A 72,089-nucleotide genomic window follows, 5' to 3' on the forward strand; every position below is an offset into this window, starting at 1 on the left:
TTAGGTAGAGATACTTTATGGTTTATATTAGCATTTGGCTACTCTCCAAATCTTTCCCTCTCACAATATTCTTCAAATCTATCAAACTCTTGGTATCACCGTGCAACTCTCCCAAGTGAGAATACATGAGACACATATATAGGAGGAGAAACAAATTCTTGTCATAAAGGATGAGTAATATGCATGTCTTGTATTCTATTTAAAGGAGTGTAACTCATGCCATTAAGGAGAGGTATGCATGTCTTAGTTAAGGAGAGTGTAACATATGCATTAAAGAGAGCGTAAGAGGAATATTTTATGACATGTCTTTAATGAATGTAAGAGGAATATGTGATTATTTGATGAGTGCATAAAAGAGAGTGTAATGTGTTATTAAAAGAGAGAGATATTTACATAGATCCATGAGATTCATCAAGGAGAGAGGTGTGAAGTGATTGAGGGGATGAAGGTGACTTGTAATTCCCTTTTAATAATAATATCATAGTCTCATAAATAAATATAAATAATTATATTCATATTAATAATATTGAGGATTAAGTCGAAATTGAACTATTAGGATTGAGTAATGATAAGTTAAGTGGTTTTCTTTCAACTATACTTGATTACCCATTGATTGAAGGTGATTTACTATTTTTGAAAAGTCATACTTGAGATGCTAGACATGACTTTCTATTTTTAGAAAGTCACTCTAGAATTGTCAAAAATGATATTTTATTAATGAAATTCATCCCTGAGCTGCCCATGAGTGGTATTTTTCTTCCGGGGAATACGGATTTTGCATCCCTATTGTGTACATCTCAGTGCCTTAGTAGATTGAGGACTCTACGTCGTGATCTACTCCAAGGATCCAAGATTCCACATCTTGATCTTTTAAATATTTAGGACTCTGTGTCCCAACCCTTTTATTATAGATCCAATACTCCACGTCTTTATCTTTTATGGATTTAGGGCTCCGCGCCCTAATCCTTTTATTATAAATCCAAGGCTCTACGTCCTTATCTTTCATGGATTTGGGATTCTGCACCCTAATTTCCATGGCTTATCATCTACTCTACTTTGAAACTTTGTGCTCCACCTTAAGGTACTGACTGTGAGCTCATACCCATCTGATGGTTCGTTGGTAAGGCCTTATTCCAAGACCTACAAACATCACAATCTCATAGATCAAAGGAATCAAATGAATTTCATAATTGACTTATTCATATTTTACCAAATATTTCGCATGACTTCCACAATCATTTTGGTCTGGAGAAATGACTTCCGCAACCATTTATAATTTAAACATCCTTGTTTGCAAATAACCACACCCTCTGTCACATCTTGCTCAATACAAGATTAAGCATATATAATCATAAAAATCATGTATCATGACTTCCATAGTCATTTATAATTTGAGCATCTTGGTTTGCAAATAGCCAGATCTCTTACCACATCTTGCTCAGTACAAGATTATGTCTCAATCATATATCATCCAGAAATCATAATTAACCATATGTTCCACATAACCATGATCATCCATGGATTTATTTGTCTCGATATTGGATCACCATTCATGTCATACACCTATGTCCAAACTAGGATACCAAAAGAGAAAACATCGATAATATGCACTTAACCAAAATCAGTCTTACTAAAACTAGTCTTTATCATAAACACGTAGCAACAGTGTGGCCTAACCAATTTTATAACATACAAGCATATACATAAGTCTAACATCCATAATATTTATATCACTTCATCAAAATCACCCTCTCCAAGTGTCATCAAAATGATCTCACCAAGGAGGGAGACTACATACTCCCCCTCTTGGGCTAAACTTCGCTCGAAATTTTTCCTACAGTCAAAAGATACTTAGTTCTTCTCAATTCTCCTATCAATAAGGTGTTAATGTTATGACTATGTGTTTCATATCTTTTTCTTCATGCCTATTCATAGTTCAATGTTTGCTAAATTGGAAGCAACTCCATGAAAACCAAAACATACCATTCTTGATCAAGTAGAAAATATATCCATGCCATATTAGAAATGTTTTGATATAAAATGCCAAAGATTTCTATATCAAAACCAGCCATACAATTTATAGTACCATATCAAAATACCATTTTATGTAATTGATATGACATCTACTTAAGTTATCTATAATAAATTGATATTCTACATGTTTTCTTTTTCATATTCTGCATGAATCCTACATGTGTCATCTTCTTGAGTATATTGAGCTTTCCAAGCTATAATTAGCCCACACATTAGTTGTATAACAACATTTATAGTCCATCCCATCATATAATCAAACTTGCTTGACAAGAGGTAGTGAGTCATACACATACAATTGCATATCCACTCTTACATTCCACATGACTTGTGTTTTCTCACACAAATTTTACTCTTTTTATTCCACAAGTTATAGATGTAAGAGCTAGTTACTATTTTAACCAAAAGTTTAATCCTAAGAATAAAACAATTTAAAGCACAACTATTTTAACTTATCAGGGTAAAGTGGAAATCACCTACTTTGCACCACTGAATTTTCCTTGGATTCCACAATCATTGATGTTATTCACTTTCATTACTTGCGTACCAATTCGATCTTGATTTAGAAGAATTTGATTCCAACATATCAATTTTCAATCTTCCAATACATGACAACTCACAAAGTAGGTTATCTATAACATTATATCAACACCCATTTCCAATTTACTCATATTTTATATTCAATAACTAGGTAATTCATTTGGTTTTAGGTCTTATTCCTTATTAATACAAGAAGCTATTAAAACCATACATTTCTCAAACTATGAAGAATCTTGTTGATTTTAAATAATATTTAGACTATCACAAGGGCATTTCTAACCTAAAGATAAGCTTCCTTTTCTTAACAATCCCTTCCATTCATACAATACATTAATCTTATGTTTATAAATCATGCAACAGTGCTATTTCATCAAAATGTGATCTCACTCTCATTCAATTTCTCCCTCAAAAAGAAATATCACAAGCACATATTCTTGTAAAACAAGAACTCAAATAAGATTTTCATTTATCACCACCTTTTTCCCTTAAGTTTTTCATTTATCACCTACAGTTCTTACCACACAACATGTTTATCTTCTAAACATGTTATTCTTTTAACAATTTACAAGTTAATCAAATTTCAAGAAAGAGGTTCATCAAGTTCGTAAACAATATGAATTTTGACTCTATCGCCTAATTATCAATAGTTTAGAGGAGTTCATGAGCTCAATCCTCATAATTTCTCTAATTAATTTAGTTAAATATAATTCAACCAATATGCAATTGATAAAATCATTAAGGACACTATTATGGCTTTCCTAGACCTAGGCACTCTACAACCTAAATGGGGGTAGATCTCACATAAACATGTAAACTTAAACAAAAATGTAAATGTAAATGTAAACACTTAACATGTAATGTTTAACATTTAACATTTTTAATCTAATGCCTGTCCTATTTAGAAACCAATTTAATTATTATTATGTATAAACACAATATAAATTTAAAATATAAAGAGGTTTATGAACACTAAAAAATAGGTACATGTAATGTTTAACATTTAACATTTTTAATCTAATGCTTGTCCTATTTAGAAACCAATTTAATTATTATTATGTATAAACACAATATAAATTTAAAATATAAAGAGGTTTATGAACACTAAAAAATAGGTACGCTAAATAAATATAAATATAAATAACCTCGTGGTATGGTAAATAAAACCTCTTTTTATACTTACTCCAAAGGTATGGTAAATAAATAAAAATATAAATAAACAAAAGCATGGTAAATAAATAAAACCTCTTTTTTTATTTAGTCCAGTAACCTCTTTATATTTAAGAAGACTCAAAAAAGAGGTTTTATTTAGGTGAAGCCTATGGGCCAAATACCATTATAATAACATGGGTTAAATACCATTGGTCAAATACCATATATTATAAAAGAGGTATGGTAAATTAATAAAAATATAAATAAACCAAAGGTATGGTAAATAAATAAAACATTTTTTTATATACTCCATAATTCACTTTATATTTATGAACACTCAAAAATGAGGTTTTATTTAGGTGAAGCCTATGGGCCAAATACCATGGGCCGAATTATTATTAATAACATGTAAAAAACATTATTAACCCTAATATTAATATTAATAAAAATAAAGATGACACATGGTATTGACCCATGGTATTGAGAACCAATGGTATTGACCCATGGTATTCACTTAGCCTATTTAAAGGGGGTAATTAAACCAACGTAGATCCATCTTTACTCTAGATCTACTAAACCCCAAGAGGATCAAATATCCTGATATGTAAACTAGCATAGAGTGAAAAAAGATTTGATCCTCTTGGGGCTTGGTAGATCCAGAGTAAAGATGGATCTATGCTGGTCTTAATCCAATAGAAAAGATATTTCATCAACTTATCACAATAATTTTTTTTCTACATTTCAAGTATTTGAAAATCAATTTAATTATACCTAAATCCAACACATACAAAATAATTACAATACTATAGGATAGATACCTAGTTCACACTTGACTCTAAGTATCAGAATCAATTATTCCAAACATTCTAAACCACCTTTGGTGTTCACTATATCAATCTTAGTATCTTCATTTGTAACAAAAAGAAAATAATGGATTTAAATCTCAAGCAAATTCATGTTATGAATCTCTATTCATTTAACTTTGATTACAAATAACCAAACTTCCTTAATCATAACTATGAGATTCCATCAAAATAATTTGTTTGTTCTGACCAGAAGAATTACTTAGCTCATAGATATATGTTAGTATGGATTCCACACCCATACCTTACTTGATAGATATGCTAGTATGGATTCCACGCCCATACACTAGCTCATAGATATATGCTAGTATGAATTCCACACCCATACATAGGAAAACATAACCTTCAATTGTTCCTTAAAATGGCTTCCACAACCATCCACACACAAGTCATTTAATCATCTTGTTTATTAGGAGGGTCATACCACAACCCGGTATCTAAGTAATTTCAAGTTATATAATTTCAACCCAAACTACACAAAATCATATCAAAGAAATCATAGGAATTTCATTCTTACTCATTAAGAATGTATTCCCAAATCATATTTTAACACATCAAATTAATGCACATACATTACTCATGAATCTACATTCACAGTTAAAAGTGGCATCCTTCAAGGGAGCTTATATTAAGTTTCCATTAGTGTAGATAAGAAAAGAGTCAAAATTAACATTATGAACTCAATCATCACGTTAATTGAATCTCAGTCTTACACTTCTTACACATTCCCAAAGCATACACACCAAGGTCATCGTACTATAGTGTAGATTAAGCCAATATTTTTCTTGGTAGATACTATTTCAGTTAGTAAAGATGGATACTATTGATAATGATGCATTAAACATATATGCAACCATGCATGCACTCCACCTATCTCACTCATTGATTGACAATCAAGTCATTTACATGCTTGATTTTAACTCCAACTGTCTCAAGCACATCCTTTCCCAACATGTATTTAAGTCTTTTAACATAATTTTAATAATTTTTCTTAACAAAAATATAAGGGAATATAAGAAATCATTCTTTTTCTTTCATGAGTTTCTAAATGACATAATAATAATAATATCCCTTATGCAACCAATATGCTTCCAAGTCAACATACACAATAATTCAACATGCATGCAAAATCAACATTCATACATCATCAACCTACAAGCAAACATGTTGGCCCATTAGGCCCTAGTGTTGTAGTTGGCTCTGATACCATATGTAAGGTCCCACCTTACCAACCATCAATAATATAGAGAAGTAGAGGTCACATTAATCACTAATACTCAATTTTTTTTTAGCATTACAAACGTAGTTATCATGTAATCATGTCCATTCATCTATCTCAATATAAGATTATCACATAAGAAGTTAGGGATAACTTTCCCTTAAAACCAATTCCAAAACACATTTCCTCTCAAGTTTAAGATATGATAGCATGTGCTCTTTTCATAGCTCTACGTAAGATTAGAAATAAATTCCACCATAATTCCATGTGTGAACATTAAGCTAGATCAACCTATTTGATTTCCTAGATTATGCTAAATAAGTTCTACTTATTGACTCTTGACATCATAACCATAAAAGTATGCCACAAGAACCTAAAATATTATGCTTCTATCACATATAAGGATATGAATATTAACTTTGTAACAAGAGAACTAAATGAGGAATATGCCTCTCTTCATCAATAAATCTAATAAATATGATATGTTTATTGATTCATCAATTAAAAACTCCCAATAACATTGCTTCATTCATGAGACTCGTATAATGAATGTTGCAACAAGAGCAACCACTGTTACAAATTCAGAAGCATATTATTCTTCAAAAGTGCCAAATAAAACAGTGGACTTGCCAAAATCGGGCACACTAGTTGTTTGCTACAACCATTGAAACATAAGATTGCACCCATGAATACATGTATCTCAGACGAAACTTATTATGCTTATTTGCACAAAATCCTATAGAATTAGTCACTGTAAAATTGTTTCCAACAACAACCATTTTTTAAATGAAAGCTTTAGATAATAAAAGTAACAACTGTCTTATTCTCTATTCACATTCCAACAACTTATTAAATTTATTTTCACATTCATACAATAACTTGCAGACACAGGAAGCTATATCTATTAAATAATCTATTCATAAATTTTCTAGCACATAAAAGCTACAATAAGTAGGGCATTTACTCTAACAATTTATATGCACAAAAACTACATCCATTGAAGTTTTGACAAACACTTTGCAAGCATGAAATCTACAAGCTACAGCCATTGAGGCATTTTGGCAAAGACTTTGCAAGCATGCAATCTACAACCATTGAAGCCTTTTGACAAACACTTGCAAGCATGCAGTCTACAACCATTGAGGCCTTTTGACAAACACTTGCAAGCATGCAATCTACAACCATTGAGGCATTTTGTCAAACAGTTGGAAGTCATAATCTCTTAAGGTAATTTGACATGAATCTAAGATTCTTCCTCAACCTATTTAGCTCATAAAATTTATAAATTAATTCTTTAAATGACAGAATATTAAAACAAAGACTAAATCATCTTATTCTTTCACCCAAAACTTGACAACAGGCGCACATAATTGGCAACAACAATCTGCAAAATTGCCCATATTTACGATCTAGGTTTTGAAAAGTATTTTTTGGAATCAAGTCAGGGTTACAGGTCCAAATGGTATGGATACCCCTTGATGTTTTCTTGAATCATTATGAAAACACCCATGTATGCAATTGTTTAAACTAGCAAATCTTCTAACTCCTAGAATCTCATTTACAGATTTTGTCAAACAAATGGCATGCAAACTTGAATCTACAACCATGAATAAAAAAAATAGTAACACATAATTAAGTTATAATTACTTATGTATTTCCCAAATACTTTTCTAAATCATTTCATCTACTGTAAGTGAGTTGAAGGGTTTTGAGATTCATCAAGCATTATTTTCATTCAACCATTCCATCAAACACATGGCAAGCATCCTCAGTTGTTAAGAATCACTCCAAAATAAGAGTTAACCAGTGATGATTATTTTAATGCATTATGTATCCTTACTTGTCATCTACATTTGCAATGATTGTAAGCACATAATGACATAAAATTACCTCAATTACTTTCCTTAAAACTCTTGGCTGTCATTATTTTGCATTTTTATTCTAAGGGTTGATCTAGTGATTCCTCCAGGTATATGTTGGGTATGTGTCACTTTCCTTACTTCTCCTGTAGGCTACAAGTTAGCACTTATTCATGCATAATCATTTGCATATATAATAAAAATAATAGCATTTCCCATTTACAGATTTTTTTTCCAAACACTTCGCAATATATCCTGAAATCATTTCTAAAACATGTCTCTAGTTACCTATTTCAATTAAAATGAAACAAAACCATAACTCATGAAACTCTTACCCAAGTCCTTTGAAAATTATTTATTAGAATTACCTTAAGAAATATTTGACTTTCCTTTCTCAAAGGCTACAATACTAAGGTTAGTACCATAAACTACACCAATAATAATTCCAATAATATTCTAAATAACATAAGCTTAAACCAAATTAGATGCTTACAACACTAAAATTTCAAGACAATTAAATTTATACCTGATCAAATGTGCAACTCCAATCGTTGAGAATATGATCCATCTCTGATTCCTTAACCAACTCATTTGAACCATCTGGTTTTCCACCCAACCATATACAGGGAGAACTTCTCCCCTAGAACCCCCGAGCTGTTAGAGCTCACAAGCAGTACCAAAATATAGCAGTAGAGAGATATAAAAGGCAAACTGAGGAAGATAACTTTTACTTCCTCTCAATACAACTCATTTTCAATTCCATTGGGTAGAGATACTTAGTGATTTAGATTAGCATTTGGCTACTATCCAAATCTTTCCCTCTCACAATATTTTTCAAATATCTCAAATTTTTGGTATCACCATGCACCTATCCTAAGTGAGAATACATGAGACACATATATAGAGGATAAACAAATTCTTGTCATAAAGGATGAGTAATATGCATGCCTTGTATTCCGTTTAGAGGAGTGTAACTCATGCCATTAAGGAGAGGTATGCATGCCTTAGTTAAGGAGAGTGTAACATATGCATTAAAGAGAGCGTAAGAGGAATCTTTTATGACATGTCTTTAATGAGTGTAAGAGGAATATGCCATTCTTTGATGAGTGCATAAAAGAGAGTGTAATGTATTATTAAAAGAGAGAGAGATTTACATAGATCCATGAGAGTCATCAAGGAGAGAGATGTGAAGTGATTGAGGAGATGAAAGTGTCTTGTAATTCCCTTTTAATAATAATATCGCAGTCTCATAATAATAATAATAATAATAATAATAATATTGAGGATTAAGTCGAGATTGAACTATTAGGATTGAGTAATGATAAGTTAAGTGATTTTCCTTCAACTATACTTGATTACCCATTGATTGAAGGTGATTTACTATTTTTGGAAAGTCATAGTTGAGATGATAGACATGACTTTCTATTTTTAGAAAGACTCCAGAATTATCAGAAATGAGATTTTATGAATGAAATTCATCCCCGAGCTGCCAAGGAGTGGTATTTTTCTTCCGAAGAATAGGGATTCTACATCCCTATTGCATACATCTCAGTGCATTAGTAGATTGAGGACTTCGTGCCCTGATCTACTCCAAGGATCCAAGATTCCATACGTTGATATTTTAAATATTTAGGACTCTATGTCCCAATCCTTTTATTATAAATCCAATACTCCACATATTTATCTCTCATGGATTTAGGACTCTGCGCCCTAATCCTTTTATTATAGATCCCAGATTCCACGTCTTTAGCTTTCATGGATTTAGGACCTGCGCCCTAATTTCCATGGCTTATCATCTACTCTGAAAATCCATGCTCCACCTTAAGGTACTGATTGTGAGCTCATACCCATCTGATGGTTCATTAGTAAGGCCTTGTTCCAAGACCTGCACACATCACAATCTCATAGATCAAAGGAATCAAATGAATTTCATAATTAACTTATTCACATTTTACCAAAGATTTTGCATGACTTCCACAAGCATTTTGGTTATGGAGAAATGACTTCCGCAACCATTTATAATTTAAACATCCTTGTTTGTAAATAACCACACCCCCTGTCACATCCTACTCAATACAATATCAAGCATATATATCCATAAAAATCATGTATCATGACTTCCACAGTCATTTATAATTTGAGCATCCTGGTTTTCAAATAACAAGGTCCCTTGCCACATCCTGCTTAGTACAAGATTATGTCTCAATCATATATCATCCATAAATCATAATTAACCATATGTTCCATATAACCATGATCACCCATGGATCTATGTGTCTCAATATTGGATCACCATCCATGTCATACACCTATGTCCAAACTAGGATAACAAAAGAGAAAACATCGATAATATGCACTTAATCAAAATCAGTGTTACTAAAATCAGTCTTTATCATAAGCACGTAGCAACTGTGTGACCTAATCCAAGTTTATAGCATATAAGCATATACATAAGTCTAAAATTCATAACCTTTATACCGTTGCATCAAAATCACCATCTCTAAGTGTCATCAAAGTTATCTCACCAAGAAGGGACACTACAGGGTGGAGGTGGTTTAAACTTTGAATTCCCTTGGTTTGTTATGTCTTGGTTTATCCCATGAGATTCCACATTCATGCTTGGAATATGGCATGGGGTTGTTTGGCCGAAAGAAAGATTTGGTTCAACTCAATCTATGGTCGAGTGGTATGTGGAAGTCCCCGACTTGGTTGGATTTCACATATGTTAATAGGAGCTATTTTCCTATTATGATTTATGAGTATTGGTACTTGTTATTATGTTGCTTTCATGGTTGTTGTATCATGGTTAATATTTTGGTTATAAGCTCAATTTAAGAGGTTCCCTAGCTATGACCCTTATTATACTTTTATAAGTTAATGAATGATTGATGAATGCATGGGCTAACAGGTGTTGTTGCAACTACTTGGGAGGGAATTAGAAATTCTCGGTGATTTTCAGTTAAACTATAGAGATTTACACTGAGATATGTTTTCATGACCTATCACTCACATGTTTACCATATGTTTGACAAAATGTCTAGTATGTTATAGTTAGTCTAGGTCAAGTTCTAGCTTCAAGTTTGAATGATTAACATTGTCGTTATGAGAAATATGATTCTGGAAAGTTACAGGAAGTTTTGGGTAGTGGTCTGGATATTAGCCTAGAAAATTGGCTCAGATATCGAGATTGCAGGCACAAAAATGAGGATCTAGGGTCTTAACTGCATGGAGCAAGGCTTGTGAGTGCAGTTCGAGGCTCACAACCACATGTAGGCAGTGTCAAGAATGCAATTATAGGTCTAGGTTTGAGAAAAAGGGTTCTAGCTTAGGGATTGGTCACCTGGGGTGGTTGTTCAACCTCTGAGTGATCTGTGGTTCCCGAGGAAGGTCAATAAATCTCAGTTGTAGGCCCCACTTCCTTAACTTGAGCTAAGAGGTCGGGTCATGTCATAGTGGCAAGTCAGTTCACATTTACTCGAAAAGGCTTGTAACAGTGGGTAAATGTGGGGTGGCGTGTTACACAGTCATTGTCTATTCTATACCCCATAGGCAACTCTACTTCCATTTTTTAATGTAAATGTGATAACATAAAAAAAATAAAATTCAATATGATTCAAAATTCTAATTAAATTTTAGAAAATTTAACTCTATTAAATTTTTTTAATTAAATAAATTTTAGAAAAATATCATATATTAAAATTCAATCTCATTACTTTTAATTATATATTATATATTATTATTATCTTTTATCATCAAATTTAAAATTTTAAAAAATATTATTAACGAAATATATATATATATATATATATATATATATGAAATTAAGAGAGAAGAGTTACTTATAGGGTTATATTATTTGAAGAGTATTCCTCATACAATTTGGGTCAAAATGTATGAAGAACATTGGCACAAATTCATTTTAATCCAAAATCTATGAAGAGTAGAGAGTGATAAAATCTCTCCTCTTTTTAAGTGCAAAACTAGAAAACAAGTTGACATATGGAGAAATTTGATGTTTTACTTGATGAAATTAAGAGAGAAGAGTTATTTATAGGGTTATGTTATTTGAAGAGTATTCCTTAAACAATTTGGGTTATAATGTATGAAGGATATTGGCACAATTCATTTTAACTCCAAATCTATGAAGAGTAGAGAGGGATCAAATCTATGAGGTGCAAATCTCTCCTCTTTTTAAGTGCAAAAAAAAAATTGACATATGGAGAAATTTGATCTCTGTTAGAGCTAAATAAATCCTAACACAAAAATGAATCTATACTAATATAATATATATAACATATGCAACATGTCTCTATACATTTGAACCCACACAAATAGGAAAACAAATCACACAACTAAATAAATCCCAACACAAAAATGAATCTATACTAATATAATATATATAACATATGCAACATGTCTCTATACATTTGAACCCACACAATTAGGAAAACAAATCACACAACTAGGAAAACAAATGGTTTAACAAACCAGTTGACTTAACATCCATTGACTATATAAATACATAAGTATTAAATCCAAATATAATTATTATTTAAATTTTAATATAAAATTTGAAATATATGAATATGACTTATTATTATTATTATTATTATTATTATTTAAATGTGATACATGAAAAAATGGTTTATAATTTTATTGATAAGATAAAATTATAATATAATTGAATATATATATATTTATTTATTTATTTAATCCACATTATATTTTATTATTATTATTGAATTAACATTTTATTATAGCATGTTCCTCAAATAAGTCAATTAATACTAATTTATTTTTACACCAAAGGTGTTCCCTCTATGGAGTTGGCTGGACAAACATTATTCATCCTAGCCAATCCCATGGCACCATTTTCATCATTCTCAAGTGAACCATATTTTACCACATGCCACTCTCCTTTAAAGTCACAACCCTTGGTTTTTTAGCCCCGTTGCTCCGCCTGCTCAAACCATGCTATTCCGCTCGTTCCCACCACGTACAAGATCCAATATCCAGCATCGTCGTGCCTACGACTACCCATCTCCATTTAAAGTCGTAGCCCTTGGTGTTTTAGCCCTGCTACTTCGCCCACTCAAATCCTGTTGCTCCACCCACTCCCACCCCGTACAAGATCCAGTACCCAACATCGCCGTGCTTATGACCACCCATCTACTTTTAAAGTCACAGCCCTAGATTTTTTAGCCCTTGTTTTTTTAGCCCGGCTACTCTGCTCGCTCCCACCACGTACAAGATCCAGTATCCAGCACCGCCATGCCTACAACCACCCATGTCGTCAAAAAGTAGCACAACACATTATTGGTAGCTCAAGAACATACAAAACATTTGAGGGGTTGATATAATTTGAAATGCGAACCACACTTCTCCTTTGAGATGCTCACGTTGTATAAAAACTCCAACAAGCATTGCAACTCATCATGGCTCATTTTTGGAATGGGGATTGGACATGTATGTGTGTCGTTGCATTCATCAACTTCAAACAGGATTTTGAAAATTGACAACCTTGTAGCCTGCATACAATAACATATGTCAGTAGAACAAATCCAGATGTTTTCTCTGTAGTCAAAATTCTTTTGGAATTTCCAATCAAAATGAAAAGAAGAAGACTTGAAAAACCTTGGAATCAAAATATAATTCCTTATGTGGCACTCTCCTTTCAAAACCTTGGTTGCAGAATTGAAATGAAAATTCTTTTGGCATTCGATTGCCTGTAAAATGTACTAGGACAAGACTCCTGTCTCTAAGATGCTCACACTGTATAAAAACTCCATCAAACATCGCAACTTGTCATGGCTCATTTTTGGAATGGGGATTGGATGAGTATGTGTGTTGTTGCATACATCAACTTCAAACAGACTTGAAAATCGACAACCTTGTCACCTGCACACAAAAACATATATCAGTAGAACAAATACAAATTTTTGCTCTGCAGTCAAAATTATTTTGGAATTTCCAATAAAAATGAAAAAAAGAAGACTTGAAAAACCATGGAATCAAAATATAATTCCTTATGTGGCACTCTCCTTTCAAAACCTTGGTTGCAAAATCAAAATCGAAATTCTTTTGAAATTTGATTTCCTATAAAATGTATCGGGATAAGACTCTTGTGAATCACCAAAGCTTGTGAGACTTGAAGGCATAAGCCTCCATCCCCATGATTGTTACCAATTATGGCTTCCATTTTTCCAAACACTAGCAACACCAATAAGCTAGGTGCTATAAACCGAATGAGCTCTTTCGTAGACAGAGAAGCTGTAATTTTATTTTTTTTTATCTGTCTCGTGTTGAAAATGCAACAAGATGATGGAGCTTAGTGGAAAGGAGTCGCCTTCACTAAGTGGGCTCGCATGCTATTTTTGGTGAAAAGTCTATTTTTAGACATATGGATCATGGTCTATGAGTTGCAGGATGTTATTTGTGGATGATTGGTCATGTTGGTAAAAATAGATGGACTTCTATTTTTAGACATATGGGCGGAGTCTATTTTTAGATTGCTAGGCTAAAAATAGAACAGTCGAATATTATTAGCTCTTAATATTATTTGGACTATAAACATTATCTTATCCTCTTGGAGCACTTCAGTTCGAGCTACGGATGTGGCACATGCAACTGTCAGAAGGAAATACGCTTTTCTTATGGGTCAGTTGAGCTATTGCATGATGGACTTCAGTTAGAACTCAAGTGATTGAGTTTGGTGGAGTTGATTGTGGAGTTGTTGGAGTTGTGTTCAGTTTGACTTGGTTAAACTAGTTGTATTTAGTCTAGCTGCAGAATACACTAGTGATGAGTGATGTGAATTAATTATTAATTAATTCACTAATTATTAACTCATAAATCAACTAAAGAATACATCAGTTAACTCAGTGCATGGACAGTCCAGTGGAGACAAGTGTTAGAGGTGAGTGAAAGGGCAAGACAACTGTCAGTTGTGACTATAGTTGTGCATGAGATTTGCACAATCAATGGATTGAGTATTGCCAATGCGGATTGCATGGTTCAGCCAAGGGAAATACGAGTTTGGATCAGCCATTCTCATTATTCTCTTGCAGGATTGCGCAGTGGAGGCAGACAAACAGTGGAGGAGATTTGAGGCATGAGATCTGAGCTAGTTTGTGTGTAACAGGTGGAGATAGTACTAAGTACTTGTGAGGAGTATTGTACTATGTATTTTTACATGTTCTCAATCATTATAATATACAGATAGTGTGGGGTTTTCATCTGTAAGCTTTCCCCAGGTTACACATTGTGTTAATGTGTGCACGCGATTGATGTTTCATTGTTTTTAATGCTGCTAAATTGATGATCAACGTAGAGGAGGTTATGTATTATGCATGTATTCCGCAATAGTGTATAATTGAGATAATCTCTGTGAATAAGTGTCACATTATTCAAAGTTTCTACATGGTATCAGAGCAGAGTTGATCATCATATCTATTATTCAGATAGTGATTACATTTTATTTCTTCAGGTAGAGTCTGTAATCGGGCCAGGTAGCCTCTGGATTCATCCTTCCTTTGGAAGGTGAGATATCCGGTAAAAGCCCATACAGTCAATCTCTGTACGAGAATACTTTGTTCTCACGAATTTTAGATCAGAAGCGGTTGAGTTTTGAGCTAGTGGAATTCGAATTTGCAGTAGTGTTTTCTTGGTGTCAAAGTTGAAATGTCTTTCAAAGGATTGCGATTGGACTATGCTCTTGAAGGCAACTCGAATTATATTGCATGGAAAGACAGGATGGAGGCAGTGTTAGATGACAATGGGCTGAAGGAGTTCATGGAGGCTGAGGTCCCAAAGCCTACTGATGCTGCTCACGTTGAGGTTTGGCAAAAGAAGACAGCAAAGTGTCAAAGGATTCTGTTGGAGGGCGTGAAGGATCACATTGTACCCAGCCTGCATGGAAAGGCTTCTCCATACTTGATGTGGAAAGCGTTGACAGATCTATTCCAAAGCAAGAGCGATCAGAGGAAGTTGGCATTCAAGGATAAACTCCGAAACATTAAATGTGAGAATGGAGACAGTATGCCCAGGTATCTCACAAAGTTCACCCAATGCCGGGATGAACTGGGAAATGTGGGGGTGATTGTCGATGATGAGGACTTGGTGAGCTTGGCTCTCCTTGGTCTTCTGAAGAGTTGGCATTCCTATTAGGAATCTGTCAATGGTCGGGAGAAATTGCTAGGATGGGAGAGACTTTGGTCAGATCTTGTGCAGGAGGAGATCAGGCGGAATACGAGGGACGGATCTTCATCAAAGGCATCTAATGAAGAAAATTGCGCTTTCGCTGCCAAAGCAAAGAAGGGGAAGGAGAAGGGTTCTCTTTCTGAATCCATTTCTTCCAATGATGGGGAGAAGGTTGACAAATCGAAAGTGAGATGCTTTCATTGTCATGAGGTGGGCCATTATGCCACAAATTGTCCACGGAGGAAATCCAAGAAGGGATCCGGGGAAGTATCTGAAGGTGAGGCACTTGCTTCACAGTTTGAGTTGGATTTCACACTCTTCGCATGCATGGTTTCATCCATGGTGGGAAGTGGTTGGTTTCTTGATAGTGGAGCTTCTTTCCACATGACCGGTGACAAGAGTTTGTTCAGTACTTTGGAGGAGAAAGATCTCCAGATACTCATAGCGATGGGTAATGATGAGAAGTATAGTGTCTCAGGTGTAGGCACGGTTATTTTTTAGAGGGAGCATGGAGCTCGCCTTACCTTGACCGATGTCAAGTATGTACCAAGATTGGAGAGAAACTTGGTATCGATCGCGACGCTAGAAGACAGAGGTTGTGATGTAGTCTTCAGTAAGGGAAAGGTTTTCCTTAGACACATCATCACTAGACAGGTGAAGCAGATTGGTTCACGGGTCAAGAACCTGTATGCTCTTAAAGTTCAAGATGCATGCAAAGCCTTGAGAAGCGAGGCAACTGATGGAGAGTTGGTGGTTGAGAGGGAGCGTATATTACCACTCAACATGCAGAGCCAGAAGAAGTCTCAGACGATTGTGGAGGAGCCACGATTGGTGTAGCAGCTTCAGGAGGTTGTGGAGCAGCCACAACAAGGGAAGCTGAGAGGAGATCGAGTAGAGACATCTACTCATGCAGAGACCTCTAGTAGGGGGAAACTTTGAGCTAGGTGGGCAGAGGGATCGCATGCAGCCATACCTCCAAGTAGGAGGTGGGGTGATGTGGATTGATCGTCCCAAGGAGGAGGGACAGGATCCTTGAGGTACCCAACCTCTTAGATGAGACCTTGCTACGAGAGCCCCGATGTGGAGTAGCAAGAACTGACTGATTGGGTAGAGACAGATGCGGATGGAGCGGCAGAGAGAGCGACAGTGTAGGGAATCCCAAGACAACGCATAGCTATCAGGCTGCAGCAATGCGAGAGGCACAAGTGTTTTGCACAGTGCTAGGTGGCACAGAGAAGTGTGCAATGGTGCGAGATGCATGGAGATGTTGCAGTAGCGCAGATGTCAGAGAGGGAGCACTTGTCAGCAGCAAGTAGAGCTTCAGCATCAGAGTATGTTCCTAGCCCAACATAGTGGTCAGTTGGGAGTGTTTTTGTTCCAAGTGTTGTTGGAGCAAGTGAACCGAGCAAATGTGTTGCATGCAGAACATTCCAGAGTTACAGGATAGGGGTTGCAGATAATCCATATCTTGTTGAGAGGGAGTTTTGAAAATGCAACAAGATGATGGAGCTTAATGGAAAGGAGTCGTCTTCACTAAGTGGGCCCATAGGCTATTTTTGGCGCAAAGTCTATTTTTAGACATATGGATCATGGTCTATGAGTTGCAGGATGCTATTTGTGGATGATTGGTCATGTTGGTAAAAATAGATGGACTTCTATTTTTAGACATATGGGCAGAGTCTATTTTTAGACTGCCAGGCTAAAAATAGAATAATTGAATATTATTAGCTCTTAATAATATTTGAACTATAAACATTATCTTATCCTCTTGGAGCACTTCAGTTCGAGCTACGGATGTGGCACATGCAACTGTTAGAAGGAAATACGCTTTTCTTATGGGTCAGTTGAGCTATTGCATGATGGACTTCAGTTAGAACTCAAGTGATTGAGTTTGGTGGAGTTGATTGAGGAGTTGATGGAGTTGTGTTCAGTTTGACTTGGTTAAACTAGTTGTATTTAGTCTAACTACAGAATACACTAGTGATGAGTGATGTGAATTAATTATTAATTAATTCACTAATTATTAACTCATAAATCAACTAAAGAATACATCAGTTAACTCAGTGCATGGACATTTCAGTGGAGACAAGTGTTAGAGGTGAGTGAAAGGGCAAGACAGCTGTCAGTTGTGACTATAGTTGTGCATGAGATTTGCACAATCAATGGATTGAGTATTGCTAATGAGGATTGCGTGGTTCAGCCAAGGGAAATACGAGTTTGGATTAGCCATTCTCATTATTCTCTTGCAGGATTGCGCAGTGGAGGCAGGCAAACAGTGGAGGAGATTTGAGGCATGTTTGTGTGTAACAGGTGGAGATAGTATTGAGTACTTGTGAGGAGTACTGTACTATGTATTGTTACATGTTCTCAATCATTATAATTAGGCCGATAGGCCTTCCTTTGAAAGGGACCTTTCGTCGTCCTACTCCTTCTGACGCTGACACCTGGCAAACTTCGTCTTTGTTCAGGGAATCATGGATATTCATGAAGGCGGTTCTGCGGTTACCTAATTTTTAGTTGGAGTTTGAGACGTTTTGTTCGGAAGCTTCAGCGTTCATAAGCTCCAGTAGTAATGGCGCATATGAACTCTCAGTTTTGGCATTTCGCTCTTCCTGTTACGCTTGCCAGGGTCGATCCCTGCACCTTTCAAGAGATCCCCGTCGCCCTGTGCTCCGATCCCGAACGTTGGAACTATCTCTCATATCCCGGACTGGGCCGTTTTCATCTCTTATCGAAACCTATCCGAACCTGACTCTCGCCAATTAGTCCGTGCCCAGGAGGAAGTGCCTTAAGGGCAGTGCCGAGAGACAGTCTCATTGACAGGAAGGAGGTCAACATTGCTAGCCAGGAAGTGGTGGTCCATTGTCATACGGTTAGCCCATAGCCGATAGGAATTGCTTGAAGGTCATTACTCATAGGATAAAGAAGTTTATATTATACCTACATTAGGTTAAAGAAGTTTGTCAGTCCGGTAGGGTTTCGTCAGGAGCGGAGCGGAGCAGAGCAGAGCAATGGGTTTGAACGAGCCAATGAGGGTGTTTTTGAAGAGGGAATTGAACAGAAACTGGCCATTTCTGGTCGGTTTTGGCATTACATTCACCATCGTAACCAAGATGTCCCTTGGCTTGACAGGTATCTTCCCTGATCTCCGTTACGTATTCCTTTGCAGTCTTGCCTGAAGTAAAGGAGTAGTTGTCTATCTGTATGTATTTACGGTTTGTTGATCGTTTGATTTCACAGAGGAGGATGCAAAAAATTCCCCTTTCGTGCAGCGCCATGGAAAGAGGTACTGTATCTTACTAATCCAAATTTCAAAATTTAGACTTTCAGATCCCCGTAGATCCCCCGGTTTTTGAATATTATTTCCTTTCCAGTTCATGTGGATTTATTAGTGATGTGCTAATTGGAATTTGAATTTTGCCATTTAGAAGGATATTGAGATTTGTCTTACAACTCGCTGCAAATCCATAGGCATAGAGACAGTGATTTACGTTTTCACAGCGAATGTTTTGGTTATTGCCTATGAATCTTTTGTGGCTACGGACTGGAGGGATGGGCAATTCGCTTAGTATTTGTTCAGGCTTGATTATCAGACTGACACCTGGCAGAGTGGTTTCTGCAGCCGATTTTACAGTCAGTTGTTACCCATTTTACGCTGGAGTTCCAGTACACCACTTCGGTGCAGCACAATCCCAAGTCCAGGTGCATGCACCTGTCTGCACAAACTCACTCCTCCCTCTGCATTCGATAGGGTTTAGAGGTCTGTTCTCAGCCTGCAATTCTTGAGGGGGTCAAAATTTCTCAGAGCTCACGCGCTTTGTTAATGGAGTCTCGTATCTGCTTCCTGAATTTCCTGTTTTTCGTTGTTGTTGCTCAGCTGTTCAAGACAGAGATATGAAATTCTTGACCAAGGCTGTTGAAGAAGCACACAATGCAGTTAATTGTGGCCATGGTGGGCCTGTTGGTGCGATCGTGGTTTGTAATGATGAGGTTATTGCGAGTTGTCACAACATGGTTCTCAAGAACATGGATCCCCCACTGCAGATGCAGAGGTTTCAGAAAAATATTGGGGCAGCGTCTCCTCTTCTAGGACATCCCCGCAGTCTCAGTCTTCATGAAGAGGGAACAGAAATACCACGGGAAGGTTAAGTCCCTCATTGATGGCTTGAGAGATTCTAGAGGCAAACACTGGAAAGGATTTTCTCAATTAATAGAAAAAGTTGCTGTTAGGCCAGAGGAATTTATTGATCCTTATCCTAATACAACCCTGGCTAGCACTGTTATGCTGCAGGGCGTGACAGATGATGCAAATCAGAAAAAGGTTGCAGTAGAAAAACTGAAGGCCTTGTATGGTTGGGCTGATGAGAGCCTGATAGAGGATGTTTTAGTGGCTGTTAATTATGAGCTTGAACAAGCCTCTGCTTCCCTGGAGTCTATGGCTGTGATGACGTTGCCGGAGAATTCAGATCCCTCTGATGCATCTGAAGCTGTTGAGAATTCTCTACCTGATCAGAGTTCTGAAGGAAGTGGCCCTCTATTGCCTGAGTCCTTGGGTTTTGAAAATTTACATGTGACAGTTTCAAGAGGACACATGCCAACTGCTCCCCCTGAGCCAGAATGGGAGGATTCAGATGATGTATATTTGAAACATCGAAAGGAAGCATTGTGGATGCTCAGGTATATTTTGCCAGCCTATTTCCATGAAGTCCATTGAATTTTTTTAAGGTGTATCCAATGAGCGTTTCAATGGCATTCTGATCCTTTGCTGTGTTGAATAGATCCCACATTTTAGAGGTAATATTGGCATTCATATTGGTCACTCTGATTCGCAGAATTCTATTAATCATCTCATTGAATTGATCTATTAATGCGATTTGTTTTGGGTTTATACCGTTGGGAATGCCGATGTGTTGCTGCAAATTTGTTTGGTTTTGATTTGCAATGTTGGGTCGCGTTCCATTGTATTTCCCCAGTGCTGCCATACATTAGCCCCGTTAAATTCAGATCGCTGGTATGGGAAGTAGAAGCTTGAAATCGGAATGTAGTTAAGAATGTAAAATCGTCTTGTAATTGGCGGTGGAATGAATGTCTTTGCCAAGTTGACCAGGGTTCAATCCAGAAGACAGGTGCTATTCCCCTTTAGGTTGTATATCTCAAAATTATGTAGCTCCAATTTTTTGTTCTCATGGGCATTACGAAAGCAGCTTTAAACTTCTAGGGCAGTATTGTTTCCAATTTTGTGCTCGTGAAGCTCAGGGATCAAATGTAAGTTCGGCCACTTGCAAATATTGTATCATCACAACATCACAGCCTATCTGTTTAAGATTTCGCTAATAGCGGTCCTGGTGACCCTGGTCTCTCTCCAAATCAACAGCTTAGAAGTTTGTAGAACAATTGGATCTAAAGATCTGCTTGAGCTTAGGTCTGATGTTTCTCTCCTGCAGACAATTTTTCATTTTCATTTTGCTTACCTACTAAACCTTTCTGGTCAAATGTATTTAAGCATACTAGTGTTTCTTAAACTATCTCATTTCCTTGACATCTGATAGTTTCGCAGCTTGATTACCCTTTTGGTTGCCTGATTTGCATGAGTTGAGCCATGTAGTGAGAAATTTGATGTTAAACTAATCTTTTTACTGCTTCACTCACATTGCACATTTAACTCTCTATGCAGGGAATTATTTAAGCCTTTACTTTGTATGTTGAATCTAATTTCAAGGTCTTATGGGTTATTGATTGAGGTTCAGACTCTAGAATAGTTTACTCAAATTCTGAAGATATTTATATCTGCAATCATCCTTTTTCATAATTCTGACACTGAATCTCGGTTTTTATGGGCTATTGATCGAGGTCCAGACTCCAGAATTGTTTACTAAAATTTTGAAGATATTGATATCTGCAATCATCCTTTTCTTAATTCTGACATCGAATCTCGGTGTGAAGACTAGCTAGATGTACATCCCTTTAATATGGTCTTTTTATGTTGTTTTTCCTTACCAGTATTGAACCTTACGGTATCCGTTTCTTGCCAGGAGCATCACTGGGTCAATAGAATTGTTGTGCTGGATTTTGCGCTGCACAGATGGATGGAGTAGTAGACATTTCTTCTGGTACCTTAATTCATGAAGAGGCTGCAGAGCAGGATGTGGACATAAATCAGAGTTTCCAGCAAACGAATGGCCATCATGAAAATGGTACTGTGTCTGATGATCCGTCCTCTCAGTTCTCTGCAGATTTAACAGAGTCTAGGAAAGAGAACAATGTGGAAGATGCAGACACAAACATGGGAAGCACAAAAATGGATGGGCTTCAAGAACATCCAACTCTAGCAGAGGAGATTGAATCTGAATTGCCAAGAAAAAGTGAAGGAGAAGTTGAAGTGACCTTAATAGCAAATGGGGGTTCGAACCAGACTGGGGATATGTCTGTTGAACAGGAGAAGCAGTCTAATTTAATTCTTGAAGGAGATGACGCATCAAAGCATCCTCAAACAGAAAACAATCCAATGGCTACTGAGGTATGTTCACCATTGCATGTGTTGTTTTTTGCTCATCCTGAATGATTATTTCCTTTGAATGAACATTTATGAAAAACAAGCATAATGAAAGATTGCCATTATAATGCAATATCTGATTCTATTCCAGGGGGTCAAAAGGGTATCCAATCCACTTTCTACTCGGTTGAAATCAAAGAAGGTTAACTCCACTGTCCCAGAAAATGGTAGAACTACAGAATCTCAGAACCAGAAGTTAAGAAATTCTCAGAAATCAAGTACTTTCTTAAAGGGAAACCCAAAAGCTACAACCAGAAATACTATAGATACAAATTCAAAATCTAAGAAAAATACGGTAGAGGTATCGGAAGCTGATAAAGGCGAAACCACGTTGCCTGCTTCAAACAATCCCCTTCGTAGGTCAGTTAACCATGGATCTGCAAGATCAAATTACACTGTTCCACAGCCATTTGCTTTGGCAACTGACAAAAGGGCTTTTACTGGAGTTCGACCTGCTGATAATGAAATTGTTGAGGGCAAAGATAAGTGTACCGTTGCAAATAGTATCACATCTTCCTCAGTTTCCAAAAAGACACAGGTAAAAATGATCAAAGCAGGCTTGGTGGATCTATCCTTTAAAAATTATTAAGGAAATATGAAGGGGGGTGTAAAGCTTGATTATTTTGATGGTGTCTGTGATGGGCACATTGCAGTTAATGTATACATAGTTACAATTTTTTTAATATGTGCTCGGCATATCAATTAGTACACATCCTCACCATTTATTTTATGGTTGTTAGTTGGTTGTGAGAACTGCTTCGACCCAAACACCTGGAAAATCTTTGCGTTCTGAGAGCTTGAAGTAAGTCACTTCATCCTTGTTTGTCTGATATCTCCTGGCATATTTTGGCCAGAACAAAGAAGGCCCAGAAAGTAGTACTTTGTTTTGTATTTCAAGACTTATGCTTGTTTTGTGCTGGAAAACATTATTGCCTGGAATTTAATATTAAAATAACTCTTTAATCTGATTTAGTGGTGGAAACATATTGTAAACACTTTTTCTTGTTTTTCCAGGGTGCATGAGCAAAGTATAAAGGTTCCCACACATGTAGATTCAAAGAATGATGAGGAGGAAGACAGCTGTTCTGTTGGCTCCTCGTATCCTTCCATTTGTAAAATTATATGATTGTAAACACAGTAATATGATGTTGAATTATCAGTGAGCAGTATGGCCATTTGATCTTTTTTGGCATAATTGCTTTTGTTTGTAGCTTGCTATTGTCTTTTGCATGTGTGTTGTTCTTAATGAGTTTCAGAACTGCAACTCCAACCCAAGCTTTGAAGGACGGATCAGGCAATGGTGCCTCAGGCATTAGCTTCAGTTTTAGATGTGATGAGCGAGCAGAGAAACGGAAAGCGGTATATTTTATTGTGTTTGGTTTGAATTTATTTGTTTTCTCAATGTCAATGCTTTTAAACATTACTAAGTATCACTCCAGAGTGAATTTAGAGTTGCTATAAACAGTATTATGCTGATATTATGTTTGATTTAATTTACTGATAATTGGGAAGGCATGAACATATATTATCATCGCTTGTTTTCAAGTAGGGCTGCAAATCGACATTCAAGGGAAGCTGAAAGATCTTATTTTCGAGGCAATCACAGCACTGCTAGGAATATTTCTCTAAAATCAAAAGAGGAACATTTGGCTGCAGATAAACTAAATGCTAAGGCAGCTGCAGATATTCTTCAAATTAGAAATGAAAAACATAAGGACATTTGGAAGTTAGATCTCCATGGGCTTCATGCAACAGAAGCGGTGCAGGCCTTGGAATTGTGATTGGAATTGGGTGCACCCATTGTTTACTACTAAGGGAAAAAGAGGTGGTCACCCTTGGTCGGTGATGGTCGGTGGGGTTCCATACCCACTATATAGGAGCAGCTGAGAGGTGAGGACAGGACAAGACATATCGTAGAAGGAAAAAAGTTCCAATCTTCTTCTCATCTTGTACTGTCCTCCTTGCGAGTCGCTTTAATTCCACGCGAACTTTTTATACATGACAGACTCAGCCCGTATTAGACCATCAATTCAATTCGTGTTTCAGGTCCCTTTGTTGATTTTGGGAGGTAAGATTCTCTGATCCCATTCTCATATTTCATATAAGTTTTATTAGTGGGACACTTGTTTTCAGGAGCTTTTCCATTTTATTTTCAGTGGGTCGTATCTGAAACTGGGATCCGGTGGACCCATTACAATCCTATTTTTTCCTATGCATTATCCTCTGTGTTTCTGAACGCAATTTTGCCAATTGGGGTAGGTAGAGAAGACGACTAATACATCTATAAGGAATGCGAGTGCAAGTTGTGGGGGCATCAAACTGTTTTGGGTGTCTGTGAGTGTGCAGATTTGGGTAAATGTGGAAGACTAAAGCGTGGTTGCAGTATAGCTTTTTGGGCTTCCTGCATTGATAATCTAGCGACCCAGTTTTTATTTTGTCTGGAATCTATAGTTCAATTTGATTTCTTGGTCACCTGGATCATTGATATGGAAGAAGCCAATGGTAAGCAAGCATTCTGGTTCTTGCCTTTTTATTTAGCTGAAAGTTAATTTATTCCGACATAATTTTTCGTTTCTGGTTTTCGAGCTTGTTTATGTGATGGGCATGTGTGCACACACCCATCAGTGCCTTATTAGACGAGATATACGTACAAACCCAAACACATATAATATGCAAATACCCATTCTTTAAACTGAAAACAGTGTGTTTCAATACAAGAAATGAGGAAATAGGAGGACCTTGTTATGACAATTTATCACATGTTTTCTGATGCAGTTGTAGAATCCAAGGATGGGACCATTTCTGCAGCATCGGCATATACAGGTCATCATGAAGGTCAGATTTTGCTAGGTTATGCTTGATAACAATATTTTATGCTACTTTTCAATGGATTTGTTCTATTTGGGATCATGAAGATCGGTGCAGAAATCTGCATATAATTTGCAGAGTGATGTTCTTTTACGGATTTTTAGACAAACTTTTGTTTTTCAAAGATGAATTCTGCGATTTGAAATCTAATCCACAATAGAAAAAGCCACGAGGCATGGATGGGGAAAATTATTTAGCAGCTTTTCAAGTGGACAAATTTTTTAGCAGCTCTTCAAATGAGTCTCGTATCTGCTTCCTAAATTTCCTGTTTTTTGTTGTTGTTGCTCAGCTGTTCAAGACAGAGATATGAAATTCTTGACCAAGGCTGTTGAAGAAGCACACAATGCAGTTAATTGTGGCCATGGTGGGCCTTTTGGTGGGATTGTGGTTCATAATGATGAGGTTATTGCGAGTTGTCACAACATGGTTCTCAAGAACATGGATCCCACTGCACATGCAGAGGTTTCAGAAAAATATTGGGGCAGCGTCTCCTCTTCTAGGACATCCCCGCAGTCTCAGTCTTCATGAAGAGGGAACAGAAATACCACGGGAAGGTTAAGTCCCTCATTGATGGCTTGAGAGACTCCGGTATTCAACTCATCTGAATACGAAAGAATTCTCATTCGCCATTTTTTAATTTTTCAGATGGGAAAAAAACCTATATTTGATCATAAAATTACTCCATGGTTATAACACTAGATGCCAACAAAATATTGCTGTACATTGCCCAATGGGTTTCTGTTGGTGATATGCCATGCCGGAGTTCGCAGCTGGATAATGTATGTGATGGTTAACCCGTTTGGGAATTAGGTCTCTGCATAGGTCAATGAGACTGAAGGATACAATTAATATGAGTACAATGTGGGAGTGCAAACACAACTCTTAGAAAATGCCAAAGTTCAATCTAAAATAACATGAAATGAAGTAAAAAAAGGATACATAATAGGATAGCCACAGTGAAGTTTAGTATTGTTATCCACATGGACATTAACTAAGGAAAAAAAGGCTGACCATACTTATTGAAAAAAAAAATACATAATATCAAGTCTTTCTCGCCATCTCTTCTCTATTTCAGTGAAAGTGATATGTGAAAACCCATCAATCTCTGATGTAAGTTTCATGTCTGTTAAGCAAGTCACATGATGGTTGTTTTGTAGTTTTTCTCTGTGTTAGGACAGCTTGATAATTTTCATGAGATATGCAAGGGTGTCACTCTTCTTAGACACCGGTACCACTATCCAATTAGGAGAACTTTAGAGGTTGTAGACAATTATACGAGAGACTGTGTACAATTGGATGATCTTTGGGCGCTGAATTACTTCTTAACCAAAATTGGCAGTGAAGGTCAAGTGAACTCATAAGTTATTTTGTTTTCTCTATTCTAAAATTTGAAACTGAATTCAAAACCTTGACTGTTTTCCTTACACATTTGTTCTTCTGGGTACTGTTTTGTATGGAGGGTTCTTGCTTGAATCCCCTTGTTTTGTATGGAGGGTTCTTGCTTGAATCCCCTTTGTTATTTTATTTTTGGATGAACCTAAATAAAATCTTTCCCCATTTCTACTTTCTACTTTTGAGTGTGTAGAAAAAGGTGAATTGATATCCTTCAGTATCTTTCCAGACACCCTAGATTCCTCAGCAGCTGCTAAAAGGTCCCCACTAATAATGTGCCACAGTTTTTGGTAGAAATCAATAGGGAAACCAACAGGCCTGGGGCCCTTACCAATTTCCATTGAGTACACAACTGATCTCAGTTCTTCCTGGACGAGGACCCATGTTTAGTTAGAAGCTGCTAAAAGGTCCCTACTAATAATGTGCCACAGTTTTTGGTAGAAATCAATAGGGAAACCAACAGGCCTGGGGCCCTTACCAATTTCCATTGACGACACAACTGATCTCAGTTCTTCCTGGACAAGGACCCATGTTTAGTCTGCTATCGGGATTTGAGATATCAAAAGGCTCTGTTAGCAGGTTTTGGTGGTAATATTTTGCTGCTGTCTTAATACACAGAGCTGATCTGAGTTCTTCTTTCCAGCCTTATTCTATATGTCATGTTTGCTTCTCTTCTCCCTTCGATAGTTGTGTGAAAGAAAGCAGTTGTCACGGACCAGAGCTTTCCCCCTTCACGGTTCATTCATCAGACAACACCAGTAGGCTATGATATCCTCATGGCTGTGCCTTTATGGTCCTCAGACCTTTCTATTCTTTTTCCTCATGGCTAAGATCTTGTTTTTAGATATATAGGTCCATTTTTATAGGAGATTGCTTTTGCACTCCCCTTTGGAGCAATTGTATGTATGTGGAAGGAAAAGCAATTATGATATCGCTATTGATTTGCCAAACCATTGTTACGTACTTTTTCAGGTCTAAAGATGTGTAACTTGTGGTTTAGCTTGGTACATTCTCTTGTATACCAGTTTACTTTGAATTAGTAAATATCATAAGCCCAGTAGCGATTTAAGTGTATGTCTGCATGGAAAACTGCATTGGGCTTGAACTTTTCTAAAAAATTAAGTTGTATTTAAAGGAATATGGTGTCCAAAAAAAATAGAACTCCAAACATCAAATCTCTTTGCTCCTTCTAGGCTTGAACCAACATCTCTTTAAGAGAAATTCAACAATTCTAATTTAATAATCCTATCGGCCTCTCTTTGTACCTTTTGGGACAATTGCTAGTATACAGATAATGTGGGGTTTTCAGTTGTAAGCTTTCCCCGGGTTACATACTATGTTAATGTGTGCATGCGATTGATGTTTCATTGTTTTTAATGCTGCTAAATTGATGATCAACGTAGAGGAGGTTATGTATTATGCATATATTCCGCAATAGTGTATAGTCGGGATAATATCTGTGAATAAGTGTCACATTATTCAAAATTTCTACATCTCGTAGGGCATTGCAAGTGGCTATGCTACTTTGTTTTGCTTGTGAGAGCTATCTCCATTGAGGGCGAGGTGAGAGGGAACGTGGCATCATGCAAGACCGCACGTTGCCTAAAGGAGGTGTGGGTTATTTATATACTTTTTTAACAAATTTATATTTTTTCTCCTAATTGTTTGTATAAAAAAATTCATCCATTTTTCTCATCCAACCCATCATCCATGGGACATTTAAAATATAAATAGTTATAATATGCAGAGATGAATCTACGGAAAAAAGGAAATTCAAATGGATGCCCATAAATGGCGTTGACAATGATAGATAGGGGGAAACCATGTTAGGTACTCTGCCTCCGAACCATGTTTTATACTTTGTTGATTGCAATTATTCAACAATTAAGCAAACAACAACTATTCCAACCTTTCAATAGTATGGCGAAGAGATGAAGTAAGTGCAAGAAACACATTAAATAGAGATGAAAATGATGATAAATATGTTCATTGTTCTACGGGTTTCAACGAATACTGATAGGGATATCTAGTTAAATCGCTAGTTGTATCCAACTAAATAAGAAGTCGGGTATTTCACTAGGTGTTATTAGGGATTTATAGCTGGGAAACACCCATGCCATGGCAGAAGTGAAAAGTTCAGAGGCCACTTTAGACTTTTTCTTAATTCAATTAAAATTAAATGAAAATATGTGATGGGTTGATGAATTCCATCCTCGAACATTTCTGTTCAATGTTTTCAAAGTCTCACCATTAATTTTTTTTATTAGATGTGAAGTAACCAAATTTAAATGCCGCAATCCCACACCTCTACCTTCCTTCCTCTATGATAGTTCAAAAAACATATGGGATCAAGTCTCATTTAATGGGTAAATTACAACACCATTTTCCATGTGCAATACACATTGTTTGGTTTGTTGTGACTTTTTAATCTTTTTCTTCCATAATGATGACAAATCTAACATTTGTACACAATAGTCAATAATAACTACCTACTACTAATTAAGTACCAAACTATAATAACTACCTACTACTAATTAAGTACCAAATTATAATAAATCTTCTTGCTATTTTTTTTTTTTAAATAATCTAACATATAAATCTTAAGTCTTAGTATTAGTATTCCATGCCACCACTGCCATCGTGATCCAAGCGACCAACATGCTGTAAAAGTTGAGTGGGAGGAGACCATGCTCTACTACCTGTTTCTTTCTCTCCATTTCAATAGTTTTATTGCTTTTTCAATAAAATAAAAATAAAAATGATACCATGTATTGATCCATTGCATTAATAATAAAAATGGCACCATGTATTGACCTATTGTATTGAGAATTCATGGTATTCATGTGGAATATAACCTATTTAAAAGGGAAATTAAACCAGTCTAGATCCATTTTAACTCCAGATCTACTAAACGCTGACATGCAAACCTTTGTTATGAGTGAAAAGAGATTTGATCCCTCTCAACACTTGGTAGATCCAAAATTCAATGGATCTAGACTGGTATAATTTTAATTTACATATAAATAATTATATAATTTTCATATAATTTATTTCATTCTTTTAATTAAATTTATTATATTATTGAATAATTAATGTGTTTAAATGATAAGAGTAGGGTGTTAGTAACTCTTCTGTGAATCTTTGATCCGAATAAGAGCCACTGGAGTGATTTCCAAGCCTTTTAATACCAATTTTTCGGCTTACCTATTTTGTTGCAATATAGTCTTCCCCTTATTTACAACCTAATCCATTTTATCTTAGGTGTTCTTCCCGAATCTTATATTCCTTCAATGTACATTTACCCCTTTAAAAATAATTACTAATAATTTAATATCTTGTTGAATTGAAGCTTCTGTGATCCATAATAGTTATAGCGTAAATAACATAAAGAGAGACATTTGTCGACAACGGCTATCTTGACGGACGACTAATTTTGACCAAGGGACCGCAGTCAAAAAGTCAAATAGATAATTTAATGGGAGTTAGTTATCATACCTTAGATTATATAAAAGAAATAATTATAGATGTTGTTTACGTTATTAGTTTATTAAAAATTGTAACTTATATGGGAAATAGTTAGATCAAACACCTAACTTCTATATATATATAAATATAAATATATGTAAGGTAATTTTAAGATGATAGTTAGTTATAATAATATATTACTAGAAAGTTAAAATTATATATATATATATATATATATAAAATAATAGAAGTTAGTTAAAATTATATATATATATATATATATATAAAATAATAGAAGTTAGTTAAAAGGTATAAAAATGTAAATTAAATGGGAATTAGTTAGAATAAAGACCAATATATATATAAAAATATATATAAGGTATGTTACTTAGTTATAATTACTAGAAAGTTAAAAATAGATAAATATATATATATATAAATGAAATAATTTTATATAGTGATTACGTTATTAGCTGGTTAAAAGGTATAATTTAAAAATTGTAAATTAGTTAGATTAAAGACCTCACTTTCATATATATATATATATATATATAAGGTAATTTTAGGGTGATAGTTGGTTATAATAATTATATATTACCAATAAGTTAAAATAACATGGATAGATAACTAAAAGATACACAAAATAAAAATGATTAAAATCCAATTAAGAACGCATAATAAATAAATAAAAATAATAAATAAATCAAAAAATAAAAATTAATAGACCTTAAAAAAATAAAATTAATTAATAATAATAATATATAATAGTTACGATTATATTCATTAATATCTATCAGGAAGAAATAAATAGAAAGAGCGACCTAACATAAAAAGAAGGAGAAGGACCGGAAAAAGTCCAAAACAAGAAGGATAAACCCTAACGAAAGCAAAGAAGATGAAAAGGTGGGGGGGAGGGGGAGAGGGAGGAAGAGAAAGACTAGGATGAAAGGGCACAGATCCAACATAAACCTTAACGAAAGCAAAGAAGATGAAAAGGTGGGGGTGGAGGGGGAGAGGGAGGAAGATAAAGACTAGGATGAAAGGGCACAGATCCAACATCTACTGATCTTCCAACCATCATCTCTATTGAGATTGTTAAGCCTTCTTTCAATCTCAATAGCTTCCCTGAATTTACGATGATGGAACTGAGCAACTTTGGCAACAACCTTGGCCTCCTCTATACACACCTGATGCTTGGTCTTTTCTACATGCTCTGCCAATGCTGAAGACTTGGATTTCCCATGTCTTAGGTCGACTGCATGTTCGCTGATCCTCTGATGGATGGAGCGCGTTGTTTCCCCAATATGGGGGGTCCCACAAGAACAAGGGATCAAGTAGACACCCTTCATGTTCTTAGGGTTAATGGGATCTTTCACCTATCGGAGGGAATTGCGAATGGTGTTGAGGGGCCTAAAGATTGAGAGAACCTCATACCTTTTAAAGATCCAAACAATCTTATCCATGATTCCCAGCTCTTATCTTTTTATATAAATATTATCCTAAAATGAATCCCATAAACATGTCCCCATCCTAAATTAAGAATCCTATAAACTTAAATTGATAGGACATTTTAATCATGCCTCGTGACAAAGAGGTCTCGATGAGCACTCCTCCATGTGAGTCGATCATGGGATTCCCACTTAACCTAGACTTTGACGAAGTCTAGAAGTGTAGTGTTTAATACGTTGGCCCCATCCATACTTAGAATCAAAGTCTGTGTCAACGTTTCTACGACGAAGCTGCCTTGTTATTTCGGTTCTTCTTTCCATGGAACGCGGATTTCGTCTTTATCCTCATTCCAGAGGCAGCGCTAGACTGTGACGAAGTCTAGAAGTGTAGTGTTTAGTACGTTGGCCCCATACTTAGAATCAAAGTCTGTGTCAACGTTTCCACGACGAAGCTGCCTTGTTATTTCGGTTCTTCTTTCCATGGAACGCGGATTTCGTCTTCATCCTCATTCCAGAAGCAGCGCTGGTTAACATGTCTCAGGATCCCCCTCCTGAAGCCTGTGCTACGGCAGATACCCTGAGAATGGAAATGGAACCCCTGACCTTTTCGCAGCAAGAATCGGTCGATCTGGAAGAGTTTCTGGACGATACCCTGTTCAGTTTCCCTTTGGAAGAACAACAATGGGTCGGCAGCCTGTTAGACGAGGCATTCCAGGACGACATTTCGATCCCCTTCGACGATTTCGGAAACGATTATGCACCAGCTTTTGTTGATGAAATAGTGTCGAATCCGCAGATCTCCGATGGCGGATCTGCAACAGCAAGTGGAAATGGAAATGGAAGTGTAAGTGATGTTGATGAGAGCAATGGTGAGATGACCTCGGAAGCTCCTCCTCATCTTCCTCCTTCTTCTTCTTCACCGCCCTCACCGGCAGATTCCTCGTCCGATCAGTCGACTGTCGTCGTCGAGGATGATCAGAGAAAGAGAAAGAGAGAGGCAGAGGCAGAGGACGGCAACAAGCAGGGCCTCGTTTCTTCTTCTGATACAACAGAAACAAGAACAAATTCTTCTTCATCACGTTCGCGTTGTACAGGAGATGAAGACGAGAAAAGAAAAGCGAGGCTGATGAGGAATAGGGAAAGCGCTCAGCTGTCCAGACAAAGGAAGAAGAGTTATATTGACGAGCTGGAAGAGAAGGTAAAATCCATGAATTCTACGATTACCGAGTTGAATAACACCATTGCTTTTATGAATGCCGAAAATATTAAGTTAAAGCAGCAATTAGGGGTCCTCTGTCAGCCCGGTAATGCGGCAAACCAACATCCGGTGACGCCCTTGCCTATGCCTTACCCGTGGCCTCCATTTCCTGCTTACCCGGCGCCGGTTATGGCCGGTGGCAACGGAGGAAGGGTTCCTTTGCTCCCTATACCTAGACTGAAATCCCACTCGCAGCAGCAGCCTTCAACACCCTCCAAGGACCGAAAGCCCTCAAAAAGTGCTTCTGCTGCAGTTAGTTCTGAGCAGAAACCGGCAAAGAAGAGAATCAAGAAGGTCGCTAGTGTTGCTTTTCTAGGGTTTTTCTTCTTTATATTTTTCCTTCTGGGAGGTATAGGTCAACTTCCCGATGCAAAAGATTTAATACTTAGAGAAAGTAGCAGAGAATTGGTCGGTAATAGCATAGAGGGATTATACAGAGGTGGATTGTTATTGAAACCCAGAAGTGGAGGTAGAGTCTTGACAAGTTGGGACAAAGGAGGGAATTCCACGGATGGTATAGATATGGATATAGCGGCTGGGAGACTAACAGGTTCTGAAAGGAGACATGACAAACGGAATCCTACATTTACAGACCATTATAGACATTCAGACAATGATCGAATGAAGATGAACAGCTACATGTATCCAGAAAACAACAATAGCACGGCGCTTGTTGCGTCTCTGTTTGTTCCCAGGAACGACAAACTTGTAAAGATCGATGGTAACCTTATAATCCATGCAGTTCTAGCTGGGGAAAAAGCCTCGAGAGCATTATCTGCCTCACAGTCTAGAGGTAACAAAGATGGGCATGTAGACACCATTTCACTTCAAAAGGAATGTGAAAAGAATAGTTTGGCAGTCAGAACAGAAAGGCATCGTGCTCTTGCTGCTGCTGCTGCCGCCACTACAGATTCAGCCAGAAATGTAGACACTAACACTAAATTTCTTGGAGACGCTGCACAAAATCCGAATTACAGAGCGTTGGCCTCTAACTTCAAGACTAGCTACAGAGATGATATGGAATCAACGGCAGTGGATAGATCACTTAAGCAATGGTTTCAAGAAGGGCTTGCAGGTAATTGCTGATATTTGTTCTTTACACTTGATCATGTTTTAAGCTCAAATTTCTGACGATGTAGGGACAACTCTTTTCACATATTGATTGACAAAGGGAGTACTGTTGCATTTCTGTTTTTATTTTAGATTTGTTCACTTATTAATGAAATGGCTTCTTCTTCAACACTTTCACCTAACTCAGCTCCTATTCTCACATGTTGATTGACAAAGTGGTTTTTCTTCTTTTCTGTCTTCGTTTTGCATTTGTTCACTCGTTAAGGAAATAGTTTTTTCTTCGCTAACGCATGACTCAACGCTGTTGTCGAAATTGAGAGCTTCCAATCTCAAATGTAGATTAACAAAGTGGCTTCTTTTGCTTCCCTGTTTTGTGTTTTTTATTTGTTCACTTGTTCTTGAAATGTTTTTATCTCCAATATTTCCTTGCATAGCGCATTAGTAGCGAATAGACAGAAATGGCATACTGAATAAAAATATTATTGATGTTTTCCCAGGTGCCATACTGACCAATTCATTTAAATTATAGTTCATACTACATAGAAATGACATGGCTGCCTTTTCTGAAACAAAATATTCAAGATGCCAGTATGAAAGCTTCTATTACTAAATGAGCATGGATGTCATATATGAAGACCAGTTGAAAAAGAGTCTACATGCTCACATGCAAAATTGAACACTTTTTGGACATGGCCTAGGGTTTTTAATTGTTGGCTTGTGGTAGTAGCTTCTAGCATGAGAATATGTATTACTGAACTAAGCATGTGCTGCAACATTGCCATACAGGAATACGCGTGAAAGAAGGATTCAATGAATGACATTTTTCCTTTATATGCTCATGTGCACAATTGAGCTCTTTTTGAACATGGCTTAGTTTTTTTGTTTTCTTTGCTTTGCTTGTATGGCATCATCAGTTTCAAACCTTATATGGGTTCCATTTTTTCGAGAGGATTTAGTAGCCATGATATTTTATCCTGAATATGATATTGTAATGCACCTCAATTCTTTTGGTCAGAGAAAATAATGCCGGAACCCTCATGTGATTTCAATAGGAAATTTTTATTATAATAAGTTTACACCAGATGTTAAACATCAAAACGCATACCTAATTGGAAGAAAAGGTTATGAATCCAAGTGCAACTCACATTTACATACTTTAGCATTGTGGTAAATCCAAATTATCATGACAAGCTACTTAGCTGAAATTTGGAAGCTAGAGGAAAGCATCAAATAAAGATAAAGAGGTACCTCCAGGGTAGAAAGCAATTTTTGTCAAAATATGTTAAGACTCACTGAAGCCACCTTCAAAATGAAATCGGTAGGTCCATTTTGCCTAGATGAACATTTACTAGTGTATAGGCAATTGAAGATGGGGGCAGGTGAGGTCTTCAAGATGGTGCTTATTTTATTGATCTAATACACTTGAAGTCGGTTTTATTTTCACCCAGATTTTATAACGTTCCACTACCCAGAATGGAACTTCGACCCAGGATGGAACTACAGCTGCAACTATTGAAATAACTGAAACAGAAAACGGAAGTCAAGAACCAGCAACAAACAAAATGAGTGGGGGCACTTGCACATCCAGGGTAAAGAAATAAATATTCTTTAAAGTTTTATAGTGGGTTTCTCCATAGTACATTTGGTGTTGTATCGTTTATGTGTGCAATGAGCTTATTGTGACTGGGCCTTCGTCCCATGGTTAATTTCATATAACCTATGTCACAAGGTTCATCGAACTTCAATCTTGAGGTTCAAATTTTGGCGAATCTTTAAAAAATTGAGGTTTGGCAAACCTCATCGAACCTTATAACCATTGATCAAGTCCATAGATCAAAACTCATAACCTCCTGTCGCAACTCAATTTTGTAATCTATCCTTGCAATTTCCATGTCTGTGATAGCATTTTTTATGTTTATTGATGTTGACATCTTACTATTTTATCCTATATTTCATTTTAAAGTTAATATATGTATATATAGAAAATGCATATAGACGAATCTAATGGTGAACCTCGTCAAAAAATTCAAACTCGAACCGAACCTAATCATTGCCAAACCCAAACTCGAACCCGAACCATGTGACTTAGCATATGACTGTACAGTTATATTGCTATTTTATTATTTTCTAATTTTTTAGCAGGAAGAAGAAAACTATTTTGTTGTATATGTTATTTCGTGAAGGCATGAGGAAATAGTTGGGTTCAAATACCTTATTTTAGTCATTTCACAATACAAAACAAAGAGGACACATTTTTTGTTAATAATAGTCTTGTATAAAATTGAAGGAAAGAATCAAAGTAACTTCTGGAGGGAAATTCTTATTATAAAGGTATTCTTTTGACAATAGGACCTTGGGTATTCCTCTTAAAGGGGATTCTTTTTCCCTAATGCCAATTTTTGTTTTGAAGAAGGGATTAGAATTTTTCTGTGGGCACCTTCACACTTTGTGCATTTCACCCATACATTTTGCTCATCTGGTCTATTTTCCCATCATGTTGAATATTGTCTAGAGTGGATTTTTATCTCCAGAAAGTTTTTCCACTATACATATACTGTTGTATCATTTATGTCTGTGAGCTTATTGTGATTAGTTTTACATTCCATGTTTTGCAACATGGTTGATTTCATAACACCAAACAGTTATTTTGCTATTTTATTATTTTTTAATCTGGGTCATCAAGAAGTCAAAACTATATTATCTTGTATGTTATTTTGTGAAGGCATGAGGAAATAGTTGGGTGAAAATATTTTAGTTTAGTTATTCTGGAGTAGAAACAAAAAGAAGTGCACATTTTTTTCGTATTCTTTTGGTATAAAAGTGAAAAAAGAAAGAGTCAAAAATAACTTTTGGAGGGAATGTAATTTTTTACCTTAGCAGGACCTTAGGACCTTGGGTCTTTCTTTGAGGGGGGAATTATTTTTTTCAAGGCTGTGAGACTTGAAAAAACTTGGTGATGCATTAAACTTGGTTCAAGACTTTACTAAACTCGGTAAAAGGAAAAAAAAACAAAAATATGCTAAATTTCCTTGAACCCAACACCTGACAATTTAATTACCTAGCAGACTAACTCAGATTGACTGAATAAAAGCACAAGTAGGTTTAACGTAAATACAAATATTCAGTGGAAGCACATTTACATCAATTAATCACAATCACATAAGCACTCACACAAATTTTCTGCCCAATCAAATCAAATCATTAATACTGATTAAAACCTACTTGGGCTCCCTTACTGAGAAAATGGCCCAAACGGAGGAAAATACATACAACAAATATGGTCTAATCCAGCTGATCAAGCCCTAGTCTTGGATGATTTAGATCTCCTTGTTGCACCCTAGTACCTTCATCAGATTTGTCACACTTGATTGAAAATACTTATCCACCCAACCATTGAAATGCCTCTCTCAAATGTCTTGAGTTTCTTCTTCCTTGGCCCAGCCCTTCTTTTATAAGCTTGAGTTGTGACCAAATCCCTAACCCTAATTTTCAAAATGATTAATGATTGATATTAAATGTCAACCTCACTTGAAATAGACCGCTGAGATTCATCTAATTCACTACTGCAAAAACCTTTATATTCTATTAGATTAATTTACTTTATCTTATAAAAAGAAATTACTTTAATTACCAAAGTAATTGCTAAGGTCGAATGATCTATTAAGTGACTTCTGCATGCCGAGACACTTAGGCCTGTGTAGAAGTATTCGCCCAAGCTTTAAATATCAACACTCCTTGGTGAGAGAGGTACTTTTGCCACTTGGAACTAGCTCTAATTATGGAACAATGTCCCTCACTTCATTTATTACCATGGTTGCCCCCTTTGAGTTGGAAGCCTTCCCTGCCACTTGGTTCAGAATCATCCTTGAAGACTTGCTTCCTTTGAACTTATTCCTAAAGGTCTCCCACTCATGAATATCCTATAAAGTCATCTCATACCATAAGACCTGGATAGACTTGGAAGCATCTGCTGACTAGTCCTTCCACCTGAACCTGAAGGTTGACTTCCAACATTTGGGGCTCCCAGGTTGACTTCCTCTACTCTACTCAACATTTGAAGCTCCCAGTTCCTTGTTCTTTGTCACTATCCTACTACTTGCCATTGCTCAAATAGGCTAGCCCTTTTGCCTATACGAGTTTCCTCTCTAACTCCAATGATGTGGCCATCGTCAGAGCTAGATCCCATGGATGTGATCGGTGCTTGTCCATCTTGGAAATCTACAAGAAATCCCTTCTCTATCTAGAGATCGAGAGGAAACTTCTCTTGAGTTTTGCACCCATTGCACGTCCTTCACTTTCAACATGTCTCTTAACTCAAGTTGGAATAACATTGCCCCAACTCCCTTCACTTCATGTTTGGTATCAATACCAAACTCCAAATGTATCTTTGAGTCCCAATCTGTCACACTGTCAAATAACTCCCATGCTCCTATCATATGACACGTGGCTCCACTATCCAATGGCCATGCACTAGCTAGTATGGTGCTCAAGGAAATGTAGGAAATAAGTGAATTCTATTTAAAACTTCTTGGCAAACTCTTTTGCATGAGCTTTTGCTAACACAGCTACAACACACTGTGTACTTTTTCTGCCCTTCGTCCTCTTTGGACACTGTGATGCATAATGTCATGTCTTAGGACATGCAAAACACTTGATCTTAGTCAAGCCCTTTTTCTGCTATAAGGCTGACTCATCACCCTTGTTGCTCAAATATTATACTTTGCTCATCATTGCTTGACTAGTAAGAGCAAGATTCTCATCATTACTTGTCATTTCCCTTTCCAAGTGATCACTATAAGGGAAACAAGTGATTTAATTAGATTAAAATGTGGCTACAAGAACAAACACATTACTATGTATTTACTTGCCCATGGTATTTGTACCCATGGTATTGGCAACCATGGAATACTTACCCATGGTATTGGTACCCATGCTATTGGTATCCATGGAATACATATCCATGGTATTGAGATGGCCAAAGATTATAAGAGGGAGCTCAAGATCATTCTCTAAAGGGGTGGATGTATGATTTCCCTTATTTGATTTTGAGCCCTCCATCCTTTCTTTTCATGAAGATCCAGGTTTTTTTGGAATAGTCATCTATGAACATGCCATTGACATCGACCCACACATATTTGAGTGAATGAGATCCAAGATCCCCATGGACATACTCCCACTACCTGGAAAAGTAACGTTGTTATTCTTGCCAAGTGCACAACCTCTGTACACGCCCTGTTGCTAGTGACACTCTACCTCAAGATCGGCAACACCCTGTAGTGCAAGTGTCCCATCCTCTTGTGCCATAGCTCACACAGGTTTTCACTGTCATGTGCAATGCCTTATTAGGTTTTTCCTGTCAATATGTATAAGTTGCTCTCCCTAACCCCAATGGCCATTGGTATGCCTGGAATAGATTTCTTTGGACGAATGAACACCTGCCCATTCCTAAACATCACTACATATCCTCTGTCCTTGATCACTGAGACTGAGAGCAAGTTCTTCTTCAGTCTTGGAACAAATAGCACATCCTTTGTTGCCAATGCCCCTCCTGACTCTAGCTGGAACTTAATGGTTCTAGCACCCTTCACTACATAGCTGACATCATGAGGAGTCTAAGGCTAGTGGGCAAGGAGATAGAGAGGAGAACTATCGCCGAAGTGTCTGCAAATTGATCTCGTTTTTGGGTGATCCTCATGAAGTAACCGATAAGGTTATCAGACCTTGACATTTGGATGGATCTAAGCTTGTTTCTCAAGATTATCTTCTTGTTCATATTTTCACCCTAGTATAGGCCCACTAGAGCTTTGAACATCTTCAAGTGCAGGATCAAATGATATTTTACGACATCCAGGATAATCCTTTGGGCTATAATGTCCTTCACATCAGCCTCCATATTTGTTGGATCCAGGGTTGCGGGGGAGCGCCCCCTCGATCCTGCTCCCAATCTGTGCTTCGGGTGGGAGCGACTCGGCAGTGGGTCGGGAGTGCGCTCCTGAAATCTATTTAATCTTCATTTTCATCCTTTTACTTAAATTTTTAACATTACCATGAAATGACTCAGGATGTTTGAGAGTGGTTCCAGCCTCATTGTTTTTCATATGGAGAAAGTAGAATTTTAGATTTTATTCAAAATCAAGCAGACTTATTAGTTTTTCAGGATTTCATGATTGGGGGAATGCAATGTTTCCATTGAATTTTGTCATGTATTAGGGTATGGAACTCGTATTTAATCAAGAGCAGCAATCCCTCTATGTACCTTGATGTTAGTGACATTGGTTGTCGAACTCCTCTATCATGACCCTCCTAAAAATGTACGCATCACTCAAACAAAATCTTGACTTGACATGCTATACTTTTTCTATCGTATGTTAATGCTTGGAGGGTGATATTAATGACAAAGATCCCTATACAGATACAGAGGTAATGACAAAGATACCTCTGGATATCAATGCTTAGAGGTTGATATTAATGACAAAGATCTTGATTTTCCAACAAGACTAAAAAATTAGACATTTCTCGTGGTGGCAAGAGGCCCAAGCATAAGAAATAGATAATAGATTTACTTCTCTTTTCTAGTTTCTAGTAGTTTTTATAACTATTGACTCTTTCATATTTATAATGATATTTTTTTAAACAATATATGACAATTTAAGTTTGAAGTTGGCAATTATATCTCATTAGTAATGAATTATGAATATGATGCTTCATGAAAGTTGAAAGTTGTTTAATTTCATTTCATTTTATAACATTTCATTTCATGTTAGATATTATTTGTTGTAATGGTTACACTTAGCTTACAAGTACAACTTTGGTGATCAATGATGATAAATGTTATATATTGAATTTTGAAAGCTTGAAACTTTAAGATTGATGAATCATGAGACTCAATATGTTGTATGTTACTAACTTGTGGACATGGTTGATGAAGATTACAACTTGTAGATGATTGTTGTTATATGGTTCAATCTATGTTTTTTTTTTGTTTTTTGTTTTTTATATCTAATTCATTATTCTACATGTTTTTGTTGACATATATGTATAAAAATATAAAAAATATATATATTATATAAAAATTGCTCCGGGATTCGCTACCAAACCGGGAGCTTCTGAAAATGTCGCTCCTGCTTCTGTTTTGCTCCCGCTCCCCGCTTTCGTTCCTGCTCCCAAGTAACACTTTTAGGAACAACCATTTCTACAGATTCCAAAGGTCATGTTCTTTAAACAACAAGGTGATCCTTGCCTTTCAGGGTAGGAAGGTAGTTGCTCCATCCAACCTATCCTCAAAATTCAAATTGGTTACTGCCATCTCTAGATCTGATAATTACACCTTGTGCTAAGTCCTAGCACTCACAAGAATAAAAAACTTTGCTGGTTTATGGATCTGCAAAGATTTCCTGGAGGATATGTCTCTTAGTTCCTTGAAAAACCCATAAAAAATATTCTAGAATATATATCAAACCTTCAATTGATATGGTCTCCCTTTCTCCCTTTGAAGGACGACCTCCGCCAATCATGGCTGGCAAATCTGGCTGCACTGTCCTTTGTAACTTATGCATGCAAACTCTGCACCTGCACCCTGCACTGTCCTGTCACCTCCTGTACTGTTCACGAATGCCACACTTGATTTTCGCACTGTCTTGTGACTTTGTGTATGGCCATGGCAGCTTGATCTGACAGCTCTTCTCCGCTGCCAGCGCTGTTTATGTGCATGTGACACTTTATTTCATGATGGCTGTGGCTGCCTTTACCTTGCCTGTGGCACCTTGCTGACAGCTTGACTGGCAGCTGGCTGGTGCTTTTACTTGACACCTGTTTGCTGCCTGTGTGTGGATTTTTGCAGTGCCAGTGTGCTGTGAGTCGCGACCTTGATAGATTCCTGTTGGCTGTACCTGACTCCCATGCAGCTGGTTGCTGCGGGGGTGCCTTTTCTTCCACTGGCTCTGTTTTTTCAGATGGCAGCTGCCTGTCATGGCAGTTGCGGCTGTGTTTTTTTGCTTTCAGTTTGTTTTACTTCTGTCATCTGTGACACCTGTGTCTCGCAATCCGTGTGTACGGATTGATTTTTGCTGTCCTTGGCTGCCGGATTCCTTGTGGCACAGTGTAACACTGCCAGGCCGTTGGTTGTCCACCTTCTTATTTTCTTTTTTAATTATCTCCATCTTTGACTTGCATGCATAGTCTTCACTTGTACGACCTGATTTTTCTTGTACAACTTGGTGCTGTACAGTTCTGCCTCCTGCACGATTGGATTCAGATGACTTTTTGTTGTTGTTGTTGCTGCTGCCTCATATGGTTGCTAGATGAACATGGCGCCGGCACCTCCTGTACAAATCTGGCTTCTGTACAATTCTTGGAGATTGATATTCAGGGACCAAGCTCTGATACCATTTTAAATTTCCTTAGCCCCAACAACTTGGCCAATTACTACCTAGCAGATTCCTTCTAGTAATATCTAATCATTATGCAGATCTGCTGAATAAAAGACACAACTGAGATTTTACATAAACAATGGAAGAAAACTAATCACCAATCTCATACACATGCATACATAAGATTTTTGCCCTTCAAATCAGTTCTGCATTCATATAACTTCAGAACTTACAATGGCTCCCTAACCGGGAAAATCACCCACTAAGGAAAATACAAATACAATAAAAACCTGGAGTTACCCTAACTGATCAAACGCCTTTGCAGATCTGTCCTTCGATCTTGCTGGCTGATCTGGATCTGTCTCCCTTGCTGCCCCTTGCACTCTTCCTTGATCCTTGCATACTTGAATGAAAGTCCTTCTCCACTCAGCCACTGAGATGACACTCTTACTATGTCTTGTGCTCAAGATGTGCCTTTCTCCCTTAGCTTAGCCTTCCTTTATAAGTTTGAGTTATTGACTGAATCCACAATCCTAATCTTCAAAGATGAGATTAGATGCCAACATCACTTGAGATCAATGGTTGAGATTCATCTAATTCATTAATGAAAATAACCTTTGCATTTCATTAGATTAACTCACTTTATTTGATAAAAGTCAATTACCTTAATTATTAAATTAATTGCTAAGGTTAAGGGTCAATTAGCAACTTCTACATGCCTAGATACTTAGGCCTGTGTGGAGGTACCTGCCCGAGCTCTAAACATCAACATTTTGTGGGCCTGCCCTTTTCCAGACATGTTTATGCATCTACTTCTTGTTCATTTGTCATTGGAACTCATGGTTTTCTTGATAGCATCTCTGCAGCCTTCAGGCCAAGCTGGTATGCCTGTAACATACTGAATTCTCACCATGCTAAGCTCATTCTCAGTTACATATCGGAGGCCATTAATGTATTTACCAACAGCCTCATTACCTTCATCACTTTGTCCAGGTCTAATGCATAGCCTATACAATTCATCTCCTTCAGCCTTTGGGTTATTTAGATTCCTGAACAGTTTTAAAGAATAGTCTACTCAACAGGAAAAAAATTACCTTTTGACTTGGCAAATGTCCTCTTCCAAGTGTTTCTGTTCTCCCTGCCTTTTGCTTGCATGCAAGCTTAACTCTTTTAGGTTCTTCAATTTGCTCAAATTCTGAGAAGACTGTATTTCTCCAATCCAGTCAATTAATTTTGGGTACAAGCTTCCTGAATAGGAAGGGGTATCCATCTTTGGTCAACCTCTCATATTTGTCAATGCCCTTAGTGCTTTAAAACAAGGCCGATCCAAATCGGATTCGGCCTGGTTGACGGAGCTAGACCCCTTCCTGGGTCAGCTAGGTAGAAAAACCGGTCCGATGGCTGGTCCGTTACCGATCTGGCAGAGCCAGACACCAATTAGGCCGGTTCGGTCGAGCCCATCTTAAACCGGCCGAGCTAGTCTGCAGGGAAAAAGGCGGCAACCCGGACTTCAAACTCAATATTTTTTTTTTTTATTCTTAATGTCTCTACCCCTCTCCCAAGCCTATAAAAGTGACCCAACCGCCTCACATTTATTTAGCTATTTCATTGCATTTTTGTGGGCATATGTGAGGAGTTTGTGAAGAGTTGGAGTTGGTTTTTGGAGCAGTGGTGAGGAGGAGCCATGGGTTTCCCCATTTGACTCTGATTTAGAGTCTGAGCCAGATGATGTTGCCTTGTTTAGCAGTAGTGACTAGTGATGTTTTGTTGTAGAGGCCATTTGGAGCTTCATTGGTTATGTGCTTTTGTTCTGATCTCTATATATTACATGTATTGGACAGTGCACTGGGTGCCATTTTGGTATAATAGATATATTCATGAGCATACTTTGGTCTTCTGTCTATATTCTAATGCTTTGAGTTTGGAAACATGAATGAAAATCTTTCAAAATATGTTTTTTATAAAAAATTAAATATTTGATGTATTTTTTACAACAACCGAGTCATTGAAATCAACTAGGCCGAGTCGATACCGAGTTGGAGTTGGAGTTGGAGTCGACCCTCGGCAGGGTCCGAATCCGAGTCGAAGTTTTAAAACTATGCCTTATATGTCTCTTTTCTGGAGCTTGTGTTTCTTCAACTTCTTGTGGAGTTTCTTGTTCTATCTCATCTTCATTCATGTCATGTATATCAGCAGCAGTTCTCTTTTCTGGAGCTTGTGCTTCTTCAACTTCTTGTGGAGTTTCTTGTTCTCTTTCATCTTCATTCATGTCATGTATATCAGCAGCAGTTCTCTTTCTCCGGCCTGCTTCCATGGCATCCATCCCAGCAGACATGAGTGTCAACATCTAAATAATCTCATTTGCAACAACTCTTCACTGCCCTTGACCCTACACTGGGGCCTGGTATTCCTACTCCCCCTTTTTGTGCCATCCTGTTGTTCTCATGCAAAATTTTCACTTGGACCGTTCTACCCAGTGATTTGCAATTTCCTTCTGTGGAGTTTTTCCGTGGACTGTTCTACCCAGTGCCTTGCAGTTTCCTTCTGCCGGATTTGCTTTCCTTGCCCATCAGGATCCAACCCAGCATGTTTGCTTTGCTGGAATCGATCTCCACACTCACATGCAGGTATCACAATCTGCTCTAGTACTAAATTATGTAGCCCACAAAGTACATACAAGCTACAGGCATGACAGGAACTCAATTTTTCAAAGCACACAGCATACCAAGGAAGCACACACACAGTATGCAAATAAATAAATGCGCAAGGAGGCAAACACAAGCTAACCAGTCTATTATATACAGATGCCTAACTTCAAAAGGGGTATGCCTGTTATAAATCTCAGCTTGGCTACAATGAGTTTTAACAGGAATATTCAGTTCCTTACGAAATCTGGGTTCTTCTTTGTATGGGCTGGTACTAAGCTCTCCCTCTGTTTTTCCAGGATTGATAATGATTATCCCCGCACTTCCCCAGCCCCCTCTAAAAAATCCATGCCTATTCCTGAATTCTCCCCGCACTAGATTATCAATAGCCACTTCCAACCAATGCTATTTCTTCCACTCAAATGCTGCCAAGTCACCATTCCAACCACCACCAAACTTGTTTTTAAGACAAGAAAAGTGGGTCCACTTCTTTGGACCTTCCCTCAGAGTAATATGTATCAACAATTTGGAAGGGTTACTGGATGACTCTTAGGAATTTTGGGGCCTTCTGTTTTCTTCCCACCTGAAGGATGGCAAGGATGGATGGGTGAGTTCTACTACCTCTCTCTCCTGTACTCTCGTTTGTGCCACAAAGAAACGGGTTCAGGTACGTTTGAGGGGTTCGACAAGGTTGCAGGATGATGTTCCTGCATCAGCTCCTATGGAATTTATAGGAGGCGGAATTGAAGTTGTTCACTCCTTGGCAGGAACTAGAAGTATTATTTTCCAATTAGTATTTGTTTTCACTAAGAAAATTCAGCAGCTTTCAAAGAGTTTCAAGGTACTTAAAGAGGCTTTACATTATGTCAGTGTAACTTGGAAGTGGTGGAACTAAAGTCTTTTAACCTGTCAATGATAAACTATGCTATCAAGATTAGAGTTGCGCAAGCTATAACCCTCACCATTTATATTATTTTTAGGCAGATACATAATACTCTTAGATGCCTGATTTTTTTTGAATATCCTCAGAAATAATTTTACCATGAAAAATTACATATATGTGTGAAATTATATATTTTACCCCTGAAATATTATATAAGTATGAACCATAAGAAAAAAGGTTATTGCAAAATACAAGGATGCAAAGCATGAAACTTCTTCAAGTTGCTGGAGAGTTGATAAATATTAAAGTATAATACTTTGTTTGTGCAATTATATTGTTTCAAAGCATAATAAGATACCGGTGATGATATGCAGATTGGTAGCCTAGTATATTCATGTTTTTCCTTTCCTATTTCTACGCATGCCAATTTGTGTTATTAAAGCTTGCGCATTTTATTGAGGAAAATATAAGAGAGATAATTTTTCCTTCTTTGTTGCTGCTTGCACATTATATAATTAAGTTATATTCTACTTCAAATTGTGGCCTGCTGTTTGTTTTGTTTTTCCTTTTTAGGAAAATAACAATTCATGAATGCCTTCTTAGTATACCATATTTGTACTAATATTCCATTTTTTTTCTCTTGTACAACCCTGTCAGCACCTATTTTGGTTCAATTTGACTGATGCAGTGATGCCATATATTTGCATGGCTGTGTAGGACCTGTTTTGAGCTCAGGAATGTGTACGGAAGTCTTTCAGTTTGATGCATCTCCAAACTCTCCCTCAACAACCACAAATTCCAAGCTTGTGACAAGTGTTGCTTCAAGGATTGCAAATAATTCCAGTGGGCAGTTCAGTAATAATTCTTCAGGATCAAAGATAAATGAAACTCGTAGATCAGGTTCAGTGTATATGTCAAAGAATAGAAGAGTTTCATATGCAGTTCCGTTACCCCCTGCTAGGCCCCCACTAAAGGATAGAAATGAAAGGAACTTCACGGATCATGCTGAAATTATTCATGAAGAGAGACAATACAGAGGGAACAATACAGCACCATCGTCAATGGTTGTCTCCATTTTGGTAGATCCTAGGGAGACTAATGATGATGGGATGCTGTCATCTGGAAGTCTGTCTAGGATTTTTGTTGTGGTTCTTGTTGACAGTGTGAAATATGTAACTTACTCTTGTGTACTTCCCTCAAAGGGCTCCGGACCTCATTTAGTGACGAGATGAGGAACACCTTTGAAGAAATTTGAGTTCAGGTAAGAACATAAAATGTTAGAAATCTCTGTTTTGTTTCCAATCAAAAAATAGACCAAATAAAGTCTACTGCGAGTGCAGCCTATATATCTGCATTACTGGTATTTCTTTCATTTCTTTTTTAGGTATGGCATGTTCAATGATAATAATTAATAGCTTTTCTATGCAGAAGACACCTTCAATGCCCATCCTAATGATGTTCAATTTGTGTTTAGATGCAAGATAATGCTCTTATTGGCAGGATAAGGTGTTGAGCTTCCCCTGACCATTGCAAAATCATTACCAGTAGATGTTTAGAAATCCCCTTAAGTGTAGGCAATCTGTCATCAAGCAATTCTACAAGAGCAAGGATTGGTTTTACATGGACTAGAAATTAAGCAGAGAAGCCAAAGCAATTGTTTTTGATGTTATCAGAGAGTAACTAAACGTGGTAGAAGTTTTCCTCAATGTATCATGAAGGAAATTCAGGATCAAACCTATCAAAATTGGTTTTTAATATTTCTTAGTATTGTCTGGCATTTGGCTTCTCGTTAGTATTTCAATATCTCATCATAAGTTAACCCTTATTCTTCCATATTGGAGATGTGCTTTCTACTAGAAAGCCATTGCTTTCCCTTGCTTATGAATATTTCTATTGAAATAGCTCAGTCGCTAATCATTTAGTTTGCTATACTTGAAGCTTGTCAGAGTCTTTATTTCCTCGGTTTTTTGTCCTGGAACAATGTAATCAGTGTCTCATAACTCCCTTACTTTCCTAGCACATCAGATAAGCTCAGAATTTACCTGCTAAAAACAGGTTAAATGGTTTCTAGTTTAATCTAGTTGAGGATTAAATTTTGTGGTATTCAACTTCAGGAGAAGCTGCTGTGGATTTGAAAGTCTACTTTGGATTCTTCTGAGCAATTGAATTCATTTGTCATATGTGCCTATGGTCATTGGTCTAAAATGCATTTCCATGTGAAGTGGAATGCATTGTCCTGGACTGACTTTAAAAGTTTGAAGCATTGGTTCTATTGCTTCCTTAATCTGGATAGAAGGGCCTAGTTCTGATCACTTGTTTGTTATTGTGAAAATACTCTAGAAGGAAAAGATAGAAGGAAAAGCTATGCCCAATTCCTTGTGATGAGGACAGCCTCCTGTGAAGAAAACTATATATAAATTACATCAGTTAAAGTGGAGAAAACACTTGTCCCAAGTGAAAAACCCAAAAAATTTACTACTCTGTAACCTGCATATGACACACAATAGAAAATTGCTTCTGATGAGACAGCTTGATCAATCTAGTGTGTCAGCCATGGCTAGGTTAGTTAAAACAGAAATGTTGCATTCTTCTATAACTAATAGCAGGAATTTCTAATATGGATTGAAGATTTAGAGACGGTGATTGGTTTCCTATCTGAAGGTATGCGTGATTATTTTGTTTGGTGATTATTTTGTTTGAGGATATATATTGCTTGGTGGTGCACGAATTGAGATGATTGTCATCTTTCACATGTAATTCCTTGTAAAGACGAAAACACTGGTATTTTTTTCTCATATGGTCTATTGATGTTAGAAAGTTAATGTGCTTCTCTGGTTCATCATTTCAAGTACCGATGCTATTGTCGTTCGAAGCTTCCAATGCAATTCCTTTCAGCTGTTCTTTAGTAAAGTCTGCATATAAGCTATATTAACCAGTGTTTTTAAAACCGGAACCGGTGATCGGACCGGTCCACCTAATGAACCGGTTTACCGACCGGAACCGGTCTAACCGGGACTGGTTTGGTCTAAACGAACCGGTTTTAGAAAAATACATTAAATAATTATTTTTTAATGAAAAAAACTATTTTTAAGATTTAAAAGCATGATTCCAAGCCAATAGAGACAAAATATGCAAAGATTGCTCATTTATATACCATGTAAAGGTGAATATATCAAAATGGCACCGAGTGCAATACATATCATCGACAAAATACATAAGCAATGAGGCTCTAAACCACTAAGAAGATATTAATATCACAAGTAAATTTCATCTAAGGAAAATGTTAGGTTTAATATGTTGCCCTAACCATTTTCCAACATGGTATCAAAGCTATGGTTTGTATCCTTGGTAGCTGGAAATATCACTATTTCATCTGTAGCTTGATCATTTGGAGATCAAGTATAACAAGACTAGCAAGAAGCTTATACAAAAGAAGAGAACCAAATGACAGACAAAAAGTCTGCCCCTAAATTAAAATAGGTCTGCATAGAGGTCCAAAGTCTGAGGTGTTTCAGAGACACGAGAATCATAGAGGTTCAAAGTCTGGTGTATTTCAGAGACCCAAGAATCACAAAGATCCAAAGTCCGGAGTATTACAGAAACCCAAGAATCACAGTAACTTCGTATAGAAGTCCGAAGATTGTAGGCCTAATAACATTGCAGAGGTACAAATTCTTCCTTGGTTAATAGAGGTCCGAAACTATAATGATACTAAAGAAGGTCTGAAGATTTCAGTGGATTACAAAGGTCTGAATTACAATGGTATTTCAATTTTCCCGAATTGCAGTGATATTTTAAGAACTTAGAAAATTGTAGTAAGGTTTGAGAGATGAAGTATCTAGAACATGTATCATTCCTATTGATAAAGTCATGAAAATCATAACCCCTAAACCACTAAACCACTAAACAACTGCGTTTTTTGTCATGTTTCAGTGGGCTGTCCATAAACCGGCCGGTTAGCAATAAACCGGCCGGTTTTGACCTAAACCGGCCGGTTTTTACCGGTTAGGTCAATTTTCCGGGCACATGGGGCTTCTAACCGGGTTTTTTCACCGGTTCTGACCGGTGAGCCTCCCAACCGGCCGGTTAGGCCGGTAACCGGTTGGACCGGAACGGTTTTTAAAACTATGATATTAACTGAAGCGTTAATACAAAAGTTTCCCCAGTTTCACATTCTTTAGAATATTAGAACTATCACTTTATGCAGGTATGTGGCTCTGCCAAACCGTTAATGGTTGTTTAGCTGAGAACTCGAAGGGATCAACTTTCCGTTTTGTATATGTTAATTTGAATCGAGTTAGTGTGTCTAGATATGGTGTTGTCTAATTATTATATGATTCTACGTGAGTTTTTGGCCGAAATCTGGTGAAACAATTTTGGGTTAAATTGTGATCTTGTGTTGTTTAAAATGAATTATTGACTGCACATATGGATTCAGTGTCCTGAAAATTCCCCGGGGCATTCCGATTGTGGAGAGTTCACAACTCAAACTTGTGATTCCTATAAATCGCTGCCAAATTCTGGAAAAATTCAATCACAAAATATGCCCAGAAAAGCTCCAAAACATATAACAGGCAGACTACGACTTTAGATATAAGTTGCTGTTTATAACCTTCTAATTGAAAACTTATAATTTTATTAATAAACAGTGAGATTCTAACAAACTTGCTGAGAGTACATATATAAATTCATTTTGAATTTTTTTGTAAGAAAAGCATTGTAATCTCTTGATAAGTTGCTCTGCTTATAACCTTCTAATTTTAAAACTTATAATTTGATTAGTTGACGGTCATATTTTTGAAAACTGGCTTAGAGTATGTATATAAAGTCATTTTTTGTTTTTTTTCCTGAGAAAATAATCGTAATCTCTTTATTTCAAGTAGAAATGGTGACATTTAGATTTAACACGTGTCTAAGGACACACTACCAAAAAAAGAGAGCTGGAAGCAGTTCGCTCATGACATAAAATATATGGAGAAAACAACCCGATACGTTTAGAAGTGTATTTAAGTCAAAACATTCATGAAAGTAACAGTACGAAAGATGGTCTTGAACACGCTTATTAAAAACCAATGGTTCACTTCCTCATCAAACTAGTATCAAATTTTATAGACAAATAGTGCCCACAAGGCGGGATGTCAATGACTGTATTCTGTGTCTATTATCTTAATTCTGGCTACTTGAGATCTCACTACCTGCTTAGACATACCATTAGTGGAGGCATTTAGCGCTCTGAATATGTGTGAGTAAAATAATCAAATCTGGGCGGCTCCTCACGGATGAGATCTTCTAGACTCAGATTGGGATTTCTCATCCGACCATTGATCCAATTGACAACCAACTTTGAATCCCTTAAGTTTGAAGTTTTGAGATACCCCTTTCCACTGTTTTCCTGACCAGAATGAAGAGTCTTTGACCTTGGTTACGTTGATGCTCCCATATTACCCCAACCAACAAGTGTAAGAAGAGAATTGATTCTCTAAAATGTATCGAGCTCCTCTAGCATTGCACTTGCTCGTATTACCCTTAAAAGCCCTTGTTGACGCGGCGAGTTTTTGCTATGCCAACAAGGGGAAATAACCCGATCGCAGGCCTTGATTAGATCTGCTTTCGTTTGGAGTGGCTAGTTCCAACGGATTTTAAAGGATCTCGTAAATTGTAATAGGTGTTGAGAGATTGCTCTCGGAGAAAGACTTAAGTTAAATCAACAAAAGAAACAACTAAATTATATGTATTAAGTCCTATCTATATTAATTCTATCTACTTATATTAAACTATTCTAATCTATCCTACCGGAGCATAATAAAAGAGATTAAACATCATATATAGATTCCAAGTCCAAATGAATCAATCACTGAGTTCATAGATGAACAAGGTTGTATTAAAGCTTAATTGCAATCTAATTATTCATACAAGAATGCACATTCCTGTTATACAAATAAACTTGCAACTGATGTTTAATATAGTTTCAAATCGGGGACTGCTCATGAGTTAACCATGATAAAGAATTACATTCAAATAACCAAAACTAGTTATAAGCTGTATCATTATCAATCTGCACAAAACAAAACACATTTATATTTATGCCAGCAACAACACCCTGATTCTAAACACATGAAAGAAGAGGAAAATAAATCTGAAAAAGGCTCCTTCTTGACCCAAAAAATGTTCTTTATTAGCACAATAAATGAAAAGATGTTCTGCCCAAAAAAAGTCCTCTACCCATCTCTGGAGGTAATACTTATGCAGAAAAGACTGAACCTCTGTCTTACAACCCCCCGACTTTCCACCTTCTTGCTCTTTTCCATGTACACATTAAAATATACAAACGTAGAATCGATCGGTGAAACGACTGACACGTAGAGGGCATATTTGTTGGAGTGCTTCATTTCCTTGGGGAAATGAATAAATGTTGATTAAAAGAGAATGACTGCGTGTCATCTTTTTGCACTTGTATTGAGCGGATGTTATTCCCTATTATTTCCTGAAGGACACTGAAGACATTGTGTTCATCATCCCACATTTGGCATGATTGAAGGTGTATTTGGAGGCAATAACATCTTGATGGATCAACGCTGTCATGAGTGCTTCCTCTTGACATAGAGCGTGCCTCCATTATGCACTATGGCGGTTCATATCCTTTTCTTGCAGAGTATGTCTTTGCAATATCGACATCGGTGGTGCAGAGGTGTCGTCTTGATATAAATTGCATTTATCTGTTACTGGATCCACTCGAACTCGCCTTTATTCTCTTGGTCCTTGTTTGCAAAAATAGTTCATATTAGCCATGATTATGAGAAATATGACAAACATGCCCACAAAGAAACATTGCATTCAGTCACAGTTTTTATTTAATCTCGCAACACAGAGCAACTATAATTATTAAACCATTGAACCTGTTGTAACATGTATTCTCGTTGCTCATAATATCTCATAATGACCACCTGCTAGGCTGTCGTGCATTTCTTTTAAGACATGATCGACATCATCCTTTTCCAAACACTTTAGCCAAACTACATCATAATTTTTTCTGTATAATGTGTCATTGGCCAAGTGATACTGATCAGATTTCAATCTGAGCACTCTCCTTCGTGATGCATCCATGTGCTCAGGACATGATCCCCGTGTTAAATAAAAGCATATGTCGTAATACCACGACTCAGGGTCCAAAGGGACTTCCGATGTTTCGCACTCACACATTAGCCTCTCATTAATCCATAGGGGCTCCTCCCTGAATACTACTTGTGCATTTTTTATGCTCTGCGCTTCTGGTTCTTCGGACACCCTTTCTTTATTCGCCAAGGATTCTGCTGCGAGCTTACACAATCCCTGCCCTCAAACTATCTTTGCCGGCTTAATCTCGAGGTCTTATTCTTGAAGGGTGGTTATCCAATTCCCTCTTCGTTCATCCATTTCTTGCACGAAGAAGGCTCTTATAGCAGGGTGGGGAACGATTACTTTAGTCTTGGCCTTTAATAAATAAGGGCGGAAATGTTTTACGGCTTTAAAAACCACAAAACCTTGTTTCTCCACGTTTGGGTAGTTCAGTGCTGCTCCCTAAAAATTAGAGCTCATATAAGAAATAGGTACTTCGTTGCCATCATCATTTCTTTGGGTGAGAATTGCAGCATATGAAACATCAGAAGCGAAAGTGTACAAGAAGAATTCCTTGTCGAAATTGGGGCTGACCAACGTAGGAGCTTCTGCAATGGCCTCCTTAATTCGCTGAAACGATTTCTTAGCTTCATCGCTCCACCTATACACAATGTCTTTCTTCATCATTCGCTGCATGGGACACACTATTTTTATGAAACCTGAAACAAATTTCCTAACGAAATTAATTTTCCCGAAGAAAGATTGCATTGCCCTTTTATTTACAGGGGGTTGTATTCTCATGATGGTCTCTATTCTTTTAGGGTCAATAACAATACCTTTTTAGAGAGGATATGACCCAGTGGTTTCCCTTTTGTAACTGCAAAGACGCTCTACTTGGGATTCAACGATATTCCGTATCTTCGGCATCTTTCGAAATATGTTTTAGGTGATAAATATGATCCCTTTTGGGATATGAATACACGGTGATGTCATCCATATACACTACTATTGATCTGTTAATTAATCCTCGGAAAGCTATGCCATAGCTCTCTGAAATGTGTTGTTCGCATTAATAAGTCCAAACAACATTTTACAATATGTGTAAGTGCCCCATTTAGTGTTGAAGGCTGTCTTTAGCTGATCTCCATTCGATACCAACGCTTGATTATATCTCGAAAAACCATCCAATAGAGACAACATTTCAGACCAGAAATGCACTGAAGAATGTGTTCCATACAAGGGACATGATAGTTATCTTTCTGCGATGCTTTGTTCAGGTTTTTGAAATCATACATAACCTGATGTCTCCATTTTTCTTTCTTACTGGCACGAGATTGGCTACTTAGCGGGTGTTCCTAACGGGAAAAATGATTTTGGCGTCCAACATTTTGTTTAATTCTTTCTTCACCAACAGTTCCAGGTTTGGATGCATCTTGCGAAGCTTTTGTTGGTATGGCGTAACATTCTTCTCCAACGGAATCACATGTTGCATAACGTTGGTATCGAAGGTTTTTAAGTCACCATATGTCCATGCAAAGACATCCTTGTACTCTTTAAATAGCTTAACAAATACAAATTTTTCTCGTGGAGAGCATCCCAAGCCCAAATTAACAATTTTTGGGTCTTCTTTGGTTCCAAGGTTGACCGATTCATACTTCATGGATGAGCTATGCGTTTTGCAGTTAGTCAGCTTTTTAAATTTATCATGCAGGTCATACAAGTGCTCCATCTTGACAACTGACTTGGGAATTACTTTGAGCTGCTCTTTTTCCTCATCTTCACTCCCATTCATAAGCTTGTCATGCTTTTTTTCATCAATGACTACGTATTTGAATGTTTTTTCGCCATGCAGGAACTCAAGGATTTGCTCATAACCTTAGAACACCTGCCAATTCAAGATGCTATCAGGGATGAATGGTCTGAAAATCAATTCAACTTAACATTTATTATTGTTTAGTCTAAGATCAGGAAAAAGTTTCACATCCATATTAGCCTTCAGATCGACATCTTGGTTTTGCCCTCGAGGTATGTATGTGATATTAAAAGAATCAAAATTGTCAATTAAGCTCCATACCTCATGTTGGTATCTTACCAAGTGTGGCGAATTGCAGTGTATCCTCTTCCTTACTTGGTCCACAATTATCTGTGAGTCACCAAAAATGTTAAGATTTTTTACCTTCATATCAATGGTTTTTTCAAGCCCTGCAGCAAGCCTTCGTATTCTGCCGTGTTGTTGGAGCACGTGAACTCAAATTGGCTGGCCATTAGATGTTGGTTCCTTTGCGGGTCAATGAGAATGCTTCCAGTACCTACACCTTCAAGGTAGTTAGAGCCATCAAAGTAGAGTGTCCAGAAAATAGAATCTAATGTTACATTAAATGAATTTCTTCCTACGAAATTGGGTCTATCATCTACTATATTACATGGTGGCTCATCAATTGGATTACGGGGGAGGGCTTCCAACTGTGTGTTTGTCACAATTTCTTCAACTGTCTTTGCATGGAATTCTTTGAAACAAGTTTTGATGGCACAAACGTCGAAACTATAATTCCCAAGGATAGAGTTGGTAAACATTATAGGTTCATTGGGGCCGTTTAGTTCTATCACCACATACTGAATGTATCTTTCTCAATCAACTCTCAGCATATCACCTTTTCCCTTCTGAGGCAGCAAGAGAAGGGACCAATTAGTTGAGAAATATCCATTTAGTTTTGCTGACTAGTCCCTACTAAGCAGCATTCCATAAGCCTTGGATATGTCAACTAACACTATGCCAATGCCTTGTGTGTACTCCCATCCGAATCAACACATCGTTCAATTCCCCAATTACTTTCACATTCGTTCTGTCCAATTGCATAATTCGAGTTCCAATTTTCTCGGGTATCGCATGAAGTCTTTTAGCAACAACGTAAGGCATAACAGTGGACGAGGCACCGAAATCTACCAAGCAATTGTGTACGTTCACGTTGAAGATTTCAAATGTGATAAGGAGAGGTGGAGTCATGGATTTTGATTTCCTTCCTATCATGGTTGCACTGACATCTTGGGGGGTTCGATTCATTTTTGACAGAGTGGCTTCCATAGCTGATGGTGTTTGGGCTGTACTGGGGGTACTAATAGGTCTGGACGCTGACTTCTTGGTTTGGCTGCTCAGAATGGTGGGAGATTTGCAATTCCGTTCATTCATAGCTTTCAAGAGCAGATCTCTTTGCTGTGTTAATTTTAGCAAATCGAAGTATGTGATATTAGCTCAAGATTTCTTAAGATCATCCACAATGTTGTAATCAATGTTATAAACAGGGTAGGGCAGAGTAAACATACTGGTTTTACTGTTCTTAGGTGGGACTTTACCATTTTGAGTCGCTTTCGTTGCAGTCGGATATGTATTATCTTTCTATGGATAGTTTGCAACTGGAGTATTCTTGGAAGCACCACTAGGTCTACCCTTCTCAACAGGGACTTTGGGAGCGGATGCTTTCAAAGGGTGAACATCTTTCTTTGTCTGGTCTATAGGCTTAATCACGCCTGCAAGTGGCCCATTACTTTGAGTGTGGACTTCATTAGTGTGGATTTCTGCCTTACTATCTCCTTCGTCGTCATCGTTCTCATTTGTATAGAAATCCCACAATAGATTGATTTGAGATTCCTCGTCCAAGGGCTTTTCTACGTAGTATTCTTACTCATTTTATTGTTCTGGCTCCAGCTCCACTATAGGTTCTTCTTTGGTAAGGAGCGATCTGATAAGAGCCAGCACCTCCGTATTTAAAATCCCTTCATTGGGTGGAGCAGGCAACGCAAGTTGGCCATGACCACCTTCTATCTTCTTACGATAGAAAGGTTTGAAGGATTTTCTGTTGTTATAATCTCCTCCATTCCCTTTTGTACTTTCTCTAGAGTTTCATATCGATGACTGTGTTTGTCAATTTCTTACTGATCCGATGCAAACCTTCCACAGTTGTGGTATCCTTTTCTTTGATCTCAGCCACTTTGTTATCACTCCGATTATTCTTCTTGAATGATTGAGAGTCTTTATTTTCTTTGGTTGTATGATGACATGCTGTGAGATTTATAATTTCATTCTCGACTTTCATTGCTTCATCGATAGCACCTTGTAAGGTTTCTGCGTTACTCCTTTTGACCTACATTGCAGTAGGGCCAGGGAGAGCAGTGATGTAGAATTCCATGAGCACCTCATCAGTAGGTCTCTCGTTCGCTGGGATTTTGTTGAACAAGGTGTTGAACCAGATGTTAAAATCCTTGACCTTCTCTTTGGTTTCCATTTTCAAACGAGATAGTTCTAAAACTAAGGCCGCAGGTGTTTTGTCATCACCAAACTTGTCTAAAAAGGCTTGTTGAAACGCACCCCATGAGGTGATCAATCCAATTCTCAAGCTAAAGTACCATGTGGAGGCTGCAACAATCAAAGTAAAAGGGAATAAGCGACATACTACATCTTCATCGGCTACCCCCAACATGTGCATGACTAGGGAGAAAGAGTGAATATGGCTATCAACGGTGTCTCCCTACTCAGGGTCGAATTTAGGCAATACTCTTTTTGCATTCTTGGGTAAGGCATGCTGCTGCCTAGGTACTGCTACGACATCTTGAGCGAGCTAGAGAGGGAGTGCTCCAGGAGGAGGTGGGGGTTGATTCCCACCCGGAGGAGGCGGTAGAGGCAGATTCCCACTTGGAGGGGGCGGTAGAGGCAGATTCCCACACCTGGACGGGGAACGTTAGTCATATTATGGATAGGGAGGTTTTGGTTGAAGGTTTCTTTCAGGCGTTCTTTGTTAGGATTTTCCAAATCAAGTCAAGGAATACCTTTAGAGGGGGAATCCTCGGGAATTTATTCCGAAGGAGTGTCGATACTTTGTAAGGAATCTAGCATAATATCTTCAAGAGAAGGGACTGCAGATGTCTCTTCGCTTATGGTAAAGATCCTTGGCCTTCTTTTAGTTGTCAGAGGTAAAGAGTGAAAGATGGGGCGCTGAGAGAGGGAACGAGCGTAAGCCCGAGTAAGTACTCTAACTGGTTATTCCTGAGTGACAGGATACTCCCGCAGTTTCTCTTCTTTGGGTGACCCAAACACGGGATTTAGAGGGATCTCTGCTTCTTCGAAATGAGGCTCTTCCAAATGTGCGGAAGGATCTTTTTGACCTTTACGATCCATGCATTAATCTTTTTGAATTCATGCGCAACATTTATAGATGAAATCTTGAAAAGATGTGGACGACGGTTCAGGCCCTCCTTTTAGTGCCACTTTGTTGACGCAACACATTTTCGCTATGCCAACAAGGGGAACTAAGTCGATAAAAGGGCCCGATTAGATCTGCTTTCGTTTGGAGTGGCTAGTTCCAACGAGTTTTTAAGGATTTCGTAAACTGTTATAGGTGTTGAAAGATTGCTCCCTAGAGGAAGAATTCAGTTAAATCAACAAAAGAAACAACTAACCTATATGTATTAAGTCCTATCTATACTAATTCTACCTACTTATACTAATCTTAACAATTCTAATCTATCCTGCAGGAGCATAATAAAAGAGATTAAACATCATATATAGATTCCAAGTCCAAATGAATCAATTACTGAGTTTGCAAATGAACAAGGTTGTATTAAAGCTTAATTGCAATCTAATTATTCATACAAGAATGCACATTTCTGTTCCTACAAATAAACTTGCAACTGATGTTTAATATAGTTTCGAATCGGGGACCGCTCATGAGTTAACCATGATAAATAATTACATTCAAATAACCAAAACTAGTCATAAGTTGTATCGTTATCAATCTGCACAAAGAAAAACACATTTATATTTATGCCAGCAACAACACCCTGATTCTAAACACGTGAAAGAAGAGGAAAATAAATTTGAAAAAGGCTCCTTCTTGACCCAAACAATATTCTTTATTAGCACAATAAATGAAAAGCTGTTCTGCCCAAAAAACAGTCCTCTACCCATCTCCGGAGGTAATACTTATGTAGAAAGGACTGAACTTCCGTCTTCCCCCCCTGACTTTCCACCTTCTTGCTCTTTTTCATATACACATTAAAATATACAGACGTAGAATTGATTGGTGAAACAACTGACATGTAGAGGGCATATCTGTTGGAGCGCTTCATTTCCTGGGGAAATGAATAGATGTTGATTAAAAGAGAATGACTTCGTGTCATCTCTTCGCACCTGCATTGAGCGGACGTTATTCCCTATTATTTCCTGAAGGAAACTAAAGACACAACGCTTATCATCCCACATCTCGCATGATTGAAGGTGTGTTTGGAGGTAGTAACATCTTGATGGATCAACGCTGTCATGAGTGCTTCCTCTTGACATACAGTGTGCCTCCATTATACACTATGGCGGTTCGTATCCCTTTCTTGCAGAGTATGTCTTTGTAATATCGACATCAGTGGTGCAGAGGTGTCGTCTTGATATAAATCACATTTATTCGTTACCGGGTCCACTCGAACTCGCCTTTCTTCTCTTGGTCCTCCCCTGCAGAAATAGTTCATATTATCTATGATGATGAGAAATATGACAAAGATTCCCACAAACAAACCTTGCATTCGGTCACAGTTTCTATTTAATCTCGCAACGCAGAGCAACTATAATGATTAAATCACTGAACTTGTTGTAACATGTATTCTCGTTGCCCATAATATTCATTTTTATTCAAGAATCACTTGACAATGCTTCAAAAGTGAACCATTCACTCTATTGGATTTTCTTTTAAAAACCCAAACCACAACACTTTATCGGAACACATGGGAATGCAAGGGAAAACCCGCAGTCGAACCATAAGGCCGAACTTCAAATACTATACACTCGGATCTATAATTATCATCGGGTCCACTCATCGCCCCTTCGCATATTGCATGTCGCTTCACTTTCTCCGACTGCCGATTGCGATTGGCCGGACCCGAAAATATGTAAGTTGTGTTTAATAGTCCCGGCGGGTCCGCTATATCGCATCACGCCTTATGTATAAGTCTTGGGCTTCGCCAATTGCGATTTGCGATAGGCTAGACCTGAAAAATATATGCGTTGCGGTTAATAATTCCAGCGGGTCCACCATATCGCATCACGCTTTATGTATAAACACTGAACTTTTTCGATTGCGATTTGCGATTGGAGAAGCGGACCCAAAAAATATATGTGTTATGTTTAATAATCCTGGCGGGTTCGGTGTATCATAGTGCACATTATGTATTAGCGTTGAAAGTGCCGATTGCAATATCTGATGCGATCGAAGACTTGATGACATCACAATAATTCATGGGAGATAGACCTTAGCCTTTTACCAATGCGAAAAGCGATATGTGATGGAGGAGTGGTCAAGCGATTGCGATAAGCGATGAAGGCATGCATCAAGAGATGTGTAAAGACCGAGGAAGTGCGAAAAGGGTAAGTTATGCATATTTGTATAATATTTCCATTATAAAAGCATTGATATAGAAATAAGGATACGATAGAAGGTTTTGAGGGTTGAGTCCATATACAGCAATAGTAAAGAGTGGGGGTTGGTTATATGTGTGTGCATAGAGCACCATGAAGGTTTATGATGATTGAAAAAGTCCCAATGAAGGAAATGAATGAAGGGCTAGACTGGGTTATAAATGAATCATTTCACAAAGATTTATTCAGGAGGCCCTTAACCATTAAGAATTGAAGATTTGACTTAGCAGAGTTAAAATCCCTGAGATAAAAACAGATCATTCGGAGAGTTATCATTTGGAGAAATGAAAGATCAAACTTCTAGGGGACCCATTCAAATTTTCTACCAGAGCAGGTTTTAATAAGGTGGTGGCTGTGGCCACAACAACAACATAAAAAAATACCATGGATGGCTCTTATATATATATATATATAGATATATATATGCAAAACAACCTACATCAAGACCTTGACGTCGATTTCTTTCTTTAGTCCATATCTTTATTCTCCATGGTGCCCAACTAATGGAAGAATTTCATGCTCTTCTAAATTGTTGTCCTTCCTCCAGACCTTGATAGCTTCCTTGATATTATTGTCAGCCCACACCCACCCTACATGTTATGGCTGATGCAATAACCCACACTCATAAAGAAAAATGATATCGAACAAGCATATGATACACCAATTTAGAGGAACTTCTACTCATAGGACACATCCCAAAACCGCTGAATGATATTTCAAGTAAAACATGCTATGTAAGTTCATTGTTGGAGTGTGCCATCATCACCCATCCACATGAAAACTGTTGTTTTAAGTGATGCCTTGGTTTTCCACACCTTATACCACCACCACTAGATGATCGGGCTTGTCTAATGGAGAATGTCACTTCATGCCCTAATCTTGTTGTGAAATAAACCATAGTAGGGTTTGGAGACCATACCGATTAGCCCTCCTATGTAAGGATGATAAAGTTTGATAACAAATTGTGTACAAATGTATCCCACTTCTTAGCATCATGATGTAATGTCGCAAGGGGATTTTGATCCTTAGGGCATTAATTTTTACTAAGGTTTCTAATAAAGCAACAATAGAACATATTCATCCATTCATAAAACAATTGATATCCTCCTATGAAATGCACCAATAATATAGAAGAGTTTTCCAACAACAATATGATGAACCACAAGAAGTCAGGGATAAACACTAAATTTTTCCAATCAATGTTCCACCATTATAATTGACCTTTACTATTACTACAATATTCTTTCAGTTCTAAGCAGAGATATCACAATAGTAAACCATACAACATACCAATTTTTACCAGAGATTTTGAGTAACCAAAGTGGTTGTTTATTAGTCAAAATATCCATAACTTCTAGTTTACTAACAATATCATCCAAATTACCCTTAGACAATTCAACAGTTGCTACTATTAACCCTTTTTCAATTATGTGATAACTATACTAAGCAATAACTCTATTATTTATTGCTGCGTCTGCCCTGCATCCAACAGGGCTACTGTCAAGGAGGGTTTTGTGACAATTATCAAGCTTTTTGTCTTGAATTATTGTTTCAAACCAACTTGCTGCCCTCTTCATTGGCTTTGTTGTCCTAATTAGGCCACATAATTCATATAAATGCCCCTTAGATCTTGATGTTAACTTGCTGCTGCAACTCTGCAGCTATGACCTTGTGGCGTTGCTGCGAGTTGCAACCTTGTCGTTGCGGCCTTGCAACTCTCCTGCATTGTTCTTAAGAGAACCCCAACCTATCCTCAAACGAGCTGCAAACCAAATCCTCTAGCTGACCAAAAATTGGTGCCAAATCAATAGACTGTCCTGGATAAATGATAGCAAATAATGGATGAGAGATAACTAACTAGGTTGGAATCTTTCACCATTGAAATCAATAGATTAGCTAGGGTGGGATCACCTCCACCGAGACTACACTGGGAGAAGGGATCTTAAAGCCCTCATAGCCTCAACTCAAATAAAATAGAGATATTTAATCCAAATCGATGATGATAGAATGATTCTAACTCTCTCCTATATATAGATTCCTCATGGGGTTTCGTTTAATGTGAGGGGTTATAAGTGCAACCCATAAATTGGCTTCTTGCCCTAGCTACTCCAAAATTTACCAATGTTTCCCAAAACATTAGATAATGGGTTTCCCCCATGGGGTTTCTTTTGATGTGAGGGGTTATAAGTTCTACTCCAAAATTTACCCATTGTTTCCCAAAAGATTGGATAATGGGTTTCCCCCTTTATCAAAGACTATATAGCTTACGAGGTTGGATAAGATACTTAGTCTTTCCTTACCAATTAATGGGAAGAGGACATTATAGTCCCCTCTTTTCGAAATTGCTTGCCCTCAAGCAATTGTAGATTTGGGTGCTACAAAATTTGTTCTCCTTCTCATGTTGCATCTTCTTTAGGTAGGTTTTTCCATTTGATAAGGTATTATGAGATCATTTCGCCCCTCAATGTTTTTTCTTGAATGACCATAATTGCTTCTGCAATTAATTCTAGTTCACCTTTTTCGTCCAAAGGGGGTAACTCAATGGAAGTAGTGACCTGTTGTCCAATGAAATTTTTGAGACATGCATTAGGGGAATTTTGAGGTTAAAAATGGGCCTCAAAACAAAAAATGTACTAACAAAATAAACTTTAAAAGAACCAATAGGATTCAAGATGATGATGTCATCCCTAGGGGAAAATATTTTGAAGGGAATATATATATATATATATATATATATATATATATATATATATTTGTCTAATTTGTCTAATTGTATTTTCAATTTATCTCTTTATAGATTTACTCAAATATCAAGTGTATATATCCATTGAATTTAAAAATTAATTCTAAATCCATGAGTACCCACTCTGCATATTTCTTAGTAGGCCCACATCTAAAAAAATTGAGAACACAAGATAAAATGGTGTCAAATATGTTTTTTTTTTTGATGTGGGTCTATTCAGAAGTATGCAGAGTGGGTATTCATTAGATATATAATTAATTTCCGCAATCTACACTTGACATTTGAATAAACCTCGAAGGAGATAATCCAAAAATACAATAAAAAAATTAGCTTGTTTTTTCTTTAAAAATTCAAAACTATTATTTTAATAACTTAATTTAGGCTTCTGTGATCCATAACTTATGTGTTAGGAAATATTTTTGGAGAAATCACATTAGAGATACTTTATTGATGCGTTTCGAACCATCCAGTGTGGTTCATCGTTAGGACAAGATGAAGAATCATTATTTTATTATTTTCCTTAGGAGGCTCATTTTAGACTCGAAATTTTGCTAATGATAAATGGAAAATGTGAATTTTGCTTTCTTTTGGCAGATCTAGCTCATAATCTACCTCACTAATCTGTTGGAGCACTTAGTAGGGTCCATAAAATCTTGGTTTTAGTTTTTTTACATTGCTTTTCTTGAGTGTAGATTGTCTACAGGGTCACAATATCAAGAAAATGAGGTCTCTTACCTCAAAATTGCATTTTGTATGATGTTGGCTCGCATATTCTTTTGCTGGTTTTAGGTGTCCTGTAGGTTCTCCTTGAGTACCTTGAGGATGGCCTAACTTTCTTGTATCTAATCTGTAGCTTTGGGAGCCTTTCTATCCCCAAAGGTCAAATGGATAAAAGATGGGGTGTTGTAGTCGTATAGTGCTTTGAATGGGGTAATTCTGGTAGACAAATGATAAGTGGCATTATAAAAATGTTCCTCGAGGTGCAACCATTTGATCCATGACTTTTGCTGACCTGTTACATAGTTATGTAAGTATCCCTCAATCCATTTATTCACGATCTCTGTCTGACCATCTCTCTGAAGATAGTAGCTAGTACTAGGGGTCAATTTTATTCCCCTAGCTTGAAGAGTTCTTGAAAAAATGTGCTCATAAATTTGCTATCTCGTTTATTAACTATATTTTTAGGTAGTTCGTGGAGTTGAAGACCTCTTTGAAGAATAATTCTGCTACCTGTCTTGCCATATAATTAGCTCAAATTGCGAAGAAATGCGCATATTTCATGAACCCATCAACCACTATATAGATGCAATCGTTGCCTTGTACTTTGGGTAGTCCCTTAACGAAATCCATTGCGATGCTTTCCCACTTTTGTTCTAGAATTGGCAAGGGCTGGAGAAGACCTTGATGGACCTTTATTTTGACATGGTTTCACCCACCTGTTTGCTCTATGATTAGCCATATCTATATTCAATACCTACCATTATCATCCTCAATATGCACATTTCTGGACTAATGCGCTAAGTCAACAATCTTAAGCATGTTAAGGTAAACCGTTATTTAATCTATGTGTTTACTTTGTTTTCAATGCTTTAAGAAGGTTTAAATGAGATTTTACTAATGATGGTGAATGTTGAGAAACATTTCTTGTGCTAGATGAAGAGTCCCGCTCACACATTCCAATTCCTGCCAACAAAGTATAAAAATGTATCCTATGTTACAAGTTGTCATATTTCCAGTTATCTTGGTGCAATTGGGCACATGAGTTTTGTAGATTGGAGATCTGAAATTGTTTCATGTTACTCCATTCATGCCCAAATCATTAAGAAGTGTGGAGTCTTGGTCAACGATTTGGTCAAGTCTCTCTTTATATACACGCAGTTGGACAAATCATCAATAGATTGAGATTTTCAATCTCATTTATATGAATGAGATTGAATAAGAATTATTTAAACAATGTCTATAACTTGTTATTAGCCAACGCGTTCCTTAGGATATGATCATGATTGTAATACATTAGTGAACTTGGTTATTTTTATAATTCTGTTTCCAAGGGCCATGATAGGTTGAATCTTGTATATGGAGGATCTGTTCATGTTGAATATATATATATATGTGGAGAATTGGAATGCAACGATAAAATTTAGAGAGTAGTTCGAAGATAGAAAATTTATAGAGAGCATAACGGATAACATGTGGCACGTAACAGATACATATGTAATGATTTCCTTTGAATACAATATAATACTGTTGGGTTTTCAATGAAAGTCTTTTATTATTTCTTTGGAGCAGTGATAAGAGTTTATTACTGAGTAATTCACAATAGTATACTTTCAAGGAATGCAGGGCCCCCTTCTCAGGAAGTGGTTCTACATTTGTAGATAGTAGACTTATAAAGTTTTTCATCTCATTTGTAACCAAATCACTTCATGTGTATGCGTTTTCCTTCTCAACAAGTTTTATTTCTAGAATAGTTAGTGATGATTGAAATCCATATTGATATTCCTTCCTGGCTTCAGAAGAGGTTAGGCAACACTCCACTCCCACTCCATAGGTTGTTGGGTGAAAGGATGATTCCTTCTGCTGTGGGACTTGGTGATGAAGGCAAAAGTTGAAGGGGTAAAAGCGGGCATCTGTGGGACATTTTTTCACCACTCAAATCTTCGACGGAGTTGTACTAACGATAGTTAAGGTAGTCTAGCCCCAACCAAATAGTTGGGAGGCTAATTGGAGTTCTATCCCAATGAGATTTTTAGCGAGAACCGGCGAGAAAGGAAGGCAACTGGCTAGACTACCTTAAGGGTATCTGTATAACCATCTTTCCAGTGCATGTGGCAATGTATGGTACCATATGATTTAGTGAGCATCATCATTTGGTTTTATGATTTATTATGCAAGTGTGATTTTCAATTACTTTGAATGGTTTATGCTTTCAAGATAGCTCAAACTTTTTTCCTGTGCATATTGTGCCTATGCCTTACAGGCTTATGAGCCTCAGGATGATGATTAAATGTTTCGGGTTTATATAAATAACCCAACATTTTGGCACCATTGTCGGGGAATGTGCTAAAGGGATTAGAGCTTAGGTAGGTAGGTCTCCCTTAAATTACACAACTTGGGGGAGGAGAAATGATAAGACGCAAAGACGCCTTACTTCAGAATTTCTGAAGGGGTTCTAGCCTAACACATCCACTTTAGTGGGTTTCACCAAAGCCTTGTTGTTCATTTCATGCAAAGTTTCTTTTTGGTTTAGTGTGCTTTCTTCTGGAGTGCTGCACGGAAAGGGAAATATTTCTCATGTCAATAGAGAACTTGGTGAAAACATGGTCTTAGTGGCATGAGTTGTCTAAATACATGCTTTGCTTTAGAATTTGTTTTGTGTGGTGTGCAAGATTTCATTTGTTTTCTTAGAATTTAGTTTTAGTTTTATAAAGATCACATACACTAATCCATGTGTGAGACAAGGATTAGAAAAATCAATAGTAAGAATTTAAGGAGGCTTGAGACAAGTTAGAGGGAGGATGTTGCTAAAACAATCTCTCAAATATTGGTAGTAGTTGGAAACATTTATGCAATTCAAGAAGAAAAATCTTGACAACCTTCAGAAATATGCCTATCCCCTAGGAAGTTATCATCAAAGAAAAAATTTCATGGCCAACACAAAGAAAGACTTGGAAGAGACCAAGCAACCATAGAAGACATTTGATAAAAAAATTGAGGGACTTCCAATGTGTGCATCATTAGAACTTGTATCTTGTCAAGAGACCAACCATCAAGTGGATATGGATGATGAAGAAGACACACAAATCCAAGATGATGAAGAAGAGGACTGAGATATTTATGACTATAGTGAAAGATGGCTCTAGAAAATGATAAGGCCAGAGCAACACCTTATCTTTCAACATATTTTGGTGCCACATCAAGAGGATTAGTTGGTTCTTCGTATTCATGTATATATCGGAACCTATATTTCAAATCTGAATATGAATTCATTTGTAATCTTGTTGTGCACATGGCTCCAATAGAAATATACCTATAATTGAAAGAAAGTTTTTTTTTTGGTAGTGTGGAATAGTGTAGTGAATAAATGAATAAGCTTAACTATACAAATTAGATTTTCTAGTACAACCTAACAGGGATCTAGTTGGAGACTAGGTAATTGACTAAATCCCAAATAATAATGTCTCTCCAGTTCAACAAAACAAATATTGGTTCTATAATCCTCTTCAATGATTGGGAGTTTGCTTGTTCTCTTTCATATTTGCCTTTTTCATATTAATTACATGGGTAGAGTTTCACACAAGAAGAAATGAGGAAGACAAATTCTTTTTCTTTATGTGGATATTTGAGAAACCTGTAGCAAATATTACTTTTTAAGAATGTAGCAGAGGTTTGTTTTGAATATATATTATGGAGACAACTTAGAAGTTACTTATCCATATTGGTACTTACAACAAGCAAGCTTGACAATGTTTCATTAAGTCTTATGAGTCTCTAGTAAAAAAAAATACATAGAGGTGGCAAGGGAACCTGTAAGTAGCAATTTTGAAGAGAAAATTCCGGTGACATAATCCATGCATATCTTTAAGTAGTAATGGTATATCAAAAGAGAAATTTCAAGTATGAATCTTTCTATTCTTTCTTATTTCATTGTTACAAATGAAATTGATATTATAAAGATAACATTTAGTTACATGCTTATGGTCATCAAGTCGATTCATAATATGATTTCATCCAATTTTGTAGTTTTGATCATCATTTGTCCCTTTTTTATATCCTTATACCGCTATGATGATCCATACCATTTCCCTATAAGGTTATGGTTGCATGATTGGTTTCATCATTATAAGTTAGAGAAATCATTCGACTCATTCAAATCAATAAAAATATTCAAATGAGTCTTGTCTTTTTTACTTACCAATTCCTGATTGTTTAGTCTCGTGTTTGTTTAAGTTAATTGGTGAAAATAAGTATCGAGCCACATCACCTCTGCTCAATTTCTATTAGGCTCTTTGAGGAACCATGGGGAAACCAATGAATGATCGCCATGAACCAATATCCATAGAGGAATTAGAACATTTCCCTCAGTATAATTCATGCAAATGGAGGTTAGTGGCAGGAGGATGCCATACTTTCTTTGCAAAATTTCAAGAGTTTGATGATGAAGTTGCTTTCCAATTTGCAAAAGGCTTTGATGGCAAGGTAGCACATGTTGGGGACCTGATCATGACAGTGAATGAAAGAAACATTGCCAAAGTGACCAGGTTGCCACTTGAAGGAGTAAAATGGTTAAAAAACAAGGCCGTTGGCAGTTAAGCATACAATTTCTCAAGCCTGAACATCAAGACATTGATTGGGCGAAAGGTGTGACTTGTTCTTGGATCAAGGATGAATGGCACAATATTTTATTTGTCCTTCAGAAATCCTTGACTTGTGAGGGTAGGTATGCAATCACATTACTCTAGATCATAAAATCAAATTTCCCTACTTTCTATGGAAGACCCTGCAAAATATCTCATAAAATGTCTAGAAGACCCTTGAAAAACATCATACGAGTCTCTACCATTATGACCTTATTAAACTTTTAATTAGGAATGACAGTTCGGATGACTTCTTAGGTCAAAATGGGTTTACTTCAACCAATGTAGTTTTTGAAGAACAAGGTATTCAACATAGTCCTAAGATAAAGGGTTTAGGAAGAGTTGTAAAATGTAGTGAACTAGAGGATTTCCTTCCCTCATAACTACGAGGTCAAGAAAAAGGAAGGTCATTGACAATATAATAGAAACCCCTATAACTAAAACCCCTATTACTAATCGATGAGTTGCATGTAGTATGGAAAAATGGTTAATATTTGGTTAGCATTATCCAAATCCCATAAATAATTTAGAACTAGAAATAATCATCAATTTAGATCAGGATCAAAGGGAAGAGGGGGAAATAATGAACACCCCCAATGCCTTAGATAAGGCTAAAAGTAAATCCCCTATTTTTGAAGAGTTCAGTCCTATGGAATTTTCTTCTCAATTTAAGTTTGAAACTCGCGTAGTAGAAACAAATGCGGAATTTGTTTCTCAGTTTGAATTTGAACCCCCTATAGGAGAAACGAATGATGTTTACTCTACTAATAAACATAATCCATATGATCAAGTTTTTCACTCTGCATTAAAGAATAATATGGTAATTAAAAGATTGAAGAGAAAAAATCAAGCCTGCATCTTGCCATTGACAAACACATTAAAGAGGAGAATGAGATGTTAAAAGCACATCGTTCTAAACTGCAACATAAGAATGATAAATTGGTTGCTAATAATATAAAACTACAAAAGATGGTTAAGGAATGGTGCAAATGAGCCAAGAGTTATGTTGTTCATAACAAGGTATTGAAGAAAAGATTTAAAAAAGTGAGAAACAAAGGACAAAGGAACTTGAACTATTTCGTTAGCACAATAAGGTTTTAGAGGAAATTTGGAGTCCAACAATTTTAACTAAAATTTGGCTTTCACTTAGAGGTTTTGTTTGCATGAGGACATGCAAAATGACCGGTGTGGGGGAGTGTTGGTCCTTTGATTACCTATATCTATATCCCATTCCTACCATTATCATCCTCAATATGCATATTTTTGGACCAATACACTAGGTCCACAACCATAAGCATCTTAAGGAAAAATGTTAATTAATTTATGTCTTTCCTTTGTTTTTAATGCTTTAATAAGGTTTAAATGAGATTTTGCTAATGATGGTGAATGTTGAGAAATAATTCTTGTTCCAGATGAAGTTGCCATTAGGGGAATTTTGAGGTCTAAAATGGGTCTCCTAAGAAAAATGTACAACCAAAATAAACTTTATAAGAAATAGGATTCAAGATGACGATGTCAACCATGGGGGACGATTCACCATTTTTGGAGTAAAAAAGTAAAAAGATTAAAAAATAATAAAATAATAAAACTATTTTTTCAACTTATATCCCTAAGGTTTTACTCAAATTCTGAACAAGAGTACTTGTAGGATGAACAATTTAATTTCTCATCCAAGGAGTACCCATGTTGCATACTTTTGATGGACCTTGCTACACGAAATATGAGAAATACATGAAAAAACGTGATTGTAATCATGTTTTTCATGTATTTTTCATGTGGTAGTGTCCATTGAAATTATGCAATATGGGTACTTCTTGGATGAGGAATCAAATTTTGCATCCAACCATTGTTGCTGCTTGAAATTTGAGTAAATCTATAGGAAGATAAGTTGAAAATACGAGTTGAAAAAATAGTTTTTCCTTTTTTCCCTCTAAAATTTGATGATGTAATCTAATCTTATTTTATTATTTTCACTATTATTTTATAATTTCCTAAGGAGACCCATTTTAGAGTTCAAAATTCCCATAATGTCACACAGTTCAGTTCCTGCGAATAGAGTACAATTCCAGATCCTATGTTATACGTTGTCATATTTTTAGCTATCTTGGTGCAAACCGGGCACATGGGTTTTGTATATTGGAGGCCCAATATGGTTTCATGTTACTCCATTCACGCCCAAATCATTAAGAAGAAGCATGGAGTCTTGGTCAACGATTTGGTCAAATCTCTCCTTGTACACAAGCAGTTGGACAACTCATCAACAGATCAAGATTTTTAATCTCATCTATATAAATGAGATTAAATAAGATATATTTATAAATTTTCTATAATTTTTTATTATCCAACACTATCCTTAGGATCTAATCATGATTGCAATACATTAACAAACTTGGTTATTTTAATAATTCTGTTTCCAACGACTGATATTGGCCGAATCTCGTAGATAGAGGATTTGTTCATGTTGACTTTATATATATATTTGTATGGAGAATTGGAATGCAACAATAGGATATAGAGAGTAGATCGAAGCTAACATAGAGATAATGAGTATAATAGATAAGATATGGCATATAATATAATAGATGAATATGTAATACTTTCTTTGAATACAATATAACACTTGTGTTTTCAATGAAAGTATTTTATTATTTCTATGGAGCAGTGATGAGATTTTATTACTGAGTAATTCACAGTAGTATGCTTCCAAGGAATGCATGCCCCCCTTCTCAGGAAGCAGTTCTACATTTGTAGATAGTAGACTTATAAAAGTTTTTCATCTCCTCTGTAACTAGATTACTTCATGTTTAAGCATTGTCCTTCTCAGCAAGTTTTATTTCTAGAATACTTAGTGATTGAGTGAAAGACTCATTAGGGCCATCTGCCAAACCATCTTTCCATTTATTGTGCCAGTATATGGTATGAGATAATTTAGTGAACATCATTCATTGGGTTTTATGATTTATTGTGTAAGCAGGATTTTTAGTTACTTACAATTGTCATGCTTTCAAGATAGCCCAAGATTTAGTCCCGCACATAATATGCGTGTGCCTTATAAGCTTGCAAGTCCTAGGTTTGATGATTAAATGTATGGGGTTTATACATATAAATAACCCAACTACGATATGTGTTTGAATTTATTTTGTTGGCATGTTACACACTCCTTGACGTATTTTAATACATCGTCTTTGACACCTTTCCATGAAGTTTTCAATAAACCTTGGTGTCTTGCTAATGGTGTGTCATATGTAGCCCTTAATATTTTGTCCTTGAGTGCAGATTCAGGGACCAAATATATCTTGTCTTTATAGAAAATAATGTCGTCGATTATATTGTACCTGCCATCATGGATAAGGCCATTTGTTAGTGCACACAGAAACTTGTTTTTGGAGTATTCTACCAATAAGTGAGCCTTCCAATCCTCTGTGATCTCCATGAACGAAAATGTTGCTGGTTTCTTGGAAAGTGTGTTAGCCACAATATTATTTTTACCCTTTACATACTCAATATCAAAATTATAGGCTTGGACCTTACTTACCCATTTTTTCTGCCTTTCATTTAGGTTTTTTTGGTCCAAGAAATTTTGTAGGTGATTATGATCTATTTTGACCACGAACCCGCTTCTTATGAAG

At 36.9% G+C, this 72,089-nt stretch overlaps 4 protein-coding genes across 5 annotated transcripts; all 4 read left to right on the top strand.

Moving 5' to 3' along the window:
- The first annotated feature begins 18,328 nt into the window (after positions 1-18,328).
- On the top strand, positions 18,329-19,254 carry LOC149158297 (ATP synthase small subunit 6, mitochondrial-like). Its single transcript, XM_089436187.1, has 2 exons — positions 18,329-18,992; positions 19,101-19,254. The coding sequence occupies exons 1-2, from the start codon at positions 18,872-18,874 to the stop codon at positions 19,214-19,216; spliced, it is 237 nt and encodes a 78-aa protein (XP_089292313.1). The 5' UTR covers positions 18,329-18,871; the 3' UTR covers positions 19,217-19,254.
- A 1,145-nt stretch (positions 19,255-20,399) lies between these two features.
- Positions 20,400-24,380, top strand: LOC149158298 (uncharacterized). Of its 2 annotated transcripts, none has more exons than XM_089436185.1 (7): positions 20,400-20,537; positions 21,893-22,377; positions 22,505-22,951; positions 23,154-23,215; positions 23,428-23,511; positions 23,670-23,772; positions 23,963-24,380. In XM_089436185.1, exons 2-7 carry the CDS (start codon positions 21,943-21,945, stop codon positions 23,990-23,992), a joined length of 1,161 nt encoding a protein of 386 aa, XP_089292311.1. In that variant the 5' UTR covers positions 20,400-20,537; positions 21,893-21,942; the 3' UTR covers positions 23,993-24,380. The 2 variants fall into 2 exon arrangements, with proteins under 2 accessions (XP_089292311.1, XP_089292310.1); XM_089436184.1 differs by lacking the exon at positions 20,400-20,537 and adding an exon at positions 20,571-20,654.
- On the top strand, positions 24,349-26,752 carry LOC149158299 (uncharacterized). Its single transcript, XM_089436186.1, has 4 exons — positions 24,349-24,481; positions 24,760-24,915; positions 25,189-25,248; positions 25,571-26,752. The coding sequence occupies exons 1-4, from the start codon at positions 24,412-24,414 to the stop codon at positions 25,807-25,809; spliced, it is 525 nt and encodes a 174-aa protein (XP_089292312.1). The 5' UTR covers positions 24,349-24,411; the 3' UTR covers positions 25,810-26,752.
- A 5,084-nt stretch (positions 26,753-31,836) lies between these two features.
- LOC149158300 (bZIP transcription factor 60-like) lies at positions 31,837-47,184 on the top strand. Its single transcript, XM_089436183.1, has 2 exons — positions 31,837-33,919; positions 46,530-47,184. The coding sequence occupies exons 1-2, from the start codon at positions 32,119-32,121 to the stop codon at positions 47,042-47,044; spliced, it is 2,316 nt and encodes a 771-aa protein (XP_089292309.1). The 5' UTR covers positions 31,837-32,118; the 3' UTR covers positions 47,045-47,184.
- The last annotated feature ends 24,905 nt before the right edge of the window (positions 47,185-72,089 follow it).

This window comes from Pinus tabuliformis, chromosome 5_2 (genome assembly GCF_031772625.1).
Source record: "Pinus tabuliformis cultivar Carrire ecotype Pingquan chromosome 5_2, CPIR1, whole genome shotgun sequence".
NCBI lineage: Eukaryota > Viridiplantae > Streptophyta > Pinopsida > Pinales > Pinaceae > Pinus > Pinus tabuliformis.

Excerpts from the sequence above, each read along its gene's own strand:
- LOC149158298 (XM_089436185.1), top strand. The coding sequence starts at position 21,943 with ATGGATGGAGTAGTAGACATTTCTTCTGGTACCTTAATTCATGAAGAG. Across the intron at positions 22,952-23,153 it reads CAGTTTCCAAAAAGACACAG|TTGGTTGTGAGAACTGCTTC; the intron begins GTAAAAATGATC and ends TATGGTTGTTAG. Across the intron at positions 23,773-23,962 it reads GAGCAGAGAAACGGAAAGCG|GGCTGCAAATCGACATTCAA; the intron begins GTATATTTTATT and ends GTTTTCAAGTAG.
- LOC149158297 (XM_089436187.1), top strand. The coding sequence starts at position 18,872 with ATGGGTTTGAACGAGCCAATGAGGGTGTTTTTGAAGAGGGAATTGAAC. Across the intron at positions 18,993-19,100 it reads GATGTCCCTTGGCTTGACAG|AGGAGGATGCAAAAAATTCC; the intron begins GTATCTTCCCTG and ends TTGATTTCACAG.
- LOC149158300 (XM_089436183.1), top strand. The coding sequence starts at position 32,119 with ATGTCTCAGGATCCCCCTCCTGAAGCCTGTGCTACGGCAGATACCCTG. Across the intron at positions 33,920-46,529 it reads GTTTCAAGAAGGGCTTGCAG|GACCTGTTTTGAGCTCAGGA; the intron begins GTAATTGCTGAT and ends ATGGCTGTGTAG.
- LOC149158299 (XM_089436186.1), top strand. The coding sequence starts at position 24,412 with ATGACAGACTCAGCCCGTATTAGACCATCAATTCAATTCGTGTTTCAG. Across the intron at positions 24,482-24,759 it reads CCCTTTGTTGATTTTGGGAG|ATTTGGGTAAATGTGGAAGA; the intron begins GTAAGATTCTCT and ends GTGAGTGTGCAG. Across the intron at positions 24,916-25,188 it reads TGATATGGAAGAAGCCAATG|TTGTAGAATCCAAGGATGGG; the intron begins GTAAGCAAGCAT and ends TTTCTGATGCAG.